Source organism: Lucilia cuprina, chromosome 6 (assembly GCF_022045245.1).
Source record: "Lucilia cuprina isolate Lc7/37 chromosome 6, ASM2204524v1, whole genome shotgun sequence".
NCBI lineage: Eukaryota > Metazoa > Arthropoda > Insecta > Diptera > Calliphoridae > Lucilia > Lucilia cuprina.
The window spans coordinates 60,397,145-60,466,782 of NC_060954.1; the positions used below are offsets into that span (position 1 = coordinate 60,397,145).

The 69,638-nt window shown below is 29.9% G+C and overlaps 2 protein-coding genes across 16 annotated transcripts; one reads left to right on the plus strand and one right to left on the minus strand.

Moving 5' to 3' along the window:
* Positions 1-15,377: 15,377 nt before the first annotated feature.
* On the minus strand, positions 15,378-47,370 carry LOC111682101 (vascular endothelial zinc finger 1). 7 transcript variants are annotated; one of them, XM_046953940.1, is made up of 7 exons: positions 27,362-27,481; positions 17,689-18,444; positions 17,401-17,619; positions 16,993-17,335; positions 16,516-16,860; positions 16,246-16,362; positions 15,378-16,008 (listed from the first exon to the last, which is right to left on the minus strand). In XM_046953940.1, the coding sequence occupies exons 1-7, from the start codon at positions 27,370-27,372 to the stop codon at positions 15,616-15,618; spliced, it is 2,184 nt and encodes a 727-aa protein (XP_046809896.1). In that variant the 5' UTR covers positions 27,373-27,481; the 3' UTR covers positions 15,378-15,615. The 7 variants fall into 7 exon arrangements, with proteins under 7 accessions (XP_046809896.1, XP_046809895.1, XP_046809893.1 ...); XM_046953939.1 differs by having other exon boundaries at positions 15,378-16,038; XM_046953937.1 differs by lacking the exon at positions 27,362-27,481 and adding an exon at positions 47,320-47,370 and having other exon boundaries at positions 15,378-16,038; positions 16,516-17,335.
* A 2,705-nt stretch (positions 47,371-50,075) lies between these two features.
* Positions 50,076-60,622, plus strand: LOC111682120 (zinc finger protein 665). Of its 9 annotated transcripts, XM_046954794.1 has the most exons (13): positions 50,076-50,621; positions 50,721-50,861; positions 54,259-54,404; positions 54,508-54,596; positions 54,682-54,909; positions 55,104-55,279; positions 55,404-55,506; positions 55,606-55,930; positions 56,009-56,173; positions 56,240-56,420; positions 56,492-56,664; positions 56,735-57,380; positions 59,796-60,622. In XM_046954794.1, the coding sequence occupies exons 2-13, from the start codon at positions 50,730-50,732 to the stop codon at positions 60,114-60,116; spliced, it is 2,685 nt and encodes an 894-aa protein (XP_046810750.1). In that variant the 5' UTR covers positions 50,076-50,621; positions 50,721-50,729; the 3' UTR covers positions 60,117-60,622. The 9 variants fall into 9 exon arrangements, 6 of the variants coding, with proteins under 6 accessions (XP_046810750.1, XP_046810753.1, XP_046810751.1 ...); XM_046954797.1 differs by having other exon boundaries at positions 50,076-50,861; positions 54,703-54,909; XM_046954795.1 differs by having other exon boundaries at positions 50,077-50,861; positions 55,119-55,279.
* The last annotated feature ends 9,016 nt before the right edge of the window (positions 60,623-69,638 follow it).

Sequence of the window (69,638 nt, forward strand, 5' to 3'; positions counted from 1 at the left end):
TTTAAGGTAATATTATACATTTTATACTTTGTTCAGATGGTGTGTACAGAGATGTAGAGACAAATATGTATTAGTTAACTGGATGTTTTATTTTGTAAAAATCCATCCATTTACAATTCATACATACGTACCTAAATATAAATCACATCTATCTAAGTTGGAAAACGAACAGCTAGTCAGATATTCGTGTATGACATCTATTCTCATATGTATTTCATGGACTAGTATACAGATATGATGGGATTTGAAAAATGTACTTTTGTAGCTACAGTGTGGTAGAAAATAGATAGATAGATAGATAGATAGATAGATAGATAGATAGATAGATAGATAGATAGATAGATAGATAGATAGATAGATAGATAGATAGATAGATAGATAGATAGATAGATAGATAGATAGATAGATAGATAGATAGATAGATAGATAGATAGATAGATAGATAGATAGATAGATAGATAGATAGATAGATAGATAGATAGATAGATAGATAGATAGATAGATAGATAGATATATAGATAGATAAATAAATAGATAGACATCTGTTCAAAAAAAATTTTTTTTTTTTTCAAATCTACACTGTCAATTAATTTTTGCACTCACTGTATTACAGCAAAATACTAAGGTATTGAAAATTCTATTTGTAAAATCACATAATGTGTCATTTAATAATCATGGTACAAGCAACAACAACAATAGCGGAAAAAACAATAAATAAAAAAAAAGAATTGAAATGGAAAGAAACATGTTACAGTAACGACATTATATTATGTGTAGTATTTGTGTACTATTCGTAATCATACTCATAACTACAGGATGATGATGATAATGATGATTGTATCGTTCTCAATGTGTGTGAATTGTTGTGTGAATTTTTCCTCCACACCATTGCCATCGCCAGCTTGCTAAACTTATGAAGAACATTGCAATTGTTGTCACTATACCAGCCAGCCCATCATCTATGCAGCCATCCATCCGACCATCCATCACTGGCACAACATGAATACAATACAAAATGTCGCCATTATGTATCACATCACATCCTGTACAAGTACACGCCACTCTACTCCATCCCACTCATTCGTTTACACCAGACACAACAGTCATAAGAATACAGTCAGAAACGAATACGAGGAGGAACTTTTATATGTTTCCATCGGACAGACATCGAGCACATTGTATCGTGTACATGTACTGTGATGATAATGATGACAATGATGTTGTTGTGATTGTGATGCCTTGCGTTTGTTCACGTTTATACGCCATCGAAATAGTACTTGTTATAGATGGATATTTTGCACAATTCCACAATATATAGTCTCCTGTTACAACACTGTGTTGTTGTAAAAAAAATGTAAAATTAAAAAAAGCGAAAAAATCAAAAAAATAAAATGAATTCTTCTCAATTGAATTCGTTAACGAAAATGTCGTTTCTGGTTTCTTTTTACACAACAATGTGAATACTTGTATATATTTTGTATTTGTGTGTATGTACATATATTCCTAATGTATTTGTTTATTTATTTAGCTGGGGCAGGGGCTATGAATAGTTGCAATGATGTAGATGATTTTTATGAGGTTATTGCAACTATTACGTTATTTATGAGATAATAATGTCATTAAAAATTCTTGTTAATTTGCAAAAATAATTTTATTTAGTAATAAATGAACAAAACAATTGTTGACAATTTCATTAAAAAAATTTGATAATGAGCATTATTATTGTTAATATTTCAATTGAAATTGATTGTACTTTTTATTAAGTCAATTATTTTTGATCATTTAATTTAGGGAAGATTTTAATACATCTCGAAGAAGGGATTTAAAATAGCTTAAACCTATATTTAAACTCGACATATCTGACTTTGAGTTGACATTGTTATTAAACGAAAATAATTACGTTCTGGGAAAAACCAATCAACAAAATACGTTTTATCTAGAAAATCGTACCTTTTGGATGCTTTTTAAAATGCTCGTGACATGATCCAACTTCATTTCTTAAAAAAATACATCCTTATTTTGAGTTACGTTAAATGGAGATCATTAACACATCGCGATCAATGGTTAGGTTTAAAAATATGGATGTCATTGATCTAGGTGTTGTTATACAGACTTCTCTTCTTTCAGAAAATTGCAACGTTTTATGCTTTTGACAGGCTTGTAGCATTATTGAACCTTATTGCTTTAAAAATAAAGACGTTGCTTGAGTTACGCTGACTGAGGATCATCACCGCACCATGATGCGGTGGCATATGACAAAAGATTTTAAGAAATACTATAGTCAATTTCATAGTGCTATAATCTAGTCGATAGTCTAGTCTATAGTAAAATCTACAGTCTATTCTATATTATAGTCTACATTCTATTATATAGTCTAGCATATAGTTTACTCTTAAGTCTAGTCTACAGTCTACTCTATTGCTATAGTCTAGTCTGTTCTCTAGTCTATAGTCTAGCCTATAGTCTAGTCTGTTGTCTAGCCTATAGTCTAGTCTGTTGTCTAGTCTATAGTCTAGCCTATAGTATAGTCTATAGTCTAGTCTATAGTCTAGTCTATAGTCTAGCCTATAGTCTAGTCTATAGTCTAGCCTATAATCTAGTCTATAGTCTAGCCTAAAATCTAGTCTATAGTCTAGCCTATAGTCTAGTCTATAGTCTAGCCTATAGTATAGTCTATAGTCTAACCTATAGTCTAGTCTATAGTCTAGTCTATAGTCTATAGACTAGACTATAGGCTAGACTATAGACTATAGGCTAGACTAGACTATAGGCTAGACTAGACTATAGGCTAGACTAGACTATAGGCTAGACTAGATTATAGACTAGTCTAGTCTATAGTCTAGTCTATAGTATAGCCTATTTCATAGTCTATAATCTAGTCTATAGTCTAGTCGATAATCTACTCTATAGTCTAGTCTTAAGTCTAGTCTAAAGCCTAGTCTATAGTCTAGTCTATAGTCTAATCTATAGTCTAGTCTAAACTGGAGTATATAGTTAAATATATAGTTCATTCTTTAGGCTGTAATTTAGTCTATGGTCTATAGTATAGTCTATAGCCTAGTCTATAATGTAGTATATAGTCTAGTCTATAGTCTAGTCTAAATTCTAGTCTAAATCCTAGTCTATAGTCTGGTCTATGGTCTAGTCTATAGTCTAGTCTATACTGGAGTATATAGTTGAATATATAGTTCATTCTTTAGTCTTTAATCTAGTCTATAGTCTAGACTATGGTCTGGTATGTAGTCTAGTCTACAATCTAGTTTATAATCTAGTCTATAATCTAGTATATAGTCTAGTCTATAGTCTAGTCTAAAGTCTAGTCTATAGTCTAATCTATAGTCTACTCTATAGTCTAGCCTATAGTGGAGTGTATTGTTGAATATATAGTTCATTCTTTAGTCTACTCTATAGTCTAGTCTATAATCTAGTCTATAATCCAATCTATAGTCCAGTCTTTAGTCTAAAATATAGTTTAGTCTAGTCTATAGTTATTACTATAGTCTATTCTCTAATAAGTCTATAGTCTAGTCTGAATCCTAGTCTATAGTCAATTTGAATTTTTAAAAAATTATATAAAAGTGTTCACATGCGGATATTCAATAAAAAGTGCAGATGCGGATATTCAATAAAAAAATTTTGTAATAAAAACAAATATGTAAAAAAAATATGCACTTGAATATTTTAAAATGAAATTCAAGTTAAAATGATTTCAAATCGAAATGTATAGATTCAATTCAAGTGTATGACTTTAATTTCTAAGTCAACAGTCAAGAAGTTCTATATGTAACGACCGCTTATTCGATAAGTGAAGAATGAATGTTAGTGAGTGATTGAGTGAGTGTTAAATTATGGAAGACATGCTGTGTGTGGCAGGGAACAGTAGCACGCCTCATATCGCCACCACTATATACACATAGAGAAGTGGTAAAGCTAACGATACAAATGAAATTAACCATGATTTTGTTGTTACGCTTGTTTGTTGTGTTATTTGCTGAAACAAGAGAGGTGAAGAGCAGAGTAGTGGAACTAAAATCAAAGTTGTTTTGTTGCAAGTAAAAACATGTATGAAACTAAGTGGGTTCACTTATGTTATTTACTTGTGTTTTTCATCTATATAGTTGTACTTTTTCTACACATGTAATAGAGCGCAATTACAATTGAAAAGAGAGGAAATGTGTAATGTAAGAGATGGGCGTTACTTTGTGTAATGTTTAAAATGACACACCCACTTTTAGCTCTAAACAGATGCACACACACGCAATCTTTTCTATTATGTACATACATATGTATGTGAATTGTTTACATATAAAGAAGAAAAAGCTTTTTTTTATATTTTGTTGCCATTAGACAAATATAATAATTGTATTCTTTCATATAAAACCAAATGTTGCTCAGTCATCTAGTAGTACTCCCCCTCATACACCCCATTTTATCAACTATTTCCTACTTTTTCAACATTATTGGTATCACATTGTTTGCTATTGTTGCCACTACTGCTTCACATACTTACACACACACAACAGACTTTGTAATACATATGGAATTATAACAACGCGTTGTTGTAAATAGACAGATAGATTGATGGATGTATGTATGGATAAATATAGCTATAGTTGGTTGTATGGTTGCCTGGTTAGATATGGATGATTGTGGATGATACTTGTTGTACATACAATCACATTTAATATTTAAAAAATATATATCTACATATCGACTGGATTTCTTCAGTATTTGTTTGTACGTTTGTATAATTATTTGAACATTCAAGTGTAGCCACTTGAATGTATGAGTTAAGAATCTGTTTGCAACAACTGTATGTTTGTGAGCTACAGTAGCAGTTACAACAAAAACAGTTGTATCATCATCGGTAGTATAGTTATACCCAGTCATTTTAAATAATGTTTTCATGATGAAGTTGATGAGAACATCATTGTCATTCATTTTAATCGTTGAAACTAATAACCATTTCCTTTTTAAGTTCACCAATTTAAAAAAAATATTTTTATAGTTACCTGCCTAAGTACTCCTACATAATATTAAAGAAGTGCCCTTATCGGATTAAATAGAAAGAGTTTGAAAACTTGTTTGAGATCCAGCTATAACACTTTGATTGTAAATCTGTGATATACATAGTTATCTTGCAACTATTCTTGTTAACCAATTTACATTTAGTGTTGTATCGTTGTATGTCGTATTATTTAGTGTAGCCAGAAAATTAACTTTTATGTTTTTATTGAAAACCCAATTTTTGATAAGAAATAATAACAATCAGATTTAAATACTTTTTGCCGCTTCTATAGTATAATGTACAGTCGAGTCTGCAGTGTACAGTCTACAGTCTAGTCTGTAGCGTAGTCTGTATTTTAGTCTATAGTCTAGTTTATATTCAAGTCTATAGTCTAGTCAGTATTTTAGTCTATTGCATAGTCTAGTCTGTAGTCTAGTATATAATTTAGTCTATAGTATAGTCCATATTCCAGTCTTAGTCTGGTCAGTAGTCTAGTTTATAGCCTAGTCTATAATCTAGTCTAAAGTCTAAACTATTGTCTAGTCTATGGTCTATTATATAATCTAGTCAATCTAGACTATAGTCCAGTCTATAGCATATTCTACAGTCTAGTCTTAAGTCTAGTCTTTAGTCTAGTCTTTAGTCTATAGTCTAGTCTAAAGTCTAGTCTATAGTATAGTCTGTAGTCTAGTCTATAGTCTAGTCTGTTGTCTAGACTATAGTCTAGTCTACAGTCTAATCTATAGTCTAGTTTATAGTCTAGTCTATAGTCCATTCTGTAGTCTAGTATATAGTCTAGTTTATAGACTAGTCTATAGTCTAGTTTATAATCTAGTCTAGTCTATAGTCGAGTATATAATCAAGTCAATAGTCTAGTCTATTGTCCATTCTATAGTCTAATCTACTGTCTATTCTACAGTCTAGTCTACAGTCTAGTCTATAGTCTAGTCTATAGTCTATAGTCTAGTCTATAGTCTAGTCTATAGTCTATAGTCTAGTCTATAGTCTAGTCTATAGTCTATAGTCTAGTCTATAGTCTAGTCTATAGTCTAGTCTATAGTCTAGTCTATAGTCTAGTCTATAGTCTAGTCTATAGTCTAGTCTATAGTCTAGTCTATAGTCTAGTCTATAGTCTAGTCTATAGTCTAGTCTATAGTCTAGTCTATAGTCTAGTCATTTGTCTAGTCTAGTCAATAGTCTAGTCTGTAGTTTAGGCTAAAGTCTAGCCGTGACGTAAGTCGAATTAGAGCCAGCCAAGTGGTTAGATGTTATTGGAAATCACTGCCTTTTTTTGGATGCATGGGAATGAGTAGCAGGTATGTATGAAATTTGTATTATTAAATTCTGTTATTTTTTTCCTGGATTAATTGTTGTTACTATTTTTTGTAGTTGCTATTGCTGTTGCATATTCTCCATTATAGTCATGTTGTTGATTTTTTTATTATTCAGTTTCTCTGTCGAGTGACTGTTGTTGACATTTTGTATAAATTTTAATTGAGTTTTACACAATAAAAACTGTGTTTGCTTAACTTGCCACTTTAGGTTTACGCTATGGTCTCTGATCGGTGCTGATGACTACATAGTACATAAATATGTATGTATATATGTATGTATATTCTTGATGGTATGAATATTGTTGCCTGAAATCATTTGCCTCCAATGAATCGTGGCCAGATTAATTACAACATACTGTCAGTGTAAACGTAGTGGTGTTATTTGTTGTTGTTGTTGCTTTTTCATTTACAGAAATAAAATGCAAAATATCAGACGCTGAAGAGAAAAGCAAACGAGACGAAAAAAAGTAGGAGGCAGTAAAACAATAGGATTTCATTAATCCAGCTACTAAAACTAGATTGTTATTTAAAATAAAACATATACATACATATGTAGATGTTTATGCATAAATTTATGTATGTGTGAATGCTGTTGATTGTATTTCGTATTTATGCAGGATCTTAATTAACAGACATATATACATGTTTGAAAGTATTTTGAATTGATATCATAATTAAATACATATGTATATGTATATCATATAAATAATTGGCAATATTTTTGCTCCTATTAAAAAGCTTACATTTATCTAATTTTTAACTAGAAACTGTTAAATTGTAGTCAACTTTGAGTTAAAAATGTATTGTTAATAAAATTCGTTTAGTATAAATTTTATTTAGCTTAAACTTAAGCGAATTATTTTCTGCTAATGAAAGTCAACATGTACATAAATGTGGTACACAAATTGCTATGGTAAATTTACCATAACACCTCTTTAATTTTAGTAAAAACTATTTTACATTAAATCCAATAATTAGCGCTTTTTTACATGGAATAACTGAAAACGTTTAATTAATGTTGCGTTAGCATTAACAAATTTTAAACGAAATGTGTAAACACAAGAAAATTAAAATTAAGCTTGCATTAATTCCAGCAATCTGACTAACTAACTACCTACCTACCTACCTAACTAACTAACTAACTAACTAACTAACTAACTAACTAACTAACTAACTAACTAACTAACTTACTAACTAACTAACTAACTAACTAACTAACTAACTAACTAACTAACTAACTAACTATCTAACTAACTAACTATCTAACTAACTAACTAACTTACTAACTAACTGACTGACTGACTGACTAACTATCTAACTAACTTACTTACTTACTTACTTACTTACTTACTTACTTACTTAATTACTTACTTACTTACTTACTTACTTACTTACTTACTTACTTACTTACTTACTTACTTACTTACTTACTTACTTACTTACTTACTTACTTACTTACTTACTTACTTACTTACTTACTTACTTACTTACTTACTTACTTACTTACTTACTTACTTACTTACTTACTTACTTACTTACTTACTTACTTACTTACTTACTTACTTACTTACATACATACAATGCTGATGCGCATCATGTTGGACTCTAATACTTTACAATATTATATCAACATGGTGGCACTTTAAAATTTTACCCATTTATTTATTTAACCATGGACACAAACCTTTTTGAACTGCCTTATCAACAGTACTATAAAATATCAAACTAAACTATAAACTGCTAGTGAAATGTCGGCAATACAGTAGTTAGGTAAAATTTAAAAGAGAAACGAAAAAAAATCCCAGCAAACAAATGTAAATAAATAACTATTTCATTCACTTTTGAATTTCACCAAAACTATTCTATTAAATGGGGAAAAAATTCAATTACTTTTTAAAACCCACAGTTATATGCAAACAACTTTCATAAAATCCACTCTTTTTTTGTAGTTTGTTAAAAGTTTTCGTTTTTATTTCTACAAAAAATCTCACAGTGTGTATTTTTTTCTTAGTGATTTTTTATCTACAATCTTTTCTTTATGCTGTACTAAAGAAAAACAAATTTTATTAAATCATTTTTTTATTTTGTTTGTAACAATTTTATATTCTAGATATTTTATCATTTTATTGATTTTTCTTGTTTATTTATTTTGAGAAATATTTATTGTTTCTATATAAAGTTCAACAACATTTTTTTTTAATTTTTTAATAATAATTAATATTTTAATAATAAAAATTATGAATTAGGCAAAACAAAAAAAATATTAATATAAAAGTGAAAAAAAACAACAAGCCAATTACTTAATTATAGAAACAAAACTATATAACGATTAATGTAAATAAATTTATTTTTTAGTGATGTTTTATGTGGTTATTAAAAAACGCTATTAAATATTTAATTAAACAAAACAATTATTTGTTTTAAATTAATTTATAAAAAAACAATTTAAATAATATTACAAATACCCTTACAAATTTATTTTATTAAAATTATATTAACAAATAATGTTTTTCAATTTAACATTTGATGTGTATATTTTAAACAAATTATTTTTTTGTAAAATTTTTGTTGTTTTTCATTAAATTAAAAGAAAAACTTATATTTTGTTTGTTGAGAAAAATTGCGATATTTTTTCAGAAACTGTTAAAAAATTTAATAAAATTTAAGGATTTTGATTTTAGAATTTTTAATGAAAAATTGAAATGGACTTGACGGAAGACTTCAGTTTGAATATAAGCTAAGCTACACGATACTACAGACAAAACTTAAGTCGAAACAAAAGACTGTAACCAAAACTATAGTCGAAACTTTGAGATTCCAATTCATTGCACTATTCGGAACTACAGACAGAAATTTAGTGGAGACTTTGGACAAGACGCTTGTTAAGAATATAGATAAGGCAATAGTCTAGGCTATAAAGAAGACTATAGTAGAAACTATAGACAAGAAAAATTTTTAGATTACATCCGAAACTATTTACGAGACTATAGCCTTCATTATAGAAGAGGCTAGTAGATCTATAGACAAGACTGAAGACGTGACAAGCGTATATTTTATGTTATAGAAAAGACTATAGTATAGATATAGTCTATATTATAGTCGAGGTTATAGACTACGGCCTAGGCTATAGACTATACTACATTCGGTACTATGGACAATACCAAACTAGACAAGACAAGACTATACTTTAGATTATACGCAAGACTATAGACAATACTATAGACTATACACAAAACCATAGTCGAAGCTACAGACAAGACTATAGCCGAGACTAAAAAGGAGATAAGATTATACTTCAGATTATTCGCAAGACTATATTCTAGATTATAGACAAGACTATAGTCCAGATTATAGTATGGTCTTACCTATAATCTAGACTATAGTCTTGTCTATAATCTCAACTATAGTCTTGTCTATAATCTAGAATATAGTCTTGCGAATAATCTGAAGTATAATCTTATCTCGTTTTTAGTCTCGGCTATAGTCTTGTCTACAGTATCAACTTAAGTCTTGTCTATAGTTTCGACTATAGTCTTGTCCATTGTATCGACTATAGTCATGTCTAGACAATTACAAGATTATAGACAAGATTAAAGTCAAGTCTATAGATAAGACTTTATTCGATACTGTAGACAAGACTATAGTTGAAACTATAAACAAGACTAATGTGGAGACTATAGACAAGACTATAGCTAAGACGAGACAAAACTATACTCCAGATTATAAAAAAGACTTTAGTCGAGATTATAGACAAAACTACAGTCAAGATTATAGACAAGACTAAAGTCGAGACTAAAGACACGACTATAGTCGTGACTATAAGCAAGACTAAAGACGAGACTATAGACAACAGTAAAGACGAGACTATAGACAAGACTATAGTCGAGACAATAGACAAGACTAAAGTTAAGGCTATAGTCGAGACAATAGGCAAGACTATAGTTGAAACTATAAACAAGACTAAAGTGGAGACTGTAGACAAGGCTATAGCTAAGACGAGACAAAACTATACTCCAGAATATAGAAAAGACTATAGTCGAGATTATGGACAAAACTACAGTCGAGATTATAGACAAGACTAAAGTCGAGACTAAAGACAAGACTAAAGTCAAGACTAAAGACAAGACTAAAGTCGAGACTATAGACAAGACTAAATACGAGACTATAGACAAGACTAAATTCGAGACTATAGTCGTGACTATAGACCTGACTATAGCCAAAACAATAGACAAGAATGTAGTCGAGACTATAGATAAAACCATAGACGAGACTACAGACAAGTCTATTGCCGAGACTAAGTACAAGACAACACTATACTTCATATTATAGACAAGACTATAAAAATGTCTATAGGCAAGACTATAGAAAAGACTAAACTATAGTTTAGTCGAGACTATAGAAAAGATTGTGGACAATACAATATTGGGCACTATAGACAAGTACCCACTGTACGATAATAGAAATCCTTAAATTTTACTAAATTTTCATAAATTGTTAACATTATGTGAGTGTGTGTGTGTTTTTTTTTTATTTTTTTTGTTTTAACAATTTCATTGTTTAAATTTTAAAATATTTTCCTTTTTTTTCGTATTTTACTCATTTGGATTTGTGGACGGATATCTTAATATATATTTTTTTTATAATAATTATATTTGATTTAAATAAATCAAGATTTTATTTTATATACTTTACTATTATATTTTATTATTTAAAAATTATTTGATCTGTTTGTAGTTTTATTGAAATATTGTTGTGTTTTTTTAATAGTTTTTTTTTATTTGTTTATGGATTTATTTCAAAGTGCGCTATTGTATTTGAATTCTGTTTTTTTGTTAGTAATATTGTTCATTGTTTTAAATAATTGCTTTAAACTACTATTTCGTTTGAATTTGTTTTGTTTTTGATTTGGAAAATTTATTGAAAATAACTGTTAGTTAAAGTAGTGTATTTATTGTTAATTATTTTATTTTATTTATTATTGTATTTTATTTTATTTTATTTTTAATATATATTTAATTTACTTTCTTTTGTAATAAACTCTGAAAATAATAACAATTTGTTTAAAGCCATTTGAAAAGGCCATTTTAAGTGATGTGCTTTTTTTTGATTTAAAATCTAGAAAAAAAGAAAGAAATTTTTTTTATTTAAAAAAAATTTTTTCTTTTCTTCAGCTAATAGTAGATATTTTTATTAATATTATAGTACAAATTGTTTTATTTTATAGATTTCTGTTTTAATGCAAGTAAATATTTTTAGTTTTTATGTTTAACAATTCAATTAAATAATTTGTAGTTGAATTCTAAAAATTCAATAACAAGATTTTTTTATTATTATATTTATTATTGTAATTTTATTTGAATTAATAATAATATAACAAACTGCTAACTACTAAGTAAATATGTTAATTTAACAGTATGCTGTTAATTTTTTAAATATTACAAACCGTTAACTTGTTTTCTACTTTACTGTGTGTGTGTGTGTTTGTGTTTTTTTTTTTTTAATTTTTTAAGGATAAAATTGTAGTTTAACAAAAAAAAAAAACATTTTTAACAATAAACAAAATTATAAAATATGTAAATTTAACTATTATTATAATATTTTTTTAAATATATTTAATATTTTTTTAAATTTTTGTTATTATAATGTTCTTTTCTTTTTTCTAATGCTTCTAAGGAAGATAGGTATCTACGTAGCTTTGTTTTACAAAAATATTTTTGTTTTAAAATTTTTTTGTCATTTTGTTTTTACGTTTTTTTTTTTTCTTTTAAACTAGAGGCTACATTTTTGATTAAATTTAGTTTTTTATTTAAATTTTATTTATTATTGCTTTTGTTTTAGGTTAAAACTTATTAAAGATGTTTTTTTGTTTAGTTTTTAAAAAATAAAAATATTTTTCTATATTTTGTTTTATTTTATACGTATATATGAATGATTTTTATTAAAGTGTTTTTTATTTTTCTTTAATTTGTTATTGGTATTTAAGGTACTTTTATCATTTTGAATATAAACTTTAGGATTCTGTTGTTATTTTCTTATTAAATTGTAAATATTTTTAGAATCCCTGTTTAAATGACCAGATTTTTTTTTTTTTTTTTTTTTTTTGATAAAGAATTTATTTTATTTAGTTAAAATGTCTGTCTTTCTTTGCGTTTAAATGTTATAAAAAAGAGTTGTTGTTTTTGCTTCGATCAGGCCAAGTTTCAGAGCGAAGATCTAAATTTAACAAGTTTTGAACTTTGAACTTAAAAAAGCTCTTACTCGGGAAGAGTATTGCCTATTCATTGAGGAAGTTGGTATAAGATGATAGCAGTATTCTTCAAGCTGAATTATCTGCAATAAAGAGGGTTTCGAGGGCAAAGGTACTATGGGATATCTAACAGAGATATCAAAACTTATACCGATACTCAAGCTGCTATAAAATTCCTAATTTGTGTGTTTTCTACAACTAGAATTGTAAATGAATGACAGACGTCTCTCAACGAGATGACGACAAATTCAAACATCACTCTTAGTTTGGGTCAAAGCACACGGCAGTTGATATGGCAATAATATTGCTAACACTTTTGGCAAAGCTGGTACCACGCTTAGAGAGGACGGGAAATTGGATAGTTCTGCGTTCTGTTTCACTCTTGCAATAAATAGGATGATTATTGAAAAACTGTTCCTCTATTACTCTGTGGCCCTCGTGCAGGTCTAAACATCTATTTGGTCTCCAAAGACCACAAGCTAGTATTGATAGTTAGACGCATTCGTGTTTTGTTCTATTATTTCTATAGGAGCTGTCAAAATGAGAATGAAGAAGCGACTATATCTTATTTTCTGTATAATTGATCCGAATTCGGTCGCTTGGATCGGCCTATTTTGACGATATATACATATATGTATATATGTCGAATATTCAATTGGAACATCTTATGGCAATGATTACCTCAAATCACCTCTCTGCTTTTTTCTATATTCTGTTTTTTACTTTGCCATATTTTTCCTTCTCTTCTTAGAGGTATTTTTACAAAGAGATCAACTTGTACCCTAGTAAAACTGCATTGGCTATCTATGACAACCTCATGGTTAGGTTGTCAGTAAAACTGCATTGGCTATCTATGACAGCCTCATGGTTAGGTTGTCATAGATAGCCAATGCAGTTTTACTTGCAACGTTTCGAAGCGAAGATTCAAGGCTATAGTCGAGACTATAAACAAGACCAGGCGTGGAACCGGGGAGGAGAAGAGAAATTTTTCATACAAAATATAAAAATGAGGGAAAAACATGATATGTAAAAAAACACAATCTTGGGACTAATATGACGCGCTTCGTTTCGGAGCAAAGATATATAGTGTTTTGATTTGGTTTTGACAACGTAAGATCTTTTTGATTACACAGATTACGGCAGATACCAGAATATATGATTACTTGAACTCTACTGAATCCGAATGGGATTTAAAAATTTGCACATTAGCGATTATAAAACGCTTAGGTACAGCTGTCGCTTTGTTGATTAACTTCTCACGAGTACGATTTAAATCGTTTCGGAGTAAATATCAAATTGTCATAATCACAGTGGTTTGATTTGGCTTAAACTTAAAAAGAAAAAGCTTTCTTAATGTTAAACTTTTTTAATATACCACATCTCTAAAACTCTGACTTGAGCTGAATCCCACTTTGGTCTCTGAATTCTTGCATTACATCTGTTATTCAAGATTTCTTAAGCTAAATACTTAAAAAATCACTTGTAATGATGTTTTTCAGAAAATGAAATGCTTGAAATCAGTGGTCCCTGGGATGTTTTTGTATCACGCAGGCCTTGAGGAATCGCTCTGATAATTCTAATTACAAAAATTTTCAATATTTGTAATAATATATATTTTTTTTTTGAATTCTGAATATTATTCATTTATTTTAGATTAGTTTATTTCGGCATTTATCTCCTAGAATGTTGCAATGGCTCTCTAGGGGTCCACGGATCCTCACTTTAGATATTTATTATATGACAGTGATACTGTATTTTGAAATATTTGTCAATAATTACAGGCATTTTTTTTTTGCTTTTAAATATTTTCAAATCTTATTTTAAACCCATTAGATCTGAGAGGCACAGATTGACAACCTATTGTTATTAGGTAAGTTTTGGATTTTGCCTGGCAATACAACAATACAAAAACAACATGAATTTCATTGTTCTACTTGGATTGACATATTAATGTAAACAAATAACACTAATAACATCTTGACAATAACAACATTTGACTCTACACAAAATAATCAGCTGATTTATATATCTCACCTTTATTATGCCATATTTTCATATTTATAATAAAATTCTGAAAATGTTTCTTTATTAAACTCCTGACAAACCACTGTGTCAACCGTTTAAATCGGATTTCTTTTAACAAATGTGGAAGTTTTTTAACAAAACTTTAATATTAAGTTTTTGTAATTGCAGCTGATTTTGAAAACGTCAAAATGATCACATGTTTCTTTAACTCTTTTACATCTCTTTTCTGTATTTACATTAAACGCTTTGTTCAATTTGAAATGGAAATATTTCGTTTTTTTAGTTAAGGAGCTAGAAAAGTCCTTTCTTTAAGTTCTAAATTTAGAATTTATTATTTTGAAATATATTTTTTTCCAGTTATTTTAAACTAAATTTATTGTTTTTTTTCATAAATTTTTTAACTATTTTAAGTTAAATAAGTGCAACTATTGGTTTGTTATCATGCAGTTTTTGTTTTTTTTTTTCTTTAAAATGAAAATATATTTTTGCTTAATTGTAGATATTTTGTTTTCATTTTTTTTTTTAACTGAAAAATTTTGTTTAAATTACTCAATTTTAAATCTAACGACTAACTATCACACTCCAATGTTGTTTTTTGTTAATTTTTTTAAAAAAATTTTCAATTGTTATTAAATTTTAAAAACTGTTTTTTTTTAATTTGATTTACTTAAAATATTGCCATTGCCCGTTTGTTTTTTTTTAATTTTTAAATGTATTTTTTTTTTGTTGGTTAAAAGAACAACTTACTTACAACTAGTATTGGTTTTAGTTTGTTAAAATAAAAAAAAATTAAAATAAAAATTTAAAATCTTCATAAAAAGAAATGCCTCTCTTCTGGCTCTTTTTTTTTAATTGCAATAACACTGTCTCTGTCTCTCTGTCTAAAACACTGACTAAAAAAATTGCTCTCTCCCTTTCTTAAAGAGATTATACACTTACAAAGAACATTTTGCCTCACTTGCTGTCGTAGATGTTGCCTGAACATCCTTGGACATTGGTTGCTATTGATGACTCTTACTCAATAAATGAGCATTGAATTCGTAGACATTGTTCAGCTGTTCACCGCATATATTACACTTCCAGGGATTACTCTCACAATGACAGCCCTTGTGCAGGAAATACAGTGTTTCATCGGGAAACTCAATGCCACAGAATAGACATGTTAGTATTTGTTTGCGATTTAATACACCCGAATCACTTTCGGGTCCCGTCGAGGTAATCGTACCATTGCAGATGGGCGTAGACGAAGTGGCCGCTCCACATGTGGGCGTTAAACTGCTTTGTATCACATTATTATTTTCCATAGAGGCAGCATTACGGGTAATACGATTATTAGCTTTGGCGCAAATGCGCCGTTTAAGATCTTCTCTGAGTAGAGATTTTAGAGGTGATACCTGTAAGGGTTCATAAGAAATAAGTGGCATCTGAAATTAATTTATGGAATTTATTAGGATACTTGTGCAAGAATTTTGAAATTTTATTAAAAATTCTATAACAAAAGTGTTAAATAGTTAAAAGTCCTCTGTTTGGTGGTTGACAAATAGTAGACATCAAAATTATACAGAGACATTTCTCTTCTTATAGGGGAATTCATTAACAAGAGTAGAATGACGTTCTATTCGATAATTTACCTTAATCAATGATGTCAATCTCATATTGGGTGCTGAAAATTCTGATTCACTACTGTCCCCGCCATTCATGGCGTCTCCATTAATATTATTTTTAATTGAATCTTCGCTAGGGGGCTCCTGTTGGTCGTAAATCAATAGAAATACAAAATAAAAAAAACTTTATTCTGAACTTTAATCAATAAGACCAAAAATAAATAAATCTGGTTCAAAATTATCTTTATTTGGATCCAGACTATTTTTCGCCTTCCTACTAATCGAAATAATACTTGCCTGTTTAATGGGTATTAGACTAATGGAGGGTGTTATATGATTCTCATGATGATGCTGTTTTGGCGATACCGATGTCATCGGTCCACAGAGAGGTCCACTCGCACTGCTGTTGCTACTGCTACTGGTACTTGAAGGCAACGATTTGGCATTACAATCTAAGGGATGTTCCTGTGGTGGCATACTGCTAATGGTCAACGGTACCGGTGACTGCATTATAGTATCACGATCCTTCGGTCCTCCTCCACCGCCGCCTCCCTCAGTTGTGGTACTTCCGGCCGTGTGAATGGTAGTGGATGCCGATGTTGGTGAGGCCGATGATGCTGTTGTTGTTGTTGTGGTGTGACCCTGCAAATCAAATGCACGCAAAACGCATAAGAGCACATTCTCAACGGACGAACGAGAATAGAATGAAGTAGAGGAAGTCAATGAATTTACTACAGACTTAAGAGAATCATTAATATTGGAAGTTTGCTTTACATTGAATATGGCGTTATCCGAGAGGCCATTGTCGGGCAAGGTTGAGATCTCCACATGTGGTGTTAAAAAGTGCATGGGTGGTGTAGCATTCTCCACGGAACGTAGCGACTCGCCGCTGTCGCTCTGGTGGCTGGGCATACTGTTGGCGGCGGCCGACACAATGGCCGCATTGGAATTGACTGCATTAGCAGCAGCTGCAGCCGCTGCTGCTACGGCATTTAAGCCGGTCGGTACAAAACCGGCAGCAGCAGCGGCGGCAGCTACTTGTGATGCCTGTGACTCCAGAGCGAGCAACAGCGACGATGAACCGCCCGGTCCCGGATTATCCAAATCAATGCCATGTCTTCGAAAATAATAAAAACAAAATTAATTCCGCAATTTAATTGTGAAATCCTTGAAAAGAAATACCTGTTGAAAAAATGTATTCTAAGGGATTTCATAGAACCCGCTCGATAACTGCATAGAGGGCAAGTTTTGACGAGATCATGTTGACCTACATGTTCATTTTGGAAATGAGCTCTCATTGCTATTTGGCGCTGGAAACCACGATTACAAATGGGACAATGATACGGCAGCGTTTTCGTGTGTGTAGTAAAATGTTCAGCCAAATGATCTTTACGGAAGAATCTAATGAAAAAGAAACACAATTTTAATATAGAACAATTTATTTCACTTGGTATAATTAAGGATAATTACCTCTTTTGGCACACCCGGCATTCATAAGGCTTGACACCTGTGTGTCTCATTTTATGGCGCCGCATATTTGCACCATTGGAAAATTTCATATTGCAGACATCACATTCGAATACTTTACGAGAGGCTGGCTGTGATGAAGTCGACGAATTGGCGGCCGGACTACTGGCACTACCATTGGCAATGGCACTAACCACCGCACTATTGGCTGTTACCACACTGGGGTGACTGTTATCGGTCACATTTAATGCCTTTGTTGGCGTTGCCGCACTGGCTGGATTCTGTAAATTTTCCGGTTCAACATCTTCGTTTTTAAGACGAGCTGCTGCGGCCGAATTCGATAAACACTGTACAACATGCAGTAGCAGGGAGGCTCTTGAACTCGTTTCGAAATTGTCACAGCTTTCGCAGCGGAATGTAGTGAGCGATGGTGAACTGGCGGTATTCGTTGATAGATTTGTGGGCGATATACTAACATTGGCTGTGATGGGTGTATTTTGCAATTGTGGCTTATTGTCGGTCCCATTATCGGACGACGAAGAGGATTGTTCTTCCGAACTGTGATGATGATGTAGTTGCTGTTGTTGTTGCTGCTGCTGCTGTTGATGATGTTCCTTGAGACTGCGCAAAGCATGAGCGTGTGCTGACAATGTATTGTGATGCAGTAAAGAGGCTGTTGTCGACATGTCTACAATGAGTCCATTATCTTTTAACGAGATATCCATCTGACCGGCAGAACTCATTGTGTCGGTCATTTTGCTAAAAAAAACACACACACAAAAAGGAAATGCTATTAAAATCATATGTACATATTTCACCAGTAGTTATAGTAATTTTATTGTTGTTTGTACATATGCAAATGCAAATAATAAAGAATTGTTAATTTATTCAAATGTTGGAAATTGCACAAGTTTTATTTTATACTTAACATTTGTCTGTAAGTAATTTGTTTTACATTTGTGTGTGGTGGCAATACAAATGTATCTGTAATTTAATGCCCATCGTAGAGAATCTCTTTAAACTTGTTGCTTGTTGGCCATTTAAGCCAATTTACGTTCTGATTACAGACATCTTTTAATGTGTATTACTTGGGTTTATTATTCTTTTGGATTGCGTCAACTTTTATATCAAATGCATTTTATGGTAAATATTTCTTTTGGTTGTAAATTGATTTAACCTAAATTAATTCTTCAATTATTTTGCGTTATTAAAATATCAGAGTTCAAAAATATATTGCTAGAAGAATATTAACAGTTTTATATAGTCTAGTCTGTAGTCTAGTCTGTAGTCTAGTCTATAGTCAAGTCTATAGTCTAGTCTATAGTCTACTCTATAGTCTAGTCTATAGTCTAGTCTATTGTCTAGTCTATAGTCTAGTCTATAGTCTAGTCTATAGTCTAGTCTATAGTCTAGTCTATAGTCTAGTCTATAGTCTGGTCTATAGTCTAGTCTATAGTCTAGTCTACAGTCTAGTCTATAGTATAGTTAATATTCCAGTTTATAGTCTAGTCTATAGTCTAGTCTATTGTCTAGTGTATTGTCTAGTCTATAGTCTAGTCTATATTCTAGTCTATAGTCTAGTCTATAGTCTAGTCTATAGTCTAGTCTATAGTCTAGTCTATAGTCTAGTCTATAGTCTAGTCTATAGTCTTGTCTATAGTCTAGTTTATAGTCTAGTTTATAGTCTAGTCTATAGTCGAGTCTATAGTCTAGTCTATAGTCTAGTCTACAGTCTAGTCTGTAGTCTAGTCTATAGTCTAGTCTGTAGTCTAGTCTATTGTCTAGTCTATAGTCTAATCTATAGTCTAGTCTATAATCTTGTTTATACTCAAGTCTAAACTACAATCTATTCTACAGTCTAGTCTAAAGTCCAGTCTATAGTACAGTCTATAGTCTAATCTATAGCCTAGTCTATAGTCTAGTTTGTAGTCTAGTCTAAAGCCTAGTCTAGTTTATAGTCTAGTCTATAGTCTAGTCTATAGTTTAGTATTTAGTCTAGTGTATAGTATAGTCTGGTCTGGTCTAGTCTAGTCTGGTTTGGTCTGGTTTGGTCTGGTTTGGTCTGGTCTAGTCTTGCCTATAGTCTAATCTATTGTCTAGTCTATAGTCTAGTCTAAAGTCTTGTATATATTCTATAGTCTTGCTTAGACTATAGTCTAGACTAGTCTAGTTTGTAGTCTAGCCTAATTATGTATCAGTTTGCAACATTGTTGCTAAATAAATGTTTCTTTTAATTTACAAAATAAACATTTTGTTGCAATAGTAAAACTATATAGACAATGTTGCAATGTTACTTAAAATTTGTAATCTAAACATGTTGCTGCAACATTATATGAAAATTCAGTTAAACTAATTATCAATTAGGCCTATTTCGCAAATTCTACATTCGCATCGAAAAACAATAAAAGTAAATACATTCCATTACCACTTTTCCATCATTAATCCACATTCTTTCACTTTATTTTCAAAACAATCTGTTACACTGAACAATTTCATTTTTGACCCAATATTTTAAAGTAAGAAATAGAAGAAGAAGAAAAAACGAAACCAGACCACAACAAATAAACATTTAATTGATCCGGTTTGAAATAATAATAAAAAAGAGGAATAGAACATAGAATTCCGAGGATTGCTTTCACTAATTGTTTTTGAGGTCAATGTTATGGGATGGCGATGATGATTGTTGTTTTTATTGTTGATGGTGCCTTCCCCATTGCTTAAGAGTGAAATTTGTCTGTGCTATTTTGCAATGGAAATATGTACAATATTTCTCAATACAAGTCGTTTACCAACTTTAACTAACAAATGGCTAAAAATTCTTACTGGTTACAAGACCATATAGTTGAAACAGTAAACGTGTGTGTGTGTTTTTTAACGTACATATCTATTTGAATTAATATAATAAATGTTACTCAATGATTTTAGATACAAAAACCCATTAAAGCCAAACAACAGCAATGTAACAACAACAACAACAACAACAAATATTATAACAAATGGCCAAGATTGCAACACAACACATCTTTTTTGAAGCTCAGTTTTTTTTCAATTTTTTTTTTTTTTTTTTGCGAAACACGTCTATTTTCGCAATATAAAATCTGTTCAATAACTTCTATATGCACAAGTGCGCGCTTCACACGACTGCATTTAATGCCAAAAATAAAAATAAACCTAAAAAGAATTCTTTAAGTTCGTCCCCTCTTAAGTCACCTGCCACCTCCTCAGCACTTGCTTGCTTGCTTTACAAGATTTGGCAACCACCTGATGGCATAGAAATACATAAATAAAAGAAACAGCAAACAAAAAAAACTTGATTAACAAAAAACAAACTAATAAACGGCGCACAGAGTCAATGTTTACAGGAGCTTTGCCACAGTTAAACATTTGGTTAAGAAAACGCTTCGCAGTTAACAGCAGCTGCGTCTGCGGCTACAACAAAATTTCAAACAACGAACAGGGTTGGGAAATCATATAAAACTAGTTTATGACTATCAGGCAAACATAGCGACAGACAGACAGACAGATTTGCCAAAATTAACAAATCTTTATTTTTATTCTACGTGGTTGTCTTGTCTACTGCATGCATGAATGACATGCATACATATGTATTCATGCATGCTTAACAACGGCAGCAACAAGAAAAATTTTATACCAGTATTATTGTTACTGTTGCTGGCAAATTAGGTACGAGCATGCGTGTGGTAGAAAATTAACAGTGGTTCCGAATGTGTTTTCGCTATTAAAAAAATATTTAGAATTAATATTTGGACCGAATTTTAAATTCATGCGTTTTGAAACGTTTTTTTCTTATTCTCGCTAGAGTTTTTACAAATGTTAAACTCTTAATATGAGATTTAATTAAAAGATCTGTTTGTCAACAGTCAAAATATCCGCTTACAACTAATCATTACTCCAAATTTCTTTCATTCTTTGTCATTAAATGTCTTCAGAAAGTTGTTGGGAAGAGAATTTAATCAAAAAGAATTGTTCCTGTTTAAATTTTCCTCAATCACTGGAGTTGATGTAAATATAATATATCTATCTACCTACCTATCTAACCTGGGCTCCGGTAGTGTTGTTATCTGGTAGACCGGAGGTAATGGGTTGGATTCCCACCTAAGGTACTGGTTAAGGAACGCACAACAGGACCGATAGCGTATTTCTTCGGGTTTGATGTATATACATCTTAACCAAGTAATTAACCAACTAACTGACTAAGTAACTAATTAACTAACTAACCAACTAAATAACTAACTAACTAACTAAGTAAGTAACTAACTAACTGACTATCTAATTTACTAACTAACTAAGTAAGTAACTAACTGACTAACTAACTACCTAACTAACAAACTAATTAACTATCTATCTAAATATCTATCTACCTATCTATCTATCTATCTATCTATCTATCTATCTATCTATCTATCTATCTATCTATCTATCTGTCTATCTATCTATCTATCTATCTATCTATCTATCTATCTATCTATCTATCTATCTATCTATCTATCTATCTATCTACCTATCTATCTATCTATCTATCTATCTATCTAACTATCTAACTATTTATCTATGTACCTAAATTGAAAAATACTTGATTTGTAAATAGTTAAGTATTTAGTTGAAGGTTATAATTTTATTCAAGATAGAAAATACTTTTTGTATTAAAATCTGGTTAGTGTGCTAAATACAAATGACCCATTTATAATAATCATTAAAAATATTAACATTCCAGATATTTAGCAACACTTTAATTATACATATATGTATAGTATCTATGTATATGTAAATGTAAATTTTCCCTTTATAATTAAACTTTTTTATATGTATTTTGTTTTATATATTATACTTTGATTTTCTTTATGTATGTTAAATTATTTTTTTTAAAAAACTTTTTTTTTCCATACATACGATTAAAAAGATTGTTGTTGGTAGGCATGATGTACTATATATGATGTATGTTAGTTGTTAGTATCATCATCATCATAAAGTGACCTAGTTGGCCTTAAAAACTTGACCTAATGACTTCGTTAAGATGCGCTTTGTGTTGAAGTTTTAAATCATAGCAAAAGTGAGAAAGAGGGGAAAAAAATATTTATTTATGACAAAGACACATACATACATATAAATAAATACAAAGTTACACTTAAAGAAAGACAAAGAGGAAAGACAACAAACACAATGAATCTATTAATAATTATATCAGTTTTTTTATCTTGTTTGCTACTTAATTTTAGCTTTTCATTTATATCAAATAAATAAAGATACATAGATACATATATTGCATGTATCTAGTATTAGATACAAAAAACATATGTATCTTTCATATCAAACAAACATTTATTTTATTTGTTTTATTATTTTTTTTAAATTTTGTTATAGTTTTTGTTTTGTATTTGGCTGATTAAAGTGCGTATTTTTTTAAAAATTGATTATGTTTTAGTCCTCTTATAAAAATAACAATAAAAACCTGTTAAAACACGTTTTTTTAAGTTTAGTATATCATTTTAATAGTTCTTTGTTGTTTTTATTAAGTCTATCACCTTAAACTCATAAATCATATTAATAGTTTGTTCGTATGGTCAGTTGATCCATGTGTATTTCATAATTTCAAATGCTGGTAACGTTTTTTTGGTGCTTTGACATAATTTTCAATGTTAATTGGATGCGTTCCAAAAAGAAACCCAAAATGAGCACAAATTAAAACATACATATGTACTCTTACAGAAGGTCTGATTTAGAAAAATATGAAATCGTTAGAAAATAGCTAAGTATGTGAAACCGAATTGATTGTATCCGTAAATATCCGTAAGTGGCTAGCAACGGATGTCAAGATTATCAAATGTCCCTGCCTGGGTACCGAAGATATTGCATTGTGCTCTGGTCTTATCGGTTCTTAAGTATTTGAGCAATATGGATTTGCCACCTACTAAACAACATTCAAAATTTTAGAACTAAAAAGATATTTTGCATAGTTTTTACTCCAAATATGCAAAATTTCAGCTTTATAAAACATCAGATGGCTTCGAAAATGTTATTAAAAGAAAATATGAAAATCTGAAATCCTCTTCTGACCGATTAAATTACTTGCCTACACAGAGGAAAAACAACGATAGAAAAGTATCGAAATTGATAAAATCCGTTGTTAAATGTGAGCTAAGTTTGTTAACATTTAGACAACGGATGTGCATAAACTTTAAAATGAACTCAGTTGTCATTTTGACAACCAACGTTGTAATTTTTGTTGCCATTGCAAAAACGAATTGTTATTATTTCGATTACACTTTTTGTCAATTCATCGTTGTATTTTCGACAATGAATCGTTGTTATTTTGACAATGCAATGTTCTGTTCGACAACATAGCGTTGTCACTTTGATAACACATTAATATTTTTATTTATTTATTTTCTATTTTTTTTTTTTTTTTTTGATCTGAGAACGTCGTGTATTTTTTATATTTAGTTGTTGATTTGACAACTATCTGTACATAGTTTGACAACTGAAGTTATTGAAATATTAAAAACACTCTAGTGTTTAGTGTGAAGTTAAATACTCAATTAAATTTTTTTTAATCTTCTATTCCTCTGAGAGAAGCGTTAAAGAGACTTCTAATAGACTATCATAAGGAAGTGTTTATGGAAGTGGAGTCTGGAGAAGTTTTATCTTCCAAATACATTGTCGATTTAAAGTTAAACTCTTTTAAACATATAGCCATGTTATCCAGCAGTTTTCATAGTATTTTTATGTTTTTTTGTTATTTAGAAGATTTTAAAAATAAACTTATTTGTAAAAGTTACACATTCCATAAAAATTTTAACACTGAAAGTGGGTACTTTTTTTTGAAATCCTGTGGTTTAATTTATGCTTAATCATCAATTCCATATGAAACATTAATGCTATTTTTAAATAATATATAATTTTAAAATTTCAAATACATATATTGTAATAAGAATTTATAAAAATTACAAGGAAACCACAAAAGTATTAATACTCCATTTAAAAACCTAAGAACCCGCAGTTTTAATATAAAAATAAGTTAATTATTTAAAACAATTTACTAAAGTAGTAGTAAATATTATAGTTTAATATTACTATAAGGTGATTCAAGACTTTTAAGAAGAAATCATTTCATTCCATGTTTTTTGTTTAAGTAAAACATTAGTCAAACATCCTAAATTATCAATTGAATTATCATTATTTTAATATTTACAGCTAAATATCCTATATATATTTAAAGTCATTAAAGATTTTATACCTTTACAGCTCTGTTTAAATATGCATGTTTGTTGTTAGTAAATTAGAACTTAGTTTTCCTTCTTTGCTATTTTTTCTTTCAAGTTGTTTCATTTTTAGTTCTTCTGATTAGTTTGTGTGTGTTTCTTATGACACACAAATGAACCCCATTTTTAGTGCCAAAACATAAAGATAGACGCATTGATGGGGTGTGATGGTTAAATCCCACAAACATTGCTACACCTTGATTTACAATCTTTGTCATCATTAAATGAAGACAACAACAAAAAAAATGCACACACACTTGCTCATCAAATAGAAAAAACGATGTAAAAGAGACAACGCCATTTTCAGGGCTGCCACATTAAGGAAAAAAAAGCAGCACAGTCAAATGCACATCATAATAATAATAATGCCATGAAAATGTCAAACAACTATGCGTGTTTATTTGACATCCATAATGCACTTTTAATGACGTGTTAACATTTCACAACATTAAGATGACAGTCGTCGATCATTTGAAAATAATCGAACTATAAATTTAATGATTTTCTTTGGATTAAAATTTGATTTTACAATTATTTATTTAGTAGTTTGATTGTTTTCCTTATACAATTTGATAGAACTTTCAAAGATACAAAAAGTATACTTGATGTTAGTTGATAGTAATAATATCACTCATACTACTAGTACCACTCCATTCATATTTCCTTCAGAAATATGTTGGACCAAAAGTTGGACCAAAAGAAGACAAAAATAGGACAAAAGGGGGAAAAACTGCAAAAATTAGTACTTTTGTGCTTTGAGACTATTTTTTTTGTTCTAAAGCAACTACGCCTTTTTATGGTATCGGAAATAGTGTAGTCTATAGTCTATAGTCTAGACTATTGTCTAGTCTATAGTCTAGACTATTGTCTAGTCTATAGTCTAGTCTATAGTCTAGTCTATAGTCTAGTCTATAGTCGCGTCTATAGTCTAATCTATAGTCTAGTCTATAATCTATTCTATAGTCTAGTCTATAGTCTAGTCTATAGTCTAGTCTATAATCTAGTCTATAGTCTAGTCTATAGTCTAGTCTATAGTCTAGTCTATAGTCTAGTCTATAGTCTAGTCTATAGTCTAGTCTATAGTCTAGTCTATAGTCTAGTCTATAGTCTATTCTACAGTATAGTCTATAGTCTAGTCTATAGCCTAGTCTATAGTCTAGTCTATAGTCTAGTCTATAGTCTAGTCTATAGTCTAGTCTATAGTCTAGTCTATAGTCTAGTCTATGGAAGCTCACCCAAAGGGGGTAAAAACGGGCAAAAAAGGGAATTCTGTATGCCAACTTTATTATCACCAATAATACCCGTGCAACGCCGGGTATAAGGAGCTATCTATATATTAAAATCAATGTATGTTTGTATATTTGTTTGTACCTTATATTAGACTAAACTACTAAACGAATTTTCTTGAAATTTTCACTGAGTGTTCCTCCATATCTGGAAGAAACAATAGACAATAGGAAACTTCAAGTGGGCGAGGTGCCACGCCTGTATAGTAAATTCTGATTATAACACTATTTTCTGTAGAAAAGTTTAATGCATATCAGTATTTTCTATCTATATTGTGTATAACACTTTTGTGTATAGAAAATTTTATGTCTCAACACTTTATTAAAGAAAATTTTGATTATAACACAATTTCTATACAACAATTTTGTATAACACATTTTTTCACTGAAAGTTTTGGTTTTATCACTATTTTCTATAGAAACTTTTTAGCGTAACACTTTTATTTCTAGAAAATTTTGTGTACAACAGTTTTGACTATAGAACATATGTTAATAACACTATTTTCTATAGAAAATTTTGTTTATAACTCTATTTTCTAAAGATAATTTTGGGTAGGTATAAAACGATTTTCTAAAGTAAATTTTGCGTATAACATCTCCACATTTCGAGGTATTCTTTTGAAATCATATTTCTATAAAATTGTGTGTATAACACTTTCTGTGTTAAAAATTGTCTTTATAACAAAATTCATTACAACATTAGTCCATTATTTTCGACCTCACAGCTGCTCCACATTTCGGGGTGTTCTTTTGAAATCACTCTTTATAACACTTTCCCCGTTTTCCCACAAAAATTTTGGCACATGTCCAAAAATAAACAGAATCCCCTCACCCATTTTAAAATTATTGTATGTTCTCTCAATTTTAAACAAATTCAAAGGGAATGGTAACAAATCAATAACATCAACAACATCATAATCCATTCAACCCATTTGACCCTCTTCAAAAATTTCACTTTTCATCCTAATTTTCAACACTTCAGACAAAATACACCACCATCATCAATCCTCAATAATCATCACAGCACACATTGGCAAACGCATAAGGCATGCAAAAGCAACAATAATAACAACAACAACAGCACGACAAATATACAACATTCATACTTACATGCTATACATGTGAATTTTGTTGTTTTTTCTTTTTTATTTTTCTTGTTTTGTTTTTTTTTTTTTTTTTAGGTAACAATGTTAAGCGGTCATTTCACCATGACCTGTTTTTCTGATTTTGCTTTTGTTTTTCGTGAGTACGTACGCAAAACCCAACACGATACAAATAATTGCCAAACAGCCAACAGAAACAGAAAAAAATTAAAATTACAAAAAAAAAAAAAAAAAAACACAAAAAATATGTTTATAAAGACTAGCAACAACAGCAACCGTAGTAATGACGAGAACTAATTTTACATCAATATTTATAAAGGAAAAAAGAAAACAAAACAAAAACAGAAGAAATGAAAAAAAGATTTAAAAATATAAAATGGGAAATACCACAAGATTAGCTGTGGCCACCGCACATCCCACAAACGTCTAAATATATAAATTTATACTTAGTTACAATATTTGTTGTAACACCAGCGACGGCAACAACAACCAGACCAACAATAATAATGTCATCAACTGAATATAAAACGATGAAACGTTTTGCGAAAACAAAAGCAAAGTCACATAAGCCAACCAGTGTGAACAATGTGCAGATGTGCCAGCTTGCTTGCCACACACAAACAACATGTGCCAACAACTTGAAAGCGCAATATTAACTTTTCAGCCGCAATAGCAGCAATCTGTGTTGCCAGAAGAATTTTCTTAAGAATTCATCTAAAATATCCAGATAAAATATCCAAATTCCAAATTGGACATTTTATGACAATAAAGTCCATTTATTGAATCTGTTAGGGAAAACAGCCGTTTTTGACTGCTTGTCGCGTTACCAATGCATCCGCAAAGACTGATTGTTTCATCAACAGCGAGTGCAACAGCAAGTGAAAAATGATCCTTAATAACACAGGCTTACAACTCAAACCCTTTTTCTCTAGAGAATACTTTTCTGACAAGTCCCTCTAAAAAAATGAACTTTCCCTACATTTGGCAACATTGCCAGCATCAAAAAAAAAACACATTTACAAAAATACACACACGGTGGAGGCAACAAAATGTTTTTTTTATATAAAAAAAGAAGAAAACACTAAAAACAAAAGCAACAACACGAAACCACTTTCCAGGGTATGACATACTTTGGTTACACTGCTTTCATGTTCATGAGTGTTGTGTTTATGTGTTCCCAAAGATAGAAAGTGGAACAGGAATTACCTTCCCCCCTTACGCTTGCTACCATCACAGCAACTCAACTGACACATCAATGCCAGAGCAACAATAATAAAATTGGAAACAGAAGAACTATTAAGCTGATACGCCAACGTTATGCCACAATGATTTCATGCTGCTGCTGCAGATTTTATTTTTTTAATGAAATTTTTCTTGTTTTTCTTTACATTTTCATTTTTCTCATTCTGTATTTTATTGCGAAACAACACTTGCTATAACACAAATACTATCAACACCCGCCAACCGACCAGACACAAAGTCTGTCCGGCTGACTGACTGACTGACAGCCAGTCAATTGGTATGTTAGTTAGATAGTAAATTTGTATGTTCTCTTAGAGAATTTTTCACACACTCCTTCTCTGCCTGAGTGTCTGCCTGGCTGTCAGTCAATTACAACCGTTTTTTTTTTTGTGTCAGTGTAGAAAACTTAAAATGAAAAAAAAACAACAACAAAAATGGGAGCAAATTACTTAAGTCAGCGGTGTGCTTAATGCGGCCAAACTTAATGGTATTGTTTGTTAATATTCCATTCTATGTTTATGTTGGCTTAAATGTTGTTATTGTTGTTGCTGCTACTTTATGTTGTTGTTGCTGTTGGTGGTGATAATGGAACTTCTACTGCTACTGCTACTACACTACTACTATTCACCTATTAACTTACTTATAAACATTAGTGGTGAATAGAGAGCGTATACATAGTTTTACATTGTACAAAAAGAGCGCGAGAGTGTAAAGTTTACAAAACTAGAGTTGCCAACTTATTGTGGAAGTATGTATAAATATAAAAGACTCCTATGATGAGCCATCTTTCGAGATGTAAGAACATCACTTCCGTTTTGAACAGCGAAAGGCAGGGAGTAAAATAGTTGTTCTCTGACTGACTTTTATTTATTTTTAATACACGTGTAAGCATATGTACGAGTGAAAATGAGAATACAAGAGAGTCATTTGAGAGCTCGTTGCGTTTCGCGGATTTGGAAAAACGTACATATATGGCCTCTGTTGATTCTATGGATAAAAGGAAGTATTTATACACAAAGGACAAACTTTAGTAAGTGTAAAAAGAACTATTTCTCATTTATCCGAGAAATAGTTCTATATCTTTAAAACTACGAGAGAACGTTTTAGGTCCAAACATGGAGATCCCCATATATAGTCCCGTCAATCTTAACACTATTAATTAAGTAGACCGATTGAATTCCCAAAATCATCCTATTTCGATTTGCGGTATTCAAAACCTAAATTTGGAATTAAAATCTAGCCAAATGTTGGATATTCTAGAAAACGATGATCTTTTTTAATAATGATATTCTTTAAAGAATTTTGGAATATTTTCTTTTGTGGTATAAAACTATTAATATTTGTAATTGATTGAAAGATATTGTAACCAAAATATATAATTTCACAATGAAATATTTCATATATATTATTATCTATTGTATTATTAATATCAATTGACGCAAATCAAACCACATTAATTATTTATATCGAGTTATCGCACGATTAATAATACAAAAAAACTTTTTACAATCGGATGGAACTTTTCCATCTTCTATGAATTATGAGCATTTTTAGACTTTTTTCTTTGTCTAAGAATAAGACTTCGCGATTCGTGATGATAAGACCACATACTAAATTTTAATGTAGAGAGCGATCAAGCCATCCGTCATGAGACAGATTTAGAAAACCAGTTTTGGAAAGCTCAAATGCAACAGCCATTTGAATAAAATCATGTTCAATCTTGTAAAAATCTTGTAATTAGGCAATTAATATGACCATATATGTATGTCGTTCCCACGACAATCGGCTCTTCCTACAGCTACGACTCGGAGTTGAACGAACAACAACCAAGGGTTATCAACCTAGCCACATCGACTTTACATGTGTCGCTGTTACAACAACCATATTTATACCCTTCCGAGATCTATTACGACAGCCTGTAGAACAAAAAATCGTTCGTAAAGGTTTGCAAATAGCCCGATCAACGTTATTGTCTAATGTTGTGAATGTTGACAAGGTAATGCTCTGTATTTGGTGGGACTTAAAGGTATGGAACCACAATGAGCTATTGAAATCGACTTAAAAAACAACATTGTTAAAAACGGAACAGACGATCATATTTATTTGATTTGATTCCTTTGAAGATCAGCATTGGAGCAACGACATGGGGTAATATAGCAAATGAAGCCATCGTTGCTGACAATGACAGACCGAAGAGACCATTAAGCTTTGCCCAACAGCAGGATCAACGTCATTGCCGAATGTAGAAGTGTTGCATCCATAATAAACATTTGGAATCGGGACGCAAGGTCATATTCGTTTTGAGTCGTTTGAAGCGAACATTTGCCAAACAACGTTCAGAATACGCGGTTAAACATGAACCTCGGCCACGCAAATGAAAGACCTGTTAAAGTCTTTTTTCGAAAATAGTGATTAAGAATTTTTGCCTTCTCTGCATTATAGTCCATACCTCACCTCGTCCAAAAATTACTTATATCGATCGATATAGAAACTTCAGAGCAGAGTATCCGAAATTGACATGATTTCTTTTTACAAGGAAACCATATGATGGAAGGGTTATAGTTCCCATCTGTCAAAACTCTAACATTTTCTTATGTTATAAATCCAATAGGCAATAAACACTTAAAAAACAAGGTAACTCTGTGTTATTGTAACACACTTTTGTACTCCCTATGTGGTGTCAAACTTTGGTATTTATAAAACGTTTATAATAAAGCACACATGAACACGCAAACATACAAATTGTATCTATGTTTCTTTTTACAAACATGCATACATACAATTATATGTACATGTAATGGATGTTATGAACTTGTTCCCTTTGCAATCGTACAAAGAAATCTGCAAATAGCCTGAAACTAACACATGTTCCCTCGCTCTATCTTTCTCTCTTTATCTCTGCCACTTTGTCTAACACTATGTTGCCCACTTTGACACCCCCACATTGTCACACACTTTACACAACAGAATTGATGTTGTGTTGTTGTGAATGTTTGTACATATTTAATGAATGCACTTGCATGCATATTCAGTCACTGAACGTATGTAGGTTTTTTTGTTTTCTTGTTTTTTTTTTTGTTCTTTTTTTGTGTATTTTTTTTGTTTACATCAAGTGCAATAACAATTTCATGTATGCAATTTACTCTCATTTTACGCTCCCATACACTAGTTTCTGTTAATACTCTTTTTTTTCGTAATTTTCCTCTTTTGTTATTGTTGTGTCCCCCATATGCGTAGCAAACAAACTAATGTGTGTGTGTGTGTGAATGTGTGTTTCAATGGTGTTGGTTGGTGTGCTCGAATGGTTGGATGAACGTACGAACGGATGGATGGATGGTGGAGCAATTAAGGCGTTAGAGAGGTGACAGGTGTATGGTGGGGTTTATTTTGTTGACCTAATTTTTCTCTTCATCAAATATTTTTGCTGTCACTTTTTTTTCGTTGTCGCTGACTGTTGTTATTTGTTGTTGGTGTGTGTTATTTTGTGCTCATTTTGTTTATAACTGTGTGAGTATGAATGAGTGTGTATGTTAGGACGGGGGAGAAGTTTTTGAAAATGTGGTAGGTTAGGTCCAACCAACACACAATAAGCAAACACACAAATGTCGAGCCAGATAGAATGGGAACCATTACAACACTAACACAAACAAATATTTAAACACAAACACTCGCACAACAGCGGAATAAAGTCAAACTATGACAATTCAATGTAATCGATGCAATTTATTTATTCTTCTTGTCTTTTTTCACTATTGCTTTTTATAATTTAAAATTTTGTGTTTTTTTATTCTCCCTGTATTTTACATTCTTTTAAGATTGACACACTTCCGTTTTTTTTTTGTTTTCTCTGTGTTTAATTTTTCTTTTATTTTCATTTATATTATTAATAGTAGAATTTTGTTTTTATTTTTATTATTATTTGCTTCATACCACTAAATATTTTCGGTTTTATTATTATTTTAGATCCACGAAAAAATGCTTACTGAAGCTTTGCGAGCTTCAGTTGTTTGACGTTTGGAAGTGTAACCGACTCTGGAATGCCGATGGCCATGACGGCAGCTGTTTGCTTGCCAGTTTGCTTGATTATCTTTTTGTATGTTTTTTTGTTGTTGTTGTAAATGTATTATTGTTGTTGTATGTTTGCTAAATATAATAAAGTGTGGTAGGTTTGTTTCTTTTTTTGCTATTTGTTGTTGTTGTTGTTTCTTATGCTCTCTTTTACCACTTTTTATTAAACACACCTCGTATCGACGACGACAACAACGACGTCTAAACATTTTTACCGTCAACCCGCAAACAAAAGAGAACGAACATTACCGTCATCGCATTAGTTTTTTTAGGAACGGACATAGTGAAATTAGGTCAACAGGTTTGGAGTGGGCTCGCATTAGCGCTGCTACGTTTTATGCTGCCAATGCTGCGCTCTCTTTCTATCTGCTAAACACTCTAGCTAAATGACTGATTAATAGTGAACGCCACCAAAAGCAGCGTTACCAAATTAAGCTCTTTATGTGCCAGATATTGTTAGTGTTTTTGTTTTTACAATAATTTTCTATCTTGTGTTACAGTTTTTTTTCGTCTTTCGTTTCTAAATTTCTATGTTTGTAAATTAGCGTGTTTCTTTTTGGGGAAACGATTGTAGTTACTAGCAATCATAGGAAGGGTGCTGTGTAAAAAATTACAAAATCTTAAGAAATATTCTATTTTTGACCTTAATTGTAATGACATTTTAGAATAGAACTAGTTTTTATGGGGTTAGAAACTGATGCGAACTAGTTGCTATTCGCAAAGTAGGTTTTAACTAACTAGTTGACGAAAGAAAATATTGAAATTGTTTAAGCCCAAAGTGGAATATAGTAAGGAACCAAATTAGTATTTGATCTGATTCTGAATCGATTTCCCAAATAATTAACAATTGGTTTAGTCGGTGATTATCTTAAGCTATGTACGTTCAGACCTATCAAACATTTGATGAAAAAGACGTAACAACTAATTTTGTTAAATTTATTTTTGATTCTGCATGATTTTTATAATTGCAAATATTGTCGAAACAAATAATGAAGACGTTTTGAACTGTTGTCGTCAAAGATATATTATGTTTGTACAAATAAATATATATTTTAAGGAAATCAAAATGTTGATTTTTTAAGGGTCACGTCATTTTTGTCAAACATTTGATAGGTGTGAACGTAGCTTTAGTTTTAGTTCGAAAGAAGAAAAACTTAATATTTTAATTAAATAGTAATTTTCCGAATTCTTTTATCTTTACTAAAATTTTACATTTTACAAATGTGGTATATGCAAAAAACAGCTGTTCATTATTAAAGTTTTTGACTGAAAAGTTGACAATACTAACAAAATTAACAGATCTTAAATACATAATAGGGTTTTATAAATCGAATTTCGAATAATCGAACAATCGACTTTTTGTCGAAGTCGACTATTTTGTTCCAAAAAACTTGATAATTCGACTATCGTCTGTGAAAAAAGACGAAAAGTCGACTTTGGAAATAAAAATCGAAAAGTCGACTTTGCAAATAAAAGTCGAAAAGTCGAAAAAAGGCGGAAAAAGTCAAAAAGTCGAAAAGAGTCGCAAAAAGTTGAAAATAGTCGAAAAAAGTCAAAAATTGTCAAAAAGTCGAAAAAGCCGAGAAGTCGGAAAAAGGCGGAAAAAGTCGAAAATAGTCGGAAAAAGTCAAAAATTGTCAATGAGTCGGAAAAAGTCGAAAAGTCAAGAGTCGAAAATTGTTGAAAATCAAAAAAAGTCGAAAATCGTCGACAAGTCTAAAATGGTCGAAAGAAGTCGAAAATAGAAAAAGTCGAAAAGTCGACTATTTACAAAATACTTAAAGTCGAAACGTCGACTTTAAACTAAATGAAGAAAGTCGAAAAGTCGACTTTTCGCTTCAACTATTAAACACTAACACATAACTGAAAAACACAATTATCAGTTAAAGTCTGCCTAAATTTGTTCCGAATTCAATTTAACAGAAAGTTCAGCCTAGTTTAACTGAGTAATAAGAAACTCGCCCTAAGTACATTAAAGAGCTGGTATTTGCGAACGCAAAATATCAGTCTTTTTTATTTTTCATCTTTCCGCCAACTTATGGCGTCCGCTCCAAAAGAACTGCACTTGTTATAAAACATATTGAAGTCATAACTTTCCGTTTAGATAAAGACGAAAGGACGGTTGAGGCACAACTCTCCAATCAAAATGTTTTAAAAAGAATTCAACTGATCTTGACTTGTCAGGTTAAATGCAAATCAATAATGTTTTTTTACAGATCATCGGTAATCTTTTGGTCCGAATACAAGTCATTACCTTAGCTCTTCGAATATTCTATAATTGTGCATTACCTTAGGACAATGGATATTCTATATTCGAACTTATTTGGCCTTTTCGATCACCTGATCTCACATACGCTTTCTTTAGGTTGCATATGTTCTTTACAGCGATCATCTGGTCCGATGTCAGCAGCTTTTAATGTAAATAGAACATTATAGTACTTCTGAATATAAAGCATAAAGATGGCGCCTTTAATATTCTGATTCAGCTGGATCGCTAGACTTCACATGCGCATACATGTTGCTGAATATTTTGGGCGTTTTTGGGGATAATGTTCGCTGATGTCTGATGATCCTTGGTACAATGTCAGCGGCTCTTTAAATGGAATATGACATTTTGATCCTTTCATATATAGAACTATAACTTAATGCATTAACACGATACCGATTATGTCGCCCTTAAAAATATCAAATAGAATTAAATTCATCCCAACGAATGCTGATTCAACATTGAAATAAATTTAGTTTTCAATTTTGTTTTCTTAAATTTCTGTTCCCTTGCTTTTTTATCATGTTATATATTTTTTTCTCAACGCCAACGCTTTCCAATGAGCAGAGGCAGAGACAGCCTATTGCAACATATTTGTTAAAGTATTCAAAATAATTTACCTCCAACAACAACAACAACTAATACACTTAGATGATTGATCAATAAAATAATGTGTTGTTTTTTGTTTCTTCTAATTTTGCTTTTGCAATGAGAACATTTTCAACAACGAGCTTCGTTTCAATAAAAAAATAATTTCCGATCAGTTGAGTTGTACAGACACTCGGCAACAAATTAACAAATGTGTTGGTTGGTTCGGTTGAATGCAAAACAAATTCAGAAGTGTGTATATTTATTGTTGTTTTAATTTTTTTGTCTTTAATTATCTTGGTTCAGTGTTCGGCTCGACATTGCATTTCATTGCACTGAGGGAGTTGTGCAAGAGTGTATGCTAACGTTTGTTACTAGTGGATTGTGCAAAATCTGCATCGTATAGTTAGTTATAGAGATAGACACACAGACAGACGTGCAGGCAGGCGGCTGTTTAGTTGTGAAATCTAATAGAATGGTGGGAAGTGCAACGGAAACACTATTACTATTTTTTTGTTTGTTTGTTTCTTCTTTGCAATTGCTACTATAAGGTCTCCTTCTCTCTTGTGTTCTTACTGACGTCGCTTCCCTTCTAGTGTTTGTGGCCTGTTGTTGTTGTAGCTATTCATCATAATTGCCAAATGTTTTGATTCGGTTTAGTTTGGTTGGCTGCATGTTTGCTGTTCTTTTCCGTGCAGTATGGCAACCTGTATTTAAATGTTTGTAGGTTTACAAATGTTATTTTTCTTCTTACACTTTACTTTTGTTATTAGAATTAGTATTTTGCAGTTCTTAGAAAAGGGAAGAATTCTTAACAGAATATCTGGAAAATTTTGTATAATTTCTTTTAGCCTCAACATGTTTAATGTGTTTATAGCTAATATGTTGCAGCAACATGTTTAGTTTACAGATTCTTTTGATAGATAGATAAATCAACAATCTAGCTAATAGATCAGACAATAAGCTAATCAACACACTCTAGCTCATATACTTAGACCATAGACTAGTCCATAGAATACTAAGTAGACTAGTTCATTGATTAACTAATGGATTAGACCATAGGCTGCTTAATGGATTGGTCTATAGACTGACTAGTCAATAGTCTACAGAACATACAACAGACTACTCTATACGCTATACAATACTTAGACCAAAGACTAGTCCATAGAATACTATAGACAAGTCTATGGAATACTCAGTGAACTAGTTCATTATTAGACTAGTTCATAGGCAGCTTAGTGATTGGTTTATGGACAAGTCAATAGTCTACAGAACAGTCAATAGGTTAGCCTATATGTTAGTCCGTGTCTTTAGAATAGTTCCTAAACAAATCCATAGACGATTAGTCAATAGACAAGTCCAAAAAGTAGTAAAAATACTAGTCCTTAATCAATAGACTAAGATTACACCATAAACTGGTCAATAAATTAGATAATAACCTTGTCAATAGATCCATTCAAAGACTAATAAATACCTAGAATGTTTTTTTAGAGTACTCAAGAGACTAGACAATAGACTAGTCAATATATATCCTAGTTAACAGCATAGTAAATATAATACTTATTAGGCTAGTGATGTAACTACTTCTTTGACTAGTACTAGTCTAAATAAAATATCAGTTTGATGACTACAATTGGGAATAAAGGATTAGTCCAGACAGAAGATTAGTCCATATGGTTATCAACAGACAATATATCAATCGTAAGAAATTAATGAACTAGTCAATAGACTAATCCATTCACTAGACCATTGACTAGTTTATAGACTAGACCATAGAAATAGATCTGACAATAGACAAGCCAATAGATGGATCTGTAAAACCAACCAAAAGACTAGTCATTAGTCAATAATAGGCCATTGACTATTCTATAGACTAGACAATAGAAATAGACCTGTCGATAGACTAGTCATTAAAGGGATCTGTAGACCTGTCAAAAGACTAGTCAATAAATGGATCTGTAGTCCTGTCAAAAGACTAGTTATTAGACAGTTCCGTAAACCAGTCAGTAGGCTTGTATATAGACTAGAAAACTAATTAGTCTGTAGACTTGTGTATAGATTAAATTACACTCAGTTGACTAGTTCATCTTTTGAATAACAAAAAATCATCTTTTAATTAATTAAAAAAAACATATTGCAGCAACATGTTTACATAAATAAAGTAATGTTGCAAAAACGTTATTACTTTAAAAATGATGCATCAACTTTGTTCTTAAAATATCATTATTCGTAAAATATCATTGCACAACATTGTTCTTAAAGCCTATTGCAGCAACATAAACTCTAAAATTAAGTTGCCACATTGCACAACTTTGTTCTTAAAACCTATTGCAGCAACATAAAGTCTAAATTTAAGTTGCCACTAGAAATGCTTAGAAGCAGTCTGCAACCTTTTGGAAAATATTTATAATATATATCAACGTTTAGCAAATAACAACTTAGCAACAAAAGTTGCCAAACAAAAGGTTTGGCAACCGTTAAATATTTCTTGCAATAACTCCAATTGTTGGTTATGGGTAACCTTCCTTATTAGTAGTTTTTGGTGTCACAATTTAAGTTTTTTTTATATGTAAAAGACCTCTTTCTCTCCCCCAACTTAGAGGAACAGAGAAACAAACACATTAAGTCTAACACTTATTGTGTTAGACTTAAAACAACTTGGTTTTCTTATTTTAGTGTAAATTTTTTTATTTCTTTTGATTTTTCTTCTTTTAGATAAATATACGAAACTTTGGAAAAACAAAACACGAGAACGTATCTTAAGAAAAGCTAGAAAAATGAAAAACAACTAAAAAAAACCATAGAAAACTATGAAATCACTAAAAGTAGAATGAAACTACGAACTTACTGGCAAACTATTAGACAGGCATAAGTTAGTAGTAAGTCACTCAGTCAGTTAGTCAGTCAGTCACTCTGTCATTTAGTTAGTTATTTAGCCAACCATGCAGACAACAACAGCCACCTGCAGCAAATGAAATCATTCAAAAGCTTTCTGTTTCGGTTTCATTGTGTGTGTTTCAACAAAAATGTATTTTTTTGTAATTTTTTTCTTATATATTTTTTTTATTACATTTCGAGTACCAATGAACAACAAACGGCCCACAAGGTAAGTAAGCTTATAAAATAACCCAGTTTAATTTATACTAGTCTTTGGTAGTTGGTTGGTTTTTATTTTTATAAAGCCAAGATTTCGCAATTGGAAGCAGAACAACAAGACAACAACAACAACAACAAAAAAACTAGCAAGTATTGGTGTGTGTGCGAGTGTTTGAATTTGGGGAGATCTGATAAAATGTTTCAGAAGTTAGAATTAGGTGGCAAGTGGAAATCCGATTATTTAATATAACCGAAGATTTCTTAAAGATTTTATAAAGTGAAGAAATCGGTACTTAAATTCTTTCTCCAAAAATAGTGTTATATTCAGTACAGTGCCTGAAGGGTCTCAATGATATTTCTGGCCAATAGGGTTCCTACACATCACAATATTGTTTGAAACGCTTTATTAAGCTTGAGGGCTCAACATTTCTACAATTATTCTCATTTTTTGGTATTCAAAATTGTTCATATCGGTCCATTATTTCAACCAGGTGCGAATCCTGCTCAAGCGTTTGTGGTGAGGGGGATGTTTGTTTTTTACATATTTTCTTTTTTTAATTTTTTCTCATTTTTATATTTTGTATGAAAAAAATTATTTTAAATTTTGCTAAAATTTCTCCTTCTTTCCCACACTGGATCCGCGCTGATCACAACGAGACCCCCCTACCCCCCCTGACAGGTCAAGGCCCAAAAATCGTATTAAAATGTTACAGAAATAAAAAGAGTGAAAACTTTAAAGTTATTTTTTTTTCTGAAAAACTGAATGCATTAAGGCGAAACATATGAAAACATCTAGTCTCTTCTATATTAATACAAAACTTTTTTTGTGAAAACCTTAAAGCAATACTAGAGGCGTTAGGTCGATAAAGAATGAAAATCTGCAATCCCATTTATTTCCTATCAAAGTAGTGGAAACTTGAATGTACATTTTATGACGAATTAAGAAGTTTAGAATCCTCAAAATTATTCTTAAAACTAATTCATACACCGGACGTTTTTTTTAATCTAGACCTAGTATAAGATCCCCTACAGAAAACTGCTGACAAATAAAATTAAACAAATTCTAAAATATCGGTATATAATTAACCGTGTCAACTATATATAATAATTCTGACAGAATATTATAAATTGCTAAAAGTCATTAAATTCTGTAAAGATCTGACTATAATTGAGGAAAATCCGAAAAAATACCAGATGTTTTGTCTATTAATCGTAAGGTCTCCGAAATATCTTTCTTTTAAAGTACTTTTCTATATTATTATTCTATTTATATCAAAGTTTTTAAAAATTAAAATTATCGAAAGTATAACTGATAGAACAGCAGCGGAACCAGCTCAAGAGTTTTTCTCATTTTTATATTTTGATTTTGGAGGAATATTTCCCATTTTCCGCTTGTGATAAAATGAACTTAAGAATTTGATCTCGAAGATATTTAGTTCTGGTTTTCAAAAAAAAATGTATTTCAACTCCTATTTAGGATTTTCTAAGAAAAGAAAATAGTCTAGAATGTACTGCACAGTGAGGCAAAATGTATATTTTTTATACAAAGATTATTGAAGTAAATGATCCATTTAAATAATCTCAAACTGAGTTGGTAGTCCCATGTAGTGGAGGCTATGGTTCATGTTTATAATGTCATTTTAGCAAAAGAGTAGTTTGGCAATTATAATTTCAACATAGGGGTAAGTTTTTGTTTGATTGGATTCCGAAGGGTTTGGGTTATTCTGCTAAAATTATTAAAGTACATGATCCGTTTAAGTAAACCAAAAACTACTTCCCTCTAATCATAATTAGAGTAGATAATGATTTTTGTTAACAACATGGTCCATAGACTGCATACATGGAACCATGTTGCTGATCATGTAATCTCATAATTTAAACTACAAGGTAGTAGTTTTGGGATTACTCCGATATAATGCATGAATGCATTACGTAGAGTATATTTCTTCCATTTATTTCGATAAGTTTTGGACCTGTCCTACTTCTTTGAGTAGTACTCTTTACACACGTATGCGGAGTAGTCTCAAATTTTGTAGGGTACTTAGACAACTTCAATATTATTAATATACAATAATTCAGATCAATATTATTATGTTTATCACAAAATGATCAATTTTTTTCATCCAAAAAGTTGCCTCAACTTCGAACAAAACATTTTTGTATAGAATAAATGTCCTATTTTTTAAATATGTCCCTCTTACGACTTTTCAAATTTGAGCTACTTTTAACAAATTTTAACTTTGTGACCCATTTCTTTTAAATCCCAAAGATGGAATCTGAAAACGGTAAGAAGTTTTGATAACAGGGATGGGTTGGCTGTTTACAGCAAAAGTATTATTTAGGGCCTTATGTCAGAAAATTAAAAAAACACCACTTTTGGGATTTTAAGGAATAGCGGTTATTCCCTTTGACCTTTTTAGCAAGTTTTCTTACACTAAATTAATACATTTCTTTTCTCTGTTTAGTGGTGTAGGGTGTAAAACTGTGCTGCACTTTTTAAACTTTAAACTCTATAAACATGTAAAATTTAAAAGCTATTAGTGTTTGACCCACTGTGCCATGTAGTTCTTGTGTATTAGATTATTGCAATTCCACGAAAAAATAAACTTCATTCAAACACTTATGAGTCAATTGTTGCTTTCAAAAGTTTTTCAAGTTTCCTTTTAAATTTAAACTATTTTTGGAAAATTTTTAACCACAATTGTTTTAAACAAATATGTAGTTATTTAGATGATAATGTAATAAATCCCTTTTAACCCAATAGCCTAAAAACTAGAATCCCTTGTCTTATAGACTCAAATATTTGGCATCTCTAGTTGCAGTGGAGATGTTAAAACAAAATTGCATCACAACTTGTAAAGCTCTCTCTTTCGCTATCTCTCTCTATCCATGTTGGTGATAAATTATTCCCACTTAAAATTTATAGTTATTGTTGTTGTTGTTTTTTTTCAAAATTTTCTTGCATTTATTTTTTTATAAATTTCTTTGTTGTTGTTTTTGAATTTTGTAAATATGTGTCACTGCAGGTAGATTTATTAATTTGATTGTTTTTTCATTCACAATCTGTTTTATTTTACAAAAAAATCTAAAATATTTAGAATTAGCAATAACAACAACATATACCACAACTCTCACATTCATATGTACTCTCACTTAAACACTCATTTATTATTGTATTTGATTTATGTATTTGTAAAATAAAATAACAAAAAATTAAATAAAATTAATTAGGTCATTTGCTTAGATTTACAACAACAAGAACAAAATAAAACAAATAAAAATATAAAAGAAATCTTAGAATAAAATCAAAACAATTAAAATTTACACTCACGTTTATTTATTTTTTTTTTGTTTAAATTTTGTTTGCAGTTTTGAAATCTTTATAAAAATCGATCAACCTTAAAACCCTTAATTTTAAAAAAAGGGGTTTTGTAAGTTTGTTTTTTTTTTTTGTTGTAGTTTTGTAATAATTTTTTCCAGGAAACTGCTGAGCAAGATTTTGTAATAAATTGTTGCTTTTAAAAATTTTCCTTATTACGACACGTTTTATTTTCTATTTTAGAACTTGGACGTTTAGTTTGGTACTTTTTTGTTTTTTTTTTATATTTTTTTCTTAATTTTCTTTTTGTAGTTTTATTTTTACACATTAATTTCTTAAGGCGGTATTGTTAAAAATGACAATTATTAAAGTCTAAATGAACAAAGTACGACAAAAAAAAGCGCTCCAAGACGCGTTGTTTAGCAGGCCTACGAACGCACTAAAAGTACCAGCGTACGAAAATCAGTTACAAACGCACGAGAATTTTTTTTCAATTGTTGTTGGATTTATTTTGTAACGCAAATACAACTCAATAGTTACAAAAACAAAACAAATTTTAAGAAGAAAAAAAAAACACACACACACACTCCCATATGCACATAAACGTAGAATTTAATAAAAACGTTACGAAAACAAAGCAGAGGAATATGTAAAAAAAGAGTTAAACACTAAATTCCGCATCCGCAATGGTCGCAAAACAAAAACACACTGATTGTCAATGGTGTTGAAGCAAATAAAATCTCTAATATATTTTTTAGGGTACAACACGACGACGACGATGATGACGAAGACTACGACAACATTTACGACAATGACGATGGCGACTACGAATACGTTTTTGTATGGTGGGTTAGAAACCACACATTGACACATACACTAGCGCCAAATCAAAATCAACAGCAACAGCAGACTCCAACATTGCCAGCATAGTAGTAGTATCAACAACATAACTACAACAATCTAAAAACAACAACAACCTATACACAGCAATTTACTATGGAATTGTTGCTGCTCTTGTTGTTCTTATTGGTTTGCTTGGTTTTACCCTCTATAGGTAAATATTTGTGAACCAGAAAGTCAAAAAAGCCCATAAAACATGAATGGCAGGCCTATGGGTACTAAACATTAGGGAGATTTTGAAAACAACATTAAGGGATTTTGAAAACAACATTGAGATTCTACTTTTGTATACTTATGAGTTCTACAAAATAGAGAGGCCAATAGGATCGAGTCTATACAAATACTAGGACATTTAAAATTACGATTTAGTTTAATCTATATAAGACCAAACCTGTGTTTGAGAAACCATTTCTTGAAATACCGATAATCAGAATTTGAAAATTAAGATTTTATGAACCAAAAAAACGTCGGGACGATCGAGGCCTTATCAAGACTAGTTTTTTTCAAATTGCATTATTCGGAATTTAGAAAACTTAGATAAGATTTTAGTTGTAGACATACGGCTACTTAAATGATGGACTTACACATTAAAACTGATCAGTAGCTCAGAATATAGAATTTTTCCGAAATAAAGTCGATCACTTTTAGAATATATAAAAATCTTTAAAATCGGATTTAAAACAAAAACCTGTCAAAAGTAGCAATCTTTGAGACTCCATAGAGACCCTCCTGGAGTATTTGTGGATTCCAAACATAAAATCGATCGATCGTTATAAAGTTTGATATCGATCGGACCAATTAAGACGATGTAAACAGATAAGTATAGGTCTAAAATTGAAAAAGAGCCGAGTATTCTTTAAGCGAAAAACTCCAGGCAACTCGGTAATAATCGGCAATGAATGTGGAAATAAGGCAACCATTTGCACACGATCACTTGCAATAATAAAACGGTGATAAGGACTTCTTTCATTATGTGGACACCAGGATACACGGGAATAATCGAAAGCACTTTCTATAAAAGGTAATGAAACTTGAAGACGTTTACACGAAGTTGGAAAGATCTACACGAAGTTGAAAAGATCTAAATGTGAGAAGAACGAAAAATCTTCTTACAATTGGAATATGCGTCTAGTATCTGACTAGACACCTCAGGATTATGGACTCGCTAAACTAAATTGGACGATCGAAGTCTGAAGAAAGTGGGACATATTGAAAGCAGTAAATCGGTAGATCACTTTCACTATCATGACCAAATATTCATCTAATTTAGATCCAAACTTCTTGAAAGCGATTTAATACCTGATATTACATTGTTAAAAAGCAATTGTAGAAAAACGATAAGAAAACCAAGATATAGTCGAATGTGGCGATTACAGTAAAATGATTAAACATTTCACTATCATTGTCAATTGAAATCAATTAACTACCTGATTTTGCATCTCTCACGATCAATTGGAAATTATGGCAAATACGATCGGAAAACTAAATTCCTTTACATTTATCAATAATTTCTTGTATATATCGCTATAGAAGTCCCAATAGCGACATATATTTTTCGGATATGATGTAATTTAGAACCTATTTCTTTCAATCTCAAACTTATCTGAGGTTTTATACTCTAAAATTTAGAGCGTTTTATAACATCTTTTAGAAACAATATGTCGAAAGGAACTAACTACTTCACACTGGGTTTCCAAACATTAGATTACTTTTACAAGTTCAATCATGACCTAATTTTCCCATGTAAGTGTAAACGGATCTGATGTGGGTAAGAATGACAAATCATTCCGTCATTCTTATTTAACAAATAACCAGCATATCTCACTTTTTTACACCCCTACGACACATTTTTAAAAAGCACTTGCATAAAAACCCACAACTAAACATACGAAGTATCTATGTACATATCTATAAGTACTTTGTCCGATATTTATTCTTATATATTTACCTCACAAGCATAAATTGTTTAATGATGCTGCTGCTGTTGTTGATTGCTACCAAAGCTTCGTTGCTTTGTACTGTTGCGCTTCAGTCAACGTAGCTTAAGCTGCAAGTATTTCCCTCAAAATGTTGATAGTTTTTTTGTTGTTGTTGTAGTTTTTATTTTGCTTAATTTAGTTTTTTTTATATGTACTACGTTTTTCTCAAGGCCTACAGATTTAGGCCAAAAATCTCAAGTGATCTAAACCAACCAAACAAGAGTCTGTCTGTCCGCCTGTGTGTCTGTCTGTCTTTTGTAGTTGTTGTTTTGTATTTCGTTTATGCGCTCGATGGCTGGCTGGCTGGTTCGTTTCGTTCGTACGTTCATTGATTCCAATTTATCGTTTTGTTGTTGTTGTTGTTGTTGTTGTTGGTATTGTATAGTCAACTACTTACCTAGTGAGCGAGTCGACCAACTTACAAGCCCACGAAATAAATTTAACTAAATAGAAACAAAAAAAATAAAACAACACGATGTAGTGCAAAAAAAAAAACTAAATTGAAACATTTGAAACCCATTGTAGCGATAATAATGAAAGAGCGCAATATGAAATCGTATATGTACATCAATATATTGAGAAATCTATACAATCAAAGACGTCGGAGAGTTAAATAGAGTAAAGAAGAATACAAATACTATAAAACACTTATAACTCTTGGGCCGGATAAATCAATTTATTCGTCAGCAAGAGATCAATAAGATCTATTTTAGGTTTAGGATGGTTTAAAATGTTAATTTATTAAAATAGTTATCAGATTTTTTCAAGTTTAAATTTCTTGTTTCTCTGGATCTTACTAAGTTGTGGGTTTTCTTGCCGTTCGCACTCTATCGTGCTTTAAACAGACAGATGGACTAGATTGTATTAGAAGTTAATAAGGACCCAGAATACATATATTTTTGTGGGTCTATGATCAATATTTCGATGTGTTGTTTTATGATGGTGAATGTTTCTTATGACGACTTTTTTAGATCAACATTTTATTAAAACACTTAAGTTAATATTCATATAATTAAACAATCGAATTTTTATCGAAAAGTCGATTTTTTATATATTCAAAACAATCGAGTTAACATAAATTATAAAAATTTTGAAAAGTCGTCGATAGAGGGTACCAAATTCACATCAAATTTTTTTAAAACATTCGTTTGCTATAGTTTGTTAACAGTTAGACATCGCTTGTGTATATAAAATTTCAAAAAAAGTCGACTTTTTATATATCCCAAAAAATCGAGTTATCATAAATTACAAACATTTTGAAAAGTCGACTTTTGTCAGGTTCTTATCAGCGAAAAGTATATTAGAACAAATATAGTTAAACCTGGAGGTTAACACTACGCGTTCTACGCTTTCTCGCATTCTATGCGTCTGTCAAAAAAGTAGAATCAATGTATTTGTATGCAGAATTTTACAAGCACAAAAGCGTTGAATAAGAGTTCTATAGTGTAAACGACTTTTGTCTTTTTGCATTTAGTTAAAAGTCGACTTTTCGACTTTTTTCATTTAGTTAAAAGTCGACTTTTCGGCTTTTTTCATTTAGATAAAAGTCGACTTTTCGACTTTTAGTATTTTATAAATAGTCAACTTTTCCGACCTTTTTCGACTTTTTGGCTATTTTCGACTTTTTTTGACTATTTTTTACTTTTATCGAGTTTTTTCGTCTATTTTAGAGTTTTTGACTTTTTTTCCGACTATTCTAGACTTTTTCACTCTTTTCCACTTTTTAAAAATGTTCGACTATTTTTGATTTTTTTTCTACTATTTTCGAGTTTTCGACCTTTTCCGACTTTTTGACCATATTTGACTTTTTTTCGACTATTTTTTTACTTTTTTCGAGTTTTTCCGACTATCCTAGAGTTTTTTACTTTTTTCAAAATTTTCGAATATTTTTGATTTTTTTCTACTATTTTCGAGTTTTCGACTTTTTTCGATTTTTGACTTTTTATGAGTTTTTTCGACTTTGACGCCTAGATGCGTAGTGTGAACCTCCGGCTTAAATCTGATTTCAAAAAATTTCGAAGAAATATTGGTTTCTCACATTAACTTTAAACTAATTAACAACAACGAAGTTTTAAAATATTAAAATTAAGCTTTTTCTTACACCCACTTCAATTTTTTCAACTCAATTCTAAAAGAGTAAATTTTAATACATCACAACTAGTAACACTCTCTTAAAGAGTGATAAAAAAAAAACAAGAAAACAAAAACAAAACTATGCCATCATACAAATTACGTCTGTTTGTTTGGATGTGTAAATAGACAAACATTACAACAAAAACAACGAGAAAAATTCAGCACACAAATGTATGACAAATGTTGATGGGTGAAGGAGGAGGAAGTTTAATTTTATTGCTCAACCCACTAAATGATTGACCCTTTTTTCTACGTTTTTTTTTGCAAATATGTCATCATTAAATAGATTTTTTTGTAACACTTATGACATATTCTAAGAATATTATTTATTTAAAACAATATTAAGTTTTTTTATTAATATATAATTAACTCACTTTTAATACTGCATTTTTAAAGTTAAAGTTTAACTAATAAATAATGGTAACAATAAATTTATATTTTTTAACAATTTTATTTCATATTTTTTAGCTTTTATCACTGTGATTAATTTAACAACTTTGACAGCTGAGACTAGAGACAAACAAGCTGTTAGAGCGATAATTCTGAAGTAAAGTCATCGATAACTAATGTAGAGTAGTGTAAACAAATACGTCACAGTTTACACACTGTAACTTTATGAGTTTTTTGAAGAAATTCTATTAAACATTAGAAAAGTCTTTTGTCGGAAAATGTTGAAGATGCCTCAAGTTCTATAATAGACTTTTCATAAATTATAAATATCAAAAACTGGGGTTCTATAAATCGACTTTTTGTCGAAAAGTCAAAGTCGACTATTTTGTTCCAAAAAAGTCGATAACTCGACTATCGTCTATGAAAAAAGTCAAAAAGTCGTAAAAAGTTGAAAATAGTCGAAAAGTAGAAAAAATCGATAAATATAGTAAAAAAAATGGAAAAAGTCGAAAAAAACTCGAAAAATTGTTGAAAAGTCTAAAACAGTTGAAAAGTCGAAAAAGTTGAAAAACGTCGGAAAAAGTCGAAAATTCGAAAAAAGTCGAAAGAAGTAGAAAAATCGACTATTTATAAAATACTAAAATCCAAAAAGTCGACTTTTAACTAAATCTAAAGAGTCGAAAAGTCGACTTTTCGTTTCAACCCTGTTAAAAAGTCGACTTTCTAATTATCGATTTTTTGTCAAAATCGACTATTTTCTCCTAAAAATTCGTTAATGCCAGGGAAGAGAGAAAAAACTTGTGGATATTTCATTATCTTTCTATTACACACAAAAATCAAAAGTTTCCTTGTGTGACGATTTTGTATATACAAGAAAAAAGAAATCCAAAGTAGGGTTTAATAGTTAATACAAAAAGTATACTTTTCGACATATGCTATTTGAAAAAAGTCGACTTTTCGATAAATAGGGTTCTATAGTCGACTTTTTACTATTATTTTGGACTTTTTTCGTATTTTTATTTAACCACTGTATATTTTCTAGTTAAAATAATGTTTATACGAAAAAAAATGTTTGGCCATTGTTAGAAAAAATATAAATTAGTTTAATTTTAACTATTTTTCGACTTTTTTGATTCTTTACGACTTTTTCTTGTAAAATTGATTGTTCAATTTTATTCGTACATGACAGTCGACTTCGACTTTTTCTGACAAAAAGTCGATTCTTCGATTATTTTAATACAAAAATGCGGTTATTAAATAATGTTTGGAAATACTATTTTTATTATGGACTGACATTATTTAATTCCTCCACGACATTGGGCCGAATTAAGGACTAAGTGAGAAAATAAACTTTCGCATCGAAAACACATTTCGCTGTCATTATTTTAAAAAAGTCATAAAGACAAACAAAATTAAATAAAAAGTCCAAAAACTAACACTTCAGCTATTGCTTAATTTTAGAAAAATCGACTTTTTGTTTTTAATATGAAACCCTAATGTATGTAAATATGTTTCTTAATTTGTAAATATGTTATTTTCTTTGCAATTAATAATTTTTCTAACTATAAGTAAAATTTAAATTTAAGTATGTGCGCATTTATTGTTTAACAGAGTTGTGTTTTTTTTTTTGTTTTGTATTAAATAGAGTTGCATATTCCGTAGTAAACTCACATCTACAGAGTTGCATTTGAAGTGTAATAATAATTAGTACTTTTGTCTACAGTTTCATTTTAATTTAACCACACTAAAGATGGAAGTATACGACAGGCTTTTAAGCGGCAATGCATTTCATGATTTTTTAATTGTTTTAAAGATCAAAATTTTAAAATTTTTGCAATTTTTGTATATTTAATTGATAATTCGTAAAAAGTTACTGAACAAATTGCACTTAATTTTTTTTTATAAAACAGATATGCAAACTCTCAGCATGCAAGATGACAACACCCTACCGCCCATGTCTATATTAGACAAATATTTATCATGGCCTTTTATATTAATTCATAGGGGTAACATAAAGCTGATTTTATCAAGACAACTCACAGATAATTTTGTTGAAATAATGGTATATTTTATAACAACAATTAAAATAAAATGCAAATTTTGTAAATAAACACTATTTTCATTAAAACTTATGTTAAAAATCAATTTTACAATAAAATGATGTTTGTTATCAAGACAGCGTTGTCTAAACAATTGTTAAGACAACACTATCATAACGACGTTATAACGCTAATAAATACCATCTTACCCCCTAATTTTGTTTTATCATGATAACAATTCAAAGTTTAGCATAATAAATATTACTCTAATTAAGACAAGGGATAATGGTGCTTTTGTTTTTGGAAGAATTGACAACACTTAAAAAACAAAACGAAAACGCACGAAATAAAAATTCAATATCATTTTCTCTTTCTCACATTAAGTGTTGCCATAGTTTTCATATTTTCTATGAACAAAAGTCTATCGATCTGTGAATGTCCATGAAGAAGAAGATAAAAATAAGAAATTAAAATAAATAAAGTGTTTGTTTATAAATTAATAAAATTTTGTTAAAAAAAACAATGTATTAATTAATTTAGCAAATAAATGAAGAATAAAGTTTTTCATCAACAATATGTTAAAAATAATATATGTCAATTAAAAAGAATTGGCAACTCTTGTGTAGAGTTGTATTTTGATAGTAGTGTTAAATGCCTTGGCAACGTGACAACACTGGTATTTAACACAATCTCACATTTTGCTTTCGTGTGCGTTGACACAACTCTTTGTGTGAAATACAAAAACTAAAATGGCGACGTCAGTAGAGTGATGGAATTGAGGAATTTTTTCAATTGTGTTGATTTTTTATATTCATATTCTATATATTGGTGGATATTTTAACCCAATTACAACAATAAATCTAAAAACACAAACAAATAATACCAAATAAATATATATATCAAACAATTTCCGTGCAAATGCCTAAAACAAAAAGTGAAATATCTAAAAAGCAAATAAAAAACCTATTGAAAAAAAGTGAAAAAAGTTACGCTAAAGAAAAAATAAAAATGGCGCCCGCGACGTCTTGACTTTCTTTTTTTTTTACATATATTGTATAAAATCGTTTTTGCATAAAGAATTTTACATTAATTGTAAATATTTCCACGAAAAAAACATGCTAAAAACACAATTGACTAAATTGTGAAAATCTTATTCAATAAAAAAATATCGTGTAAAAGTTTGGAGAAAAATTCTAAAGCAAAATAAAAGTTGAAAAGCGAAATTACTGTGGCCGTTGTTTTTTTAAGTTCGTTCATTTCAGTTTCATTATATTTTTTTTAATTTTCATTCATACGTTCGTATACGTGCGTGTGTGTAATATATATTTTTTTTAAATAAATAAAAGGCCTTGAGGATGTGTGCTGCTCAAAGTAATCCAACACAAAGTTTTGGTCCTTATGCCTGGGGTTTTGCTGATAACACTCGAGGTCCCGAGTCCGTATTGGAAATATCGCCCAATATAAACTACACTGTTAGCAGTGAATCTGTAAGTAATAGAAACAAACCTATTTTTCTACTTCATCTTTCAATTGCATACAATATGTTTTTATTTGAATTTTTTCATTATTATTTTTTTCTATTTATTTATTGTTTTATTTTTCATTCTATGGGATTTGTTCTGCTGTCTGTGTTTTGTGTTCATTTATTCTGTATGTCCAAAAAAGAGTAGTTTGTGCCCACAATACAAAACAAAATAATAAAGGTAGCACCACAATAAAAACAACAGCAACAACAAAAAAATAATATAAAAAATATATAATAAGAAATAATAAAATTATAAGACTGTACTTGTGATAGTCGTGGTAGTTCTCTTCTTCGTTAGTCGTGGTCGTTTTGTTGTTTGGTTGAATGTATGGATGGTTGATTGTGTGTTGTTTGCTTTGCTGTGCTGTGCTGTGTGTTTCACTCTGAGTAAAGTTAAACAAGAAAAAAAATCAACAGCAACGACAACACGAACACAATTCGTTTGTATGTATGAATGTTTGTCGATTTTGTACGTTTGTATGTTGGTTTTGAAGAAAGCGCGCGCGTGATGATGTATGAGAATGATTATGTATGTTTTGTTAACTATTGCTATTAGTATTTGTTTTAAAGGGAATTTGGGGGGTAGAGGGAGTTGTTTTTAAAATTTATATACACATATATCTTTCTATATATGTATATAAAAACACATATTATGTATATGAACACGTACAAGAAGAAGAATTGTCTTAATACTCTGAAACTATGTTTTGTATTGTATTGTTGATGCAATATTTTTGTTATTTTTCTTGTTTTCCTCTTTTTTTTTGTCTTTGTTTTTCTATTTATGTTTTTTTTTTCTTTTTTTGTTGATAAATTGTTTAATGGAATGATAAAACCAATTGTCATATTGTAAACATTACATTGGTAATTTGTTTACAATATGTGACAAATACCTATTTGGCTAATTGTTTAATTATAATTTTATAAAAGTATTTAACGTTTATCATCAATGTAAATTTATTTCTAATAGTTATTCTTATTTCTTTAATTTGACTGCAAACTTTGCTGCTTTTTTCCCACTAATTAGTGTTAATTAAAATGTTAGTAACCACCCACCTCTCAAGGTATAGATTTTAGGTTTTGCAACTTAGTTTAAGTACCTAATTTATAAATAAAATATGAAAAGTTGTTTAAAATCATGAGATTTTATAAATTATAATATTTTTAAAAATGTTAGAATATCGATTATATTTCTGGATTGATTTTTTGTTGTTGGCTTTTGACTTTTATGTAATAACTGTTAATTGAGTAGCCCATATGGTTTTACATGTATACAAACATATTGGTCGCACTAAGTAAGCTTATAAGAAGCTTAAAAGAATTAGTATCTAGTTGCTAAGAGAGTCCTTTTTCTAAAAGATATTTGTTTTTATCTCTTATTCTTTAATTGCCTTCATTACTACAGCCAGGGAAGTAGAAAAAAGTTTTTTTTTTGCGGATTGTTCGTTCATGAACGATCTGCATTCATTAGCAATTTCATTTCCCCGAATGCTACCCTTGGCGTCCTGCAAATCAAATTATTTCGCCTGATTGTTGTCTATGTTTCACAGGCGGGAAATAAGAATTCTTTTCGGCCTTAACACCTTCGAGGTGAGAGACACAAGAATGTCTACATGTAAGGCTAGGAGGATCTATGTATTGAGTTCTTTTTACGAATAAGTTAAGGATTGTCCTGGTATAGCAGATTGGAATATATCAAAGGCCCTGAGCCAAAACTTGACATGGGTGCTACCATGGACAGACGCAATTTAACTCTTGTTGTGTGGCTAGATTAACTACTATATATCTCTTATTATAGTTTGTACAATTTTTAGTTTTTTGTACTTTTTTTGTGGAGTTTAATATCAGAAAACAAAGTTAATAGATTAGTCAATAGACTATTTTATAGAATAATCCATATACCAGTAGTCCATAGATTAGTCGATATACTAGTCCATATACAAGTTCATACTAGTACATAGAGTAGCCCAAAGTTTAGTCGATATACTAGTCCATAGGCTAGTCAGTTTACTAGTCAGTATACAAGATCATAGACTAGTTTATAAACTATTCACTAGTCCATATATTACTCAATTCAGTAGTCAATCTGTTAGTCATTAGACTGTTAAATAGCCTAATCAATAGATTTGTAAATAGACTAGTCAATAGTACTCCAGAGACTAATAAAGAGAATAGTAAATAGACTATTTCACAGACTACTTAATAGACTATTCTATAGACTAGTTAACTAACTAGTAAATTTACTAATTAAATGGCTAATCCGTAGACTTGAGCTAGAGTTTTTGTCAAAAGTTTTTTGCCAATAAAAGTTATTTAGATTTATTTTGGTGAAGGATCTAGCTGCAGAAACTGCAGGGATTCATGATAAATTAGAAATGAAAATCTACAGGAATAAAATGTTTCAAACATAATTTCGAATTCAACATTAAAAATTTCCATTTACAAAAGTAGGTTTAAAGCTTCTTTTCTTCTTTTTAAACATAAGTTTTTATTTTTTTTGTTTAATTTATTTTACAAATTTTCCACAATGATTTGTATTTTTTTTTGTTTGTTTGTTTTTTAGTATGATTATTGATTTTTGCATAATTTAAAATTTAATTATTTAAATTTAAACATTATAGATAAAACTTTTAATTTATATACAGTTTTATAAAAGATTTTAATTACTTTTAGAAAATATTTTTAAACAAATATTAATTTGATATTCATAAATAAATGATCAATTTTATTATTGTTTAAAAGGGAGGGAAAAACTTGTTGAAAAGTAAAAATTGAAACTAAATAAACAAAACAAAATGTTGTTAATTAAAACAAAATAAAGAATTGCAATTTATTAAGAGTTCCAATGTTCCAATTTAGTTTTTTTTATACCTTAGACTATAGTTCTTTCATTACTTACTTAAAGATCTTGTTAGTTTTTTAAACAATAGATTTTGTTTGTTTATAAAAGTTGTTACTTTTTCAAAATTTCCGCGAAAAACAGTTTTGGCGGGAAGAAAATAGTTGTTGTTTGCATTTTATTAACAACTTTCGGCTTAATTTATAGTAAAGAACAATTATGTAATATAGTTTAATTAAGTAGAAAATATTTGCTTAAAATGGTATTTAAAAACAAGCACAATCTAACTCCTTTATCTCCTCTAAGCACTGTCACAATGATTTCAAATAATCATTAAAACAAAACAACCTTATAATAAGAACAAATCCAAATCTAAAGTAAAGAAAACAACCATTTGAAAAAATTCATTTAAAAACATCATTAAAAAAAACAATAAAAATTAAATTTAAATTTAAAATCTATTTGTTAATTCATCATACTAATTCTAAATGTTGAAATTCATCTTCTATGATTATAATAGCATTATAATTTTCAGATGCCATATTTGTTATCCACTGATGGATCATTAACAGTGCAAAAAGATGTTAAAGGAGGATTAGCTGGCAATAAAAGTGTTGTACGGCGTATGGTATTGGTCAATGACCCATTTGCAACAGGAGCTCAAAGGTGAGCATTACTAATTGTTCATACTTTATACAAGTATGTTTTTGTTTTATAAAGAGGCCTTTAATATGTTTGTTTTTTTCTATTCTTTAATTTTCTTAATTAGAGTAATTACTGGTGCTGCCGCCGCCTCCTCAGTTGTTAAGAAACCAGAGCAACAACAACAAGTTTTAAACTTAAATTGTGACAAAAATTGTAAGTTGTTTGTTTGGAAAAAATGAAATACTTTTTTTTCTCTCTCTCTATTCGTGTGAATATTAAATTCTCTTAACTTTTCTAGATCTTCTTGTCGATCAAACAGATCAGTCTCATTTATCGAACGGTATTGTAGATTCAAAAACACAAACCATATTAACAACAGCAGCAGCTGCTAATAAAGCACATTTTAGTCCAATTGGCCCCATACACTTGACGGCCGAGGAATGTAATGAAATATTAATGAAACGTGCTTTGGCCGCCACACACCCACAAACTATAACATCAAATGATGGTCATAATACAACTACAAGTAAGGCCTATATGATTATTTTTGTAATATTTATGTAAAAAAAAATTGAAAATCCATTTCTCCGATATATGAAAGTTAATTTTTGCTGTAATTTCTCTTTTTTTTTCTTATTTGATTCAACCTCCCCCCCCCCCCCCCCCCCCCCCCCCCCTACGCCTCTTCCCTTTAAACTTTCTTCTATTTCTCAACTATTGGTCATGCAATGTTAGGTGACATATTGCCTGGCATCTCAGTGCAAGTACAAAAAGTTATACAAGGTCTAGAAGACAATGATGATTCACAAGGTAATGTGCCTAATTTAAAATTAGAACCTGGAACATTGGAACTCTCACCGAAAGCAGAATTACAAGACACCATGCATTTTACAGATGTAAGAGAAGATTTTATTATTATTTTTTATTATTTTCATAAAACCTACAACTTGTTTCAAAAAAACCTGTAAAAATCTTAATTAAATCTTAATCCTTTATTTCTTTTTTTTCTCGTTTTTTTAGGCCGATGCCACCATTAAAAAAGAACGCCCTTACAGTTGCGATGAGTGTGGCAAATCATTTTTATTAAAACATCATTTAACTACTCATGCTAGAGTACATACAGGTAGGTGATTTAAGTTTAAACAAACAACTACATTTGTTATTGCAAATTATAATTAAATTTTATTAATGTTTTGCTTTATTTCTGTTTGTTTTATTGCAGGGGAACGGCCCCATATCTGTACACATTGTGGTAAAAGTTTCGCCCATAAACACTGTCTAAATACCCACTTGCTTCTACACTCCACCGATCGCCCTTATCAGTGCACCGAGTGCAAAAAGAGTTTTACTCTTAAACATCATTTGTTGACCCATTCTAGGGTACACTCACGTGATCGACCCTTTATTTGCCAGGAATGTGGTCGTACATTCCCGCTGAAACGTCACTTAGTGACCCATAGTAAATATCATGCTGGCGAACGACCGTTTGTTTGTGATGAATGTGGCGAAAGTTTTGCCCAAGAAAATCATCTTATTATGCATTCACGGTAATTTATATTTTGTTTTGTTATTGTTATTTTCTCCCCTTTAAAAGGAATTTTTGTTAAATTTGTTTTTATTTATAGTTTTCATGGTTCTGTTAATCCATTCGTTTGTCAGGATTGTGGTGTTACATTTCCGCGTAAATTTCAATTGGTCAATCATGCTCGTATACATGGCAAAGTACCGCATGCCTGTACAGTGTGCGGTAAAGAATTTTTACAAAAAAGAACATTAGTGGCACATATGCGGTAGGTTTCTATTTAAAACATTTCAGTCCATTAGTTGGCGTAGATTTACTAATACTTTTCTTACAGTGTACATACTGGTGATCAACCATATCCTTGTATAAGTTGCGGCGAAGGTTTTATGACAAGACCGGATTTAAATCAACATATACGCACCACACATGGTGGTGTCAATCCGAATTCTTCAAATACCGCCGCAGTGCCGTCCAACAATTTAATTTCACAGCAGCAGCCAACACAAACAATACAAGTAAGTGTTAAAACTTAATAAACACAAACTATTATAACAACTATTATTCTCTTTTATTCGACAACTTTTAGCAAGTACACCAAACACAAGCCCATACTACACATCAGCAACAGCAGCAAGGGCATCAAGTTCAAAATAATCATCCACAAACTATAACGGTGGTTAGCAATCCAAACAATTCGGCCTTGTTAACGGTCACCGCCAATGATGCCAATAATACGGCCAGACCACAATTTGGTTGCCGGTATGTAAACTACACATATACATATTTATATAAAAACTTAAAATTTATATATTCGAATTCTTTTTCTCAGGGAATGCGGAAGTGCCTTTAATAGTCGCGAAGCTTTAGCTCTCCACCTGCGTTTACATACCGGTGATAAAAGTCTTATGACCGATTTATGTGCTTTAACCGCCGCCTTGCCTACACACTTACTAAGCACAACCGGTATGAGTTCTGGCGCCACTGTTGTGGCTGCCAATCCAAATATTATAGCCCAAAACCAAATGCCAGTTCAAATCATATCATCAACGGGTCAAGTTGTTTCACAGACAACACTGGTGCAGGCCGCCGCTACGACTCATCCGCAGACACTTGTTCCCGGCATGTCATCGGTTGGTTTACAGCCTCAACAGCAGCAGCAACACTTACAGAATGGTGCTGCTCACCAGCAGCAACATCAGCAGCAGCAACAACAGCAGCAACAACAACAGCAGCAGCAACAACCGCAGCAATCACAACAGACACCCACCAAACCCAAATCACATTTCTGTGCTAGTTGTGGCAAAGGTTTTGCTGCCAAACACGGTCTCATGCAACACAATCGTCGTCATCCGAACGGCGGTTGTACGGTACGCACTCATGTGTGCGAGTGTGGCAAAGCATTCTTCCAAAAGAATCACTTAATGCTACATCAACGTCAACATTTGGAAACGAAACCACCCATTTCGCAGCAACAGGTGTGTTGAACCTCTCACTCACAATCACTCTCTCAAATCAAACTCTCTAAAAACAATTGAGAAATAATCTTTAAATAAAAAGGTTGTAGTTGTGTGCAACGTAAGTGTTGAGATATTTAAATCCATTTTGTCTCTTTCTCTCTATATACATAATTTTTTTTTTTCAATTTTCCACCGATCAAGTTCAGTTTCTTGAGTTTATTTTTCCAAATTTTTTAATGATTCTAAAATTTTCGGTTAATTTTTTGTTTTTTTCTTTATAATTTTTCTCAAACAACTTTCGGTTATGATTTGTTTTAAATTGTTTTTCATCTATCTATGGTAGTTGTTTTAAAATCAGTATTTTTTTAATGTTACATTCATGGTGTTGGGTTTTGAATTTATCTATATATATTTCTTTCATTATATAAAATATCAACAACAATAAAATATATCTCCCCAAATAAAACACAACCGAATACACATCCTGCCAAACAGTTCTTTGATTAAACACTAATTCTTTTAATTTAATGAAAATATGAACAATTTCTCAAGTATTTCTTTAGTTCATTTTGAATTGGATTTCCCTCCCCGTTTTCTATCTAACTGCAGAAGTTTTTGTTTCTTTGTTTCTAAAGCAAAAGTAGTGTCTAGTGTCTTTAGAGAGGATATCGAAACTCCTTGCAATTCTGAAATTAAAACTTTTTTAATCAAGTTAAAGATCTTTCAAGAATATATTCTGTATGAATAAATTATTAATCTTTAAACATAATATCTAAATCAAAAGAATTCATAGAAACTTTGTTTTAGTTTTATTTAAGAATAATTTCTTATATTTTCGAATTTCGAACATGAAAATAATTTCGAAATTGTTAGGAATTTTCAATATTTTAACAAAGTAGTTTGAGACTTTAAGCTTTTTAAGATATTTTTTGAAAATTTTATTTATCAAAAGGACAATTTTCGAAAATTCGAACTTATGTTCGAAAAAATTTTAAATCTCTTAAAATTATCTTTAAATTATGAGAATTAATAAAAATATATTTTAATTAAATTTTGAGACAAATTTCTCACATTTTTGAATTTCGAACATATTATAATTTCGAAAATAATTACAAAATTTTAATTTATTTCTAATGTATATTAAAAATATAAGCTTTTGCGACATGTTCAAAGATAAAAACTTCAATTAAAACGATTTTCGAAAATTCGAACTTATGTTCGCACATTATTGAAATTTCTCAAAATGATTTGTAAAACATGAGAACTAATAAAAATATGATTTTATATTTGTTTGAAGTCAATTTTGTACATGTTCGAAATTCCAACTTAAAAATTTTGAAAATAATTTAAAAATTTTCAAAATTTTTAAAGTTTTTTTCCAGGAAATTTTCACATTTTAAGTTTGAAAGTTTGTACTTGAAAAGTAACAATTTTCGAAAATTCGAACCAAGGTTCGAAAACTTTTTGATTCTCTTAAAATTATCTCTAAATCACGAGAATTAATATAAATTCCTTACATTTTCGAATTTCGAACATAACAAATTTTTAAGATAATTTCAAAATTTTGATTTATTTGTAATTTGTAATTTATTTGTAATGTATATTGAAAATATAAGCTTTTGCGACATTTTCGAAAATAAAAACTTTAATAAAAACAAATTTCGAAAATTCGAACTTATGTTCGAAAAATTTTGAAATTTCACAAAAATTGCCTCTAAATCATGAGAACTACTAAAAAATCGATTTTAAATTTGTTTAAAATGAATTTCATACATATTCGAAATTCGAACGTAAAAATTTTAAAAATAATTTTAAAATTTTTAAAGTTTTGTTTCAGGAACTTTTCATATTTTAAGTTTGAAAATTTGTACTTGAAAAATAACAATTTGAAAATTTGTACTTGAAAAAAAAAAACAATTTTTCAAAAATTCGAAATAATCTCTAAATCACGAAAAATAATATAAATTTTTTGCATTTTCGAATTTCGAACTTAAATTTGAAAATAATTTTAAAATTTTTCAAAAATTCAAACTTACGTTCAAAAAAATTTTATAATTAAATTATAGTTTTAGTTTTGTTTGAAACAAAGTTTTGACATTTTCAAATATCAAAATTTTATTTATTTCTTTCAGACTAAGGTTTGTTTTCAGTAAAATTTGAGAAAATTTTAGTTTTTGACATTAAATATAAAATTATTTAATTCCTCTCACCTTTCACTCTATGCACATACCACAACCTTAAATTCCCTTCATTAACTATTCCTGTTGTCTTTTGTCTAACATCATTTAAAATTTCATTTATTTCTTATTGTTTTTATCTCTCATACATTTTCCTTTATCATAATTTCATTAGTTTTTGAAAACTTTCCCTCATTTTATTTAAGAATACAATAATTTATGCATAAGACTTGTTTCACTACAACAATACAAGCAGCTTGATTTTATTCTTCAACAGGATGGCAACAGTCAACAACAACAGCAGCAACAACAACAACAACAGCAGCAACAACAACAGCAACATGTGCAACAACAGGCTCAACAACAACTGGCCCAACAGCAACAAAATCAGCAGCAGCAGCAACAACAGCAAAATCAACAACAACAACAGCACCAGCAGCAACAACAACAAATGACCACCCGAGAAGTAATGATTGGCAATCAAGCTGTACACGTGCAAGTGTTGCAAGGTACAAATACAGCACAAGTTATTAAATATGAAATTAACATACCACAAGAGAATCAAAATATTGAATGAGCAAGAAATGAGTGATGAATCCCCCCTTTTTTTAAGGCAAAAGAAGTAAAGAAAGAAAGTTGATAAAGGAGGCATAAGCTAACAAGAACTGAACCAATGGAGTTTTATGCAGTACAGGAAAAAAGCCAGGACTACTTAAACCCCACAGAGACAGACCCCTTAACACTTAGAGAGTGAGAAAATAAAGTTTTAAGTTCTTTTAACCATAACAGCAGCATTTAAAAACTCTACAACTCAACTTCTGGAAACAAACCAATAGAAGTTTTTTAAGGGAAACAAGAAGGTACATGTTGTAATTGGCTCAGGCTCTCCCTCTCTCTCTTCTTACTTCTCTCTTTCTTTTCGTATTGATTTCTTTGTTGTTCTCTTACATACATTCTCTTTTAGCTTATTGTTTTATAAGCATTATTGTTGTTGTTTTTGTTTCTATTTTTTATTGTTTATTTTTATTTAAAATATTATTTTTTTTAACAATTATTGACACATTTTTTTTTTAAAGAAAAAACAAATTTAACAATTTTTCTCTAGTTTTTACATCCATTTCCTTTTTAAATTGTTCTACATAAAAACATATTTTTTAAGAAAAGTAGTTTTAAATTTAGTTTTAAAATTTTGTTTTTTTCCATATTTTTTAATTTTTATTTTATGATTTTTTTTTCAATTAGTTTGTATATAGCGTAGTTATAAATACTATTTTTTTAATTATTAATATTTGCAATGGAAAAAAAGATTTCAATCGAAAAACATAAAGGAGTAAAACACCACTAGATTAATGAAAATTTCTATAAGGATTCATTATGGTTTTAATAGTGAGGTGGGGGGAAAAAAAGGAAAATTTTTAAAGAAATTTGAACAATAAATTCTCATGTTTTTTTCCTTTTATTTGAGAGATGTTTTAGTTTTTTAGTTTTCTTTATTTTCATTCTATTTTTATTTATTTATACATTTATTGTATATAACAGTCAATAGTAATGAAAATTTTGGAAATTTTTATAGATAATTATAAAGCTAGTTTGTCTTTGAGTTCAATGATCAAAATTTTTGACTTTTGGAACTGTGAACGTTTAATAAACGTTTTTTAGAACTATTCTGGATTCTCTCTTAGCAGAGATTTTCTTTCAAAACTGTTACAAAATTTTGTGACTTTTGTCACTGATTTAAAAGAAGTTTTATCCGATTAACGTTTTACAAAGTTGTTGAGGAAATAGCTTTTTAATTCATGAATTTTGTTCTAATTGTATGTGAGATTACGAACCAATTCTAGAACTAGTTCTTCAAGTTTTAAAAATAATGATTAAATAGTTTGCTGTTGTTGAATGATAGTTTGCTGTTGAGACTGATGACTTTTTGATTGAAGTTGACAGCTTCGGAACTGTTGTTATGGGAAAGTTTCTTAAACTCGTACTTTCGTGAAACTTTTTGGTTCAAATCTGTCACTCGAAAAACTAGTTGCAAGTAAGTTTTAGAAACAGTTCTGAAATTAGTTCTTTAGGACTAATGAAAATTGGAAATTTTCTAAAAAAAAAAACTTTTTTAAAAAAAGATTCTGGAACTAGTTCTTTAACAAAGATTTTAGTTCAAACTAGTCTCACTCAGAACTTGTTTGAGAAAAGTTTAATAAACAATTCTAGAACTAATTTTTTAGTTTTGACAAGCATTCTTCTCTATAGTATAAATTCTGGAACTAGCTCCTTTCGTTTCTAATTATCACACTTAGAACTTGTTCTAAAAAGGTTTAACTAAAGATTCTAAAACTAGTTCTTTGACTAAAATTGAAATTAAGAAATTGTTTGAACTTTTTCTTTAGATTCGTTTCTGGAACTAGTTTCTTTATCGAAGATATTCGTTCGAAATTATCTAGCAAAGAACTAGCTCTAGTAAAGTTTTAGTAAGGATATGAAAACTAGTTCTTTAAGAAAAATGCAAACTGAAAACTGTTTTTTGGAAAACTTAAGAAACTGCTATCATAATATAGAATCTGAAACTAGTTACTTTATCAACGATATTCATACGTAATTAGAAAAGTTTAAGGAATAATTCTAGAACTAGTTCTTTAAAAGTTTCTAAGAACTACTTAGTTCATTTATTTAAGATTGCTATCGGAAATTGTCGTGATAAGAACTCGTTTTAGGAATAATTCTAGAACTAGTTTTTTAAACTAAAATAAATTCGTTTGAAATTGTCAATATTAAAGAGAATTTTTGAAAATAAAAACAGAAGCAATGTTCAGCAAGTGCCAAAGTACAATTTCTTAGAAAACTCTTTAAAAGTTGCTTGGAAAACAAGGCTAAGGTGTGAGAACTAGTTTTAGAGGAAATAAAATGAAAACTCTAGTTCAGAGATTGAGATCTAAGAAGAATCTTAAAGTTGTTCTTATTCTAAAACTGTTTACATGTGAACAAATTCCTACACGGATCTTGTCTGATTATTAAAAATATTCGAAGAGGAATTGTATCAATTCCACAACTAGTCCTAGAACAAATAGTTATAGCCTGTATTCGTTCTATTTAGAAGTTGAGGCCCATGCTCGAAAGTGCTTACATAGTAAGTACAATAGTTCTATTGCAGCCTTATGGTGTATATAATGCTTAAGCTAGTGCCAAAGAATTGCTTGCAAGAAGCTCCTTTTACAATCTGAATAACTCGATCTACAATACTAGTTCTCAGATTGTTAATCATGAATGTTATTTGGTTTTGTTTGCACCCATTCTATAGTTATTTTAAAAGCATTTCTGTGCCCCAAAATAGAACTTATGATTGTACTCTGTATTTGTTCTATTTTGTCAAGAAGATCAATAATCGAAATTATTAACTTTGGTACTAGTGCTGTAAAGGCATTAATGAGTTATGTACTTGTTTTATTGAACTGTTCTGAAATCAGTTCTTTAATCAATGTTATTTTGTTTATTGGAATTGGGATTGATTATTGTATTAGTTTCACAACTACCCAGCAGTTCGACAGCAGATCTCCGCTTCGGAACGACCCGATTCTCAATCCGCCAAATATTGTCAACTCAGCAACAGCTGTATCAACTGTAAGTTTTTTTCCCATGGAAGAACATCCAGTTACAGCCACCCTGTTGCAACAACAAGAAATGTATAAAGTTTCCACAACAACCGGTTCTTCGCACCGGAACGGCACGGAGTTCAAAGAATAACGCTGCTACTACAACATCAAAGAATCAATGCCTCCGAAAAAGACAATGGTTTCCATTTAAGTCTAACCACTTGATTAACATTATTACGTTTTTCGTTACTTTGTAAACTACTACAATCGTAAAGTGACAATGGTCATGTTAGTGTCTACTTTGTAAGCGAAAGAGTGAACACTTAAAAAACAAACTTAAGCTTAAGACTGTCTCTTCGTAATCTATGGGTGGCTTTCCCGTAGAACAAGCTAGTCACCAGGACAGTCAGTGGTGTGTAGTAAATGTTAGCTTTAATAGGTAGTTCGGGACTAGCCGTCCAAACTGCTGGTTAGCAATAGATGTTATGATTGTACTCTGTACTTAATCACCCCTATTCTGTATTTCGATTATGTTTAAGCTTTCAGTTACGCAATGATCGAAAAAAGGTATTCCAACACAAAAATGTGAATCGTAAGAAAAAGAAGAAGCAATTTCATGCTTTACGAATGTTTGCGTTACGACCGTATCTACGTTTTTGTAAGCTGTTGTTTATGTGGCAAAGAGTCGAATCAAAATGCAGAATACTAACGTTGCCAAACGGAGAAAATTTTGATTCAAATTGAAATGCAGAATAGGGGCCAATAGTTTCCATATAAGTCTAACCACCTGATTGACTTCATTTCGTCTTTCGTCATAGATGTCCTCTATGTAAACGACAATCGTAAGCAACTTTTCTGGAATCAGTTTAGTTTTATCAATAATTTTTGTTGGAATTTTGACATCCTTTAGAACTAATCTAGGTACAGAAAAGCCTGCTGGAGATCGCTTGGAACTGGTTGCTTTTGATTGATTATTTTTTTATTTCAAAATGTTTAAATTTAAATTTTTACATTTTATAGATTTTTACGAAAATTTTCTTTTCAATTTATTTGGATTTAGATGTCTTATTGAACTAGTATGAAACACATTGGCTAAGAACTAGTTTCTTAAGAACACCTTTAAAGTACTTTGGTAATACAACAGTTACTTTTACATCACTGGCTGGCAGGTAGTTTTGTAATAGACTGAAATGGTTATGTAGACATCTGTCATTCTTAAACCTTGGTTTATTTAAAACAAATTTGGAATCATTCTTATACCGCATTTCAATTTTAAACAAAATTTTCAAACCTTCACTTATGTTATAAAAATATAGAGCTTTAAAATGAAATTTGTTAGAAATATTTTTAAAATATTAATTCTTTAAAAAAAAGCTTCTCCTCCCTTATTAAAACCATAATAAATCAAGAGTTTTCATTAAAATTAATACAACAAAAAACAAATTACAAAATTGCTAACTGTATTTTTTAAAACTAGTTATAAGTCAACATGTTAGAAAGAGAAAAAAAAACAACAAAAATTTAATATTTAATTTTTATGTTTAGAATATTATTTATATAATATAATATTTTTTTTTTGTAAATTTTAGGTTTTAAAATATTAAACAAACTTATATATAAAAAAATAATAATTTTACATAATTTTTTTTAAATTATCAAAAAACAAACATCCCCGCCCCTACCACAATATAGAGCTAAAAACATTTTCTTTACTTTTTAAAACACATTATAACACACAGCTTCCCTAAATATTTTTTTGAAAAATACAAAAAATTTTAATTAAATGAAAAAAAAAAACAAACATAAACTGATGTGTTGGTCGCATCTAAAAAACTAAAACCCTTTTTTTTTAAGCTACAAAAAAAATTATGTAAAAATGAAATTTAATAAAAAAAATACTGTAAAAAATAAATTTGTTTTTTTAGAAGATTTTTCGTTTTACTTAAGAATAGTTATTGTAAAAAAAACAACTTAATGCATAAGTTTATTAAGCAAAACAGGTTTTCTCTAAAAGAATTATAATTATTTTTATAATTTTTTTCTTGTATAAAGTAAAGGCGGATTTTCCACCCACTATAGACTTTAGCTTTATGGGCAAATTTTTCTTTAATACAATTTACATTTTTCTTATTAGAATTGCCATTTAGTTTCTTTATTGTTTTTGCTTTTGTTTTATTTTTGATTAAATGTATTAGTTTTAATAAGACAAACAATTTTTTTTTTAACAAAAACAATAATAATTTGTTTTGTTTTTTAAATTGTAATTATATTCCTGTTTTTATATCTCTATACATAGTGTGTCTAATAATGTACAATATTTAAATTTAATTTTAAGTTAAAGATATTTTTTAAACTTTTTAATTAATAATTCTTTAATTTAAGAAACGTTTTTAGATTTTAAAATCAACGTTTCTTTTTAAAAAAAAAGTTAAAAAACACACACACACATTAACATATACATGTCTTTTAAAAAGAACACACACAGGTACTAAACAAATATATTTAAAAGAAAAAAATAACACTTTAATAAGTTTAACAATTAAAAAAAAAAAAGTAAAATTAAAACAAAACTTAGTTTTATAAAACAAAAATTATTAAAATAAAAACAAAAAAACAAATGTTATACATATATTTATATAACTAAAATAAAAATAAATAAAAAGTAAAGAAAATCACATAAACAGGGGCAATATAAAAAAATTCTTAAAAAAATCTTTCAAAGCAATAAAATTTATTGCAACATTTTGTCCCGAAGAATGATAGAAAAAAAAACTCGAAAAAATTCTCCCTTAAAACATAAATTCCACAAAGCCCTTAAACAAAAACAAAAAAACAAAACTTATCAAACACCACAAAGCTAATAAAAAAATGGCTCTAAAAAAAGCTCTATTATTTAAACAAACATAACGTTATATAAACAATGTAAAATATTAATTAAAAGCAGAAAAAAAATAAAATAAAACTCCTTTCCATCAAATAAAGTTTAAAAAAAACACACACACATAAAACTTAACAAGAAAAATTAAGATGAAAAGAAAATAAAAATAAAAACAAACGTTGTGTATAAAATATTAGTTTACTAGTTAAGCATATTAAAACAAAAACAAAAAAAATTAATTTAATAAGAAAATGATTAAAGTTTTAAAATTACGAAAAAAAACAAAAGAAAAAAAAACTAAAATAACCGAATATATATATATTTTAATATAAGCTCAACATGAAAACAAAAAAAGAAGAAGAAAAAAAACAAAAATAAAGTAAAAAAACAAAAAAATTGAAAAGTAAACTTTATATTTGCTATTTTTTTTGGCGAAATATTTTTAAACAAAAATTTTCAAAATCTCCACTTTAACGACACTACTATCAACATGCCAGTAACTATATGTGTTAACAGGGCCTTACTTTAAGGTAAGTTTTAGTTTTTAAAGGTATTTCTCTCTCTCTCTCCCACGCAGAATACACACAATCGTAAAGCATTGAAAAGAAATAGAATTTCTTCTTCTTTTACCTACGATTCAGTTTTTTGTTGGAATACCTTTTTTTTTGGATCATTGCGTAAATGAATGCGTAAACGTAATCGAAATGCAGAATAGGGGTGAATATAGTAGATGGCAAATGACACGCCCAACTTTGCTTGTTCGCCAATTTTTATTTATAACCACCATCAAAAAGATTTTGTTTTTGTCATTTCGCTTGTTACACTTCTCCAATATAAGTTTTGTAAAAACCAAAATCTTTCTATCGATCAATAATTGACACCAACCTCTTTCTTTATTCGATAATAACATAATAATGATTCATAAATTTTAAATTTTACGGCAAATGTTTAAGTGTTACGTTAAATTTCAACATTGCAAAACTAATATTTCAATATTTCAAATTTCAACATTGCAGAATTAAATGCCAAAGTTTTCGCGCTTAATTTGAGTATTATGGCCCCTATTCTGCATTTCAATTCGAATCGAAATTTTCTTCGTTTGGCAATTTTGGTATTCTGCATTTCGATTCGACTCTCCGTCACATAAACAACAACTTACAAAAACGCAGAATACACACAATCGTAAAGCATTGAAACGAAATGTTATTGCTTCTTCGTTTTCTTAAGATTCAGTTTTTTGTTGGAATACCTTTTATTGATCGTTGCGTAACTGAATGCGTAAGGTTTCATTAACACCGCTTCTAGAATTAGTTATTTAAGAACAAATTCTTTTAAAGTTTCTGGTTGCTAACAAAGCTCCCTAACGGAGAGAATTTCGCTTTGAATTGAAATGCAGAATAGCGGCGAATACAAATATTCATAGTCTAAAACAAAATCAAAACTATTTTTTGCAACTGGTTTTGAATACGGAAAATTCTCAGAAAATTCTGATTCAGAATAATTTGAAGAAAATGCCATTAATTTTATTATTAATTTTATGTTTTTTATGTTTTTAAAATAGGAACATTTTTTACAAATAAATTAATTCAAGATCCCTTATGATGAAAATCAACAACATAAACCGAAAAGAAGTTTTAGAAATATTAACCTTAAGAAAACTTTCCAGAAAAAGCAAATACCAAAAGTTTTACGCTCAAAGATTAACAAGAATGTTAAAGGTAAGTGAAGTTTGATTTATAATTTTTACATAAATTATGAATATATACTAAGAATTTTTGTTGTAATATAATACTAAAGCTTGTTGTAATTTTTTTAACAAATGTGCAATGCAGCAACTATTTATATACTTTTTTAATATATAAAACTAGATCAGTGATCAATGATCTGTCAATGTTTTGTGTTGAACCGAACTAATGGAATTGTCTTAACGCAAATTGTAATGAAACCATTAGACATAGAGAGAGAATGCAGATCGAAAATCGTATGGCTCTCTTCACTTTTTTTAATTGTAAAAAAAAGCAATTCGTATTAGATCGGGGATGTATTTTTATATTAACACATACAAAAAAAGTGCAACAGCTGTTTACATAGCAGCTGTTGCTTTTTGCTGTCTCTTCGTAATATATGATTTATCGATTGATTTATTCCTAGGACCAGTAGCTAGCTAGTCACCTGGGCAACCGGTGGTTAGAGGTAATCCATAATATAGTTCAGAACAATGTTATCGAACTGCTGGAATCTTACTTTGTTATTATCGTGTAAATACGAACCATTTAAATCATACGGCTTTTATTCATTTTTTTGTCATACTGATGGAATTACAGTTTACTGTTTCATTAGACTTTATGTACGTAAAGTGTAATCGTGTAAAGGGCGCTTCATTTGATTTATGGCCTTTAATATTTCATTTATTCCTCTTATTTTATAAAATTTTAAATTTATCTACGTAATTAGTTTTAATTTCAAATTTGGTCAGTCACGTCTCATTTACAAATTACGTTTTAAGTCGACCAGCTGACAGTTGAAGACTTAGATTTATAATAAAATAATATTCAAACATAGACACTTGTTGAAAAATGATTAACGTTTTAAAAAAGTGGAATTGAATGTGAAGGAAGTAAATTAATTTGAAGTTTATTAAGGTGAGCTGTGTGCTAACATTGTAAATCATAGCAATTGATTTTGCATAAAAGCAGGATCGTCATAATGTCAAGAGTGTCTTTTAACAAGAGATCAGAAAAAAAATTTATCAGTTCCAAAACTAATTATATTTTGTCATTAAATTGTAATTTTTTTGAAACTGTTACTTTCTGAACTGATCTTGTTTAAGCATTTAGAAGTCGACACTGGTTCTGGTTCGGAACAACAAGTATGCATTCTTTTCAGATAGTGTTATAACAACGAATAACTTGTGTTAAAAAAGTCGATCTTAAAAAACTAGTTTTCAGAAGACTTCACTAATTCCAATCAGTTCCTTGGTAACAATAGAAAATTTTGATTTGATTTAGAATGTGAAATCGTGTTGATTAATATGTAAATTCTGAAGAAGATAAAAGATATGGAAAATTTTTAAACTTCATTTTAAATTCAATAACATTTAAAATATGCGGATTTTGTGGTCCTTTGTATTAATCAACATCATAATTGGTCAAAATCTTAACAATTTTAAACAAAAAAACAAACTAGTTCCAAAACTTTTCTAAAGAAGTTGTATATGTTCTTTAAAACGTTCTTACGAGCTACTACCGAAAATGACAAATGCGTTCCCACCACAATTGGATCTTCGATCCGGATCGACCCGAGTCATACTCGGCCAATGATTGTCAACCCAGCGACAGCTGCATCAACCGAAAGTTTTTTTCCCAGGAAAGAACTATCGGCCACAGTGGAACTGTTACAACAACAAATTCGTTCAGAACTCTTGTGTCGAACCAGCAGTACCTTCGAAGCTGTTTGAAATATTTTAGTTAAAAGGAATTCCATTGACATTTCAGAAGAAAAACACAGGCTGCCAACATTTGGAAAAAAGTTGAAAACCCTGAGACTAATTAAAGGATTGAGAGAATGTTATCTCAAATTATCTTCATCAGAGATTTGAGATATTGTGTTCTGAAATTGGAAAAACGCTGTTGCCGAC

Bases quoted from the DNA above. Each gene is read 5' to 3' on its own strand.
- LOC111682101 (XM_046953934.1), bottom strand. The intron at 17,620-17,688 runs GTAATTATCCTT...CTTTTTCATTAG, and splicing joins TGCCGGGTGTGCCAAAAGAG to ATTCTTCCGTAAAGATCATT. The intron at 16,039-16,245 runs GTAAATTATCGA...AATTAATTTCAG, and splicing joins GATTGACATCATTGATTAAG to ATGCCACTTATTTCTTATGA.
- LOC111682120 (XM_046954794.1), top strand. From the start codon at position 50,730: ATGTGTGCTGCTCAAAGTAATCCAACACAAAGTTTTGGTCCTTATGCC. The intron at 50,862-54,258 runs GTAAGTAATAGA...TGATTATAATAG, and splicing joins ACACTGTTAGCAGTGAATCT to CATTATAATTTTCAGATGCC. The intron at 55,280-55,403 runs GTAAGAGAAGAT...TCGTTTTTTTAG, and splicing joins ACACCATGCATTTTACAGAT to GCCGATGCCACCATTAAAAA.